This window comes from Tenrec ecaudatus, chromosome X (assembly GCF_050624435.1).
Source record: "Tenrec ecaudatus isolate mTenEca1 chromosome X, mTenEca1.hap1, whole genome shotgun sequence".
Lineage (NCBI taxonomy): Eukaryota > Metazoa > Chordata > Mammalia > Afrosoricida > Tenrecidae > Tenrec > Tenrec ecaudatus.
This window is the reverse complement of record NC_134548.1, coordinates 144542468-144614556: the sequence shown is the minus strand read 5'-3', so window position 1 is coordinate 144614556 and position 72089 is coordinate 144542468. Positions and strand designations below refer to the sequence as shown.

The 72089-nt window shown below is 45.4% G+C and overlaps 1 non-coding gene across 1 annotated transcript; it reads left to right on the top strand.

The window, feature by feature from the left end:
* The first annotated feature begins 43749 nt into the window (after window positions 1–43749).
* On the top strand, window positions 43750–43884 carry LOC142435357 (small nucleolar RNA SNORA5). Its single transcript, XR_012781427.1, has one exon. It is a non-coding gene; the product is annotated as a small nucleolar RNA SNORA5 (small nucleolar RNA).
* Window positions 43885–72089: the final 28205 nt, after the last annotated feature.

Sequence of the window (72089 nt, the reverse complement as noted above, 5' to 3'; positions counted from 1 at the left end):
CGTGATGGTCGCACCAGGGTGCAGCTTCTTTAGCAGCCCCCTGGTTGAGCTTGCATGGCTGACTTGCTGCAAGAAATCCCCAAAGAGAAGCCACGTAGACCTACCCCAATGAAGCCCTGGGTGCTGGAGCAGCTGCATGGAGGCCACTGCCAGGACTGAGATGCTCACACATTCACTGACTCGGCGGCTTTCCTCCTGCCATCGGCATCATTGCTCTTGTTTTGTGAGATGGGGGAGGACTTTGTGGATTGGTGATGGACATATGGTTTTATGGGACTTGTGGGCTTAGGCAGCACTAGGTTGGGATGATTTCTTGATACACACTTCACTTTTATATAAAACTTTCTCTTATACATGCTTTTCTGTGGATTTGTTTCTCTAAAGTACCCAGAGTAACACACACCCCAACAGGGTAGATTGAACAAACAGAAGTTACATTTCTCACAATTTATGAGGCTAACAAATCCACCTTCAAGACGCTGGCTCCAGGGGAAGACTCCCACTCTGCCAGTTCCTGTTTCTTTCCCTTGGGTCTGGGGTGAATTTACATGCTATGGATCTGAATCCCCTACATAGAAACATATGCAAAAGAAAGACAGAAAAGCAAAAGGGACCCAGAAATACTGACCAAAGGAAATGGAGAAAAACCTCAATTTGAAAGGAAGTATTTGTTGCCCTCATCGTTCTCAAAAGATTTGCTCCCCACGTTAGCTCTTGATATTAGCTCCACATTTTCCCTCTCTCTCCCCACTGCCCCCTCCTTCATGAACCCTTGGTAACTTATAAATTATTATTATTTTGCCATGCCTCACAATGTCTGACGTCTCACTTCACCCACTTTTCTTTTGTCTGTCCCTCAGGGAGGAGGTTATACATAGATCCTTGTAATCGGTTTCCCCTTTCTAAACTACCTTCCCTCCACCCTCCAGTATCACCACCCTCAGCACTGGTCCTGAAGGGATCTTCTGTCCTGTATTCCCAGTGTTTCCGGTTTCTATCCGTACCAGCGTACATCCTTTGATCTAGCTGGATTTGTAAGGTAGAATTAGGATAATGATAGTGGGTGGGGTTAGGAAGCATTTAATAATTAGAAGAAAGTTGTATGTTTCATTGTTGCTACCCTGCACACTGACTGGCTGGTCTCCTCCCCTTGACCCTTCTGTAAGGGGATACCCTGTTACCTATAGATGGGCTTTGGGTCTCCACTCTGCGCTCCCACTCATTTACAATGATATTATTTTTTTTGTTTCTTGATGCCTGGTACCTGATCCCTTCGACACCTCATGGTCATACACGCTGGTGTGCTTCTTCCACGTGGGATTTGTTGCTCTGAGTTAGATGGCCACTTGTATACCTTCAAGCCTTTGAGACCCCATATGCGATATCCTTTGATAGCTGGGCACCATCAGCTATGTTCACCATTTTTGCCATATTTGCTTATGGACACATTAGTCTTCAGCGAGCATATGGGGAAAGTGGGCACACAATAATATGATTTTTTGTACTTTGATGCCTGGTGCCTGATCCCTTCAACACATCGTTTACACACAGGCTGGTGTGCTTCTTCAATGTTGGCTTTGTTGCTTCTGAGCTAGATGGCCGCTTGTTTACCTTCAAGCTTTTACGGCCCCAGGTGCTATATCTTTTGATAGCCGGGCACCATCAGGTTTCTTCACTACAAATGTGCTTGACAAAATTGACATATGTCTTGTAGGTGGGAGTCCCCTCTACTTCCCCTGTCAGGTTCCCTGTCCCCCTTTGCATCCACCCCCTCCTCCCTGTGCTACCCACCTCACCCATTCCCCCTGGGCCAAACCCCACTCCTCCTTTCTGCCCTTCTTCTCCCTATAGATCCCCCAAAGAAAGCTTCCTCCCTTACATTCCCTGCCCTTTGCTGTCCTCCCATCCCTGTGGGACCATCCTCCATCATCTGTCATCTCCTACCCTCCCCTGACTGCCCTCGCCTATTTGTTCCTCATTATCCCTGCTCTCCCTCATGCTTCCTCTTCCCATGCCTCCTCTGTGCATCCTGCTCCATCCATGCCCCTTCTACCCTCCCCTCTTCGAACCCCTTTAGTGCCCAACTCCCCACCCATCCCCCGCCCCCCTGCTGCTGCTCTATGCCATCCACTCCACTCCTTCCTTCCCTGAAACCCTACTTGTTTTCCCTGCACCCTCTTGACTCACCGTGTGCACCCTTGCTCTGGCCTTCTCTTCCCAGGGCTGTCCTTTTCCCCGCTCTTGAACACTGTCCAGCCCATTCACTTCAGTTCTCCAGCCCCAGACTGGCGTCAGGAACTGGAAAATCCCCTCCACTCACAGCTGTCAGGGTTTGGAGGTGGGGGGAGTGCAGTATGGTGGAGCAATGCCCGGGATGGGCACAAGCGTCAGCGTTTGCACAGTCTTGACAACATAGTTTTGATGGCTGGGAGGCGGCGGGGTGGGGGAATACCACCCCTCTCACCTCCTCACCGCAGCTTCAAGGGCACCCACCATGGTGCTTCAACTATGAGACGCCATGGCCAGTGATGTGCTGACACACCCAAACCTATGCCCTGCCAAGTTCATGCCTTGTAAGGACCACGCCGACTGAGGCACAGCCCACAGGTGCCTACTCCAAGGCATGCCGAAACCAATGCAAAATGATGAGGTGTCCAAGCTGAAGGATGCTCTACAATGGCCATGCCCAAGCCAGCAAATCCCAGGTCAGGTCATGGCCACACCAGGCCACGCCCAACAAAGGCCCCGCAGGTGCACAAGGCCAGCCCGGTGAGCTCCCTGTCACGTCCATATCAACTCCCTCCCAAGGCCATGCCTGGGGACGCCTAAGAACTTCATTGACCTGCCATACCTACACACATGCCCGGCCATGCCTAGACCTGGTCATGCCCCTCACATTAGTCAACACAGTGCACGGGGGGGGGGGGGGCAACCAGGGAGTAGTTCTGCTCCCAGTGTGATTGTGTTTTAGTCAGGTGGTTTGTTGATGCAGGATTGGTTGTCTCTGCATTCAATCAAGCTGCCTTCATTTAGCAATGTCATCTGAGGACTCAAAGGAAAAGGTAAAAACAGGTGACACAGCCACTTAAGTCTCCCCAAAGCAGGACTTGCTGGCCTGCCCCAAGGATACCTTCCCACACCCCATAATAGACACACACACACACACACTTCCTCATGGATACACACACACGCTCACATTGATGGAAGAAATGGCAGATGTCAGGCTGACATAGATCACTCGTGTCCACTACCATTGCCTTCCCTAGAAACGTGTCGAAATCTACAATCAATGTTATTTTCAGATCTATTTATAAACACATACCTGTCAAAAATGAACATGACAGAAAATGGTCAAAGTGGAGGCCATCTGTAATGCATTCACACAGGAAGGTTTACAGACAAAATTTCAGCCCACAGAATGCACACTATGTATTCTTTGTAGACCTGAATTTTCATTGCATAAAAAGTAACCACTGGGGACTCGATACAGTAACCTTGATGTTGCTTTCGGGTCCAGGTTGCATACATCATTCTAGATGAGAAGCAGTTACAGAGAGCATGTTCAACACATGACCTGTAACTGTTTTCTGACCAGAACAACCACCAGTCAGGTGTGTGACAGAAACCATTTACCTGGTCCTCTCATCCCATGCATAGGCCGCTGTCCAATAACTGGACACCAAAATGTTGTGATGTAGTGTTGTCCTTATTTGTCATCCCAGGTTTTGAATTAATCTGAACACCACCTCCTGACTCTTTGTAGTTCTATCCCTGCCTCCCTCTCCCTCTCCCTGTCCCTTTGTCTTTGCCCTTCTCTACCTCTGGAGAAATAGAAAGGTGGGTACATATAAATAATGATAATTATGGCCTGTAGTTTGCACACCAGTGATTGGAAAGAGCATTCAGTATGATAATCACAGAACACAGAATGACAGGGTCCTGAATTTCAAGGTAATTCCAAGGTCTGGATGCTCCAAGTGGCAAAAATTTATCCAGTCTCTTACTCTATCATCAAACCAGGCATTGCCAGAAAAGTGGAAATATCTACTCTGATACATACACACAAGAAATTTCAAAACCATCAAGTCCACCAGGCAGTATGTCATCGTCCACCTAAGACAGTGGACCTCCACCTCCCTAATGATGCGACCCTTTAAGACAGTTCCTCATGTTTTGGTGACCCCAACTATAAAATTAGTTTCATTGCTACTTCATAACTGTCGTCCTGCTACCCTTATGAATTGGGCGACCCCTGTGAAAGGGTCGCTCGATCACCCAAGGGGTCACAACCCCTAGGTTGAAAACCACTGACCTAAGAACATCCAACAATGAACTTCTCAAAGGGAGGCGCTTTACCCCCAGATGTCCATGTAATACCCACAGCTGAATGAAGAACGAAAGAGCGAGGTGGCAGTCAGCCTGTGTTCCTCTAGTCAACAGCCATGCTGTTTGGAAGAATACCGATGGATTCTCTATTCTGGGAACTCTTTTCCCAGGAGACAGCTGTCAGCCCTTGTGAGGAATAGAGAGAGACCCATCCTAGGCAGGGGATTCTCTCCCATGGGGACGCATGATGGACATGAAGCAGCAATTGGTTATCTCTGATCTTCAGCCCCTGCCCCTCCCTACCATGACCAACAATCTATCCAGGTTCTCTTGAGTCTGATGTCGGGTCCCTTTAAGTTGGCCCTCCCTCGGCCCCCCATGAAGGGGTTTCTATCAAAAGATGGTTTTGTTGATCGTCATGGAACAGTTTATACCACGGCTGGAGGAAAGAATAGAGTTTCGAGCCTTTCCTTTTCCTGATAAATGGGAAGTCCCTTTTGCCACCTGCTTTTAAAAAGCACTCAGGACACTGGACTTTTTATGGATCTGTGGCACCATCTGAGGGGTGTGGGAGTAGGAGTCTATCTGAAGCCTTTTCTCTTCTATGATGCCCTTCAGTGATTCTTCTCCCTTCTCCAAAGACATTCCCTCCTGTAATGGTGGTTGGCTTTCCACAAAATGTGTCTACTATAAGAAATTGAAAACTCACCTATTTCTCTCTCCCTTTTCTAACAGGAATTGAAACTTGGACTTATTTCTCACCTTCCTGATTATCGCCTGTGAGCACAGATTCACATTTTCACAGTCACACTCCCAGGCCTAATCGTACAGAAGCTCTTCTTTCAACAAAAAAACAGGATTGGGCATACAAACCATGATAAACTCCTGGCGACCCACCCCTTCAGTGCCCTCCCAACTTACTCACAACGTGAAGCAAGAACCCTGCTCTGGAACAGAGTCCTCACACCCATGCTTCACTCTGTCGTTTGACACACTTCCTGATGCAAAACCTCAGCAAAACTTACTGGCTCCTCCCGCAGTCCACTTGGCCAACCTGCTGGCCACAACACCCCAGGACTCCTGCAGACCCTATCCCCCTCCCATGAGGAGGATTACAATATCCCATTAACTGATAGTGAAAGCTGGTAGGCCGGGGGAAATGGAGCTACAAAGTCAAGGGCAGCTCTGTCTTCCCCTAATGGTGAGACCTCCAGGGTCACTAACTTTCAGGGCAGAAATGGACCGTGTCTTCCAGAACATGTTTACCTACATCCATTTGGCATGTGGCACAGGGCCTCCTTTCCAAAAACATGCTGTTGTAAAAGAGTTCTCTCTAGCAACACAAATGCCATTGGAGGCCAATTACTTGTGACCCATGGGGAAGAGTTAAAAAAGCTGTGTCCAAAGATCACAGTGGCATATGAGCTCTCCATTACCAAAAATTCTGAAAGGGATGCATGCTGCCCTAGAACACATGAGAGGGAAATCTTGCACCAAGGTTGCCTAAATTTAATTCAGTTTAGATAAAAAGTCACATGCTCTTGAAGAAATGAATGGCATAGGCTTTTCTCATAAGCATAAAACGTCATGTCAATGCAAAAAGAGTCTTCAATGGGTGGATACAAATCTACCAACTCACCAGGTTACTCTAGGGGAGAAGGGGAAGACTGTCTCCCCTAGAATGGAAAACATGACTCTTAGCTCATACTTCAATATGCATCGACTGTGCATTTTCTAAAGACTCTGAGGGGATGTGGACATCAGTGAAGAGAAACTAAACACGTGCAGGGAAATAAATACCTTTTTGAGACAACAAGGTGATCTGTCTTCCAGTTTCTAGTAGCAGTAGTTTACATGGATCTGAGGTAATATTGACGTATATTATTGGTATTGCTGACACCAAAGGGATAATCGATAGACATTCCAGAAGACAGATTCCTGGTGGGGGGATAAACTTGAATAAAGAAGGGCTTATAACTTCCCAAATGGCATGCTCAAAGGCGGTAAAACCTGAACGTAGTACATCGGTCCTTTTCACCCATGGACATCTAAACCCTTGCAGCATCCAGAATTCCCAGATAATGATAAAAACTTAGAGAAAAGAGCCAGCCACAAACTTGATGAGCAGTCTTACATATGTTCTTCACGCAGAGAAGACAAGTCACATTACTTGGCGAAGTTCAAAAGGCAAGCATGACATAAAGAAGGGGTGGCTGCGGAAGGAATTAGTCCAAGTCTAGAAAAACCCAGGAAGTATATGGTGGTTCTGATGTCCCGGGAGCATAAAGGACCAGCCCCTCGGAAAATGATACACACTTTTGAGGTAGGGACAGTCTAGCTGGCTGGAGTATCTCCCAGATGTCACAGAAGGGGCCACCAATCTAGAGCTATCCCCCTTAATCGGTATAGAAGTGATATTCCCCAGCCCAGATGAAGTCACCTAGCATGTAGTGCTAGAGCCCTTGGAAGAGGTATTCTCTATGAGGGCTGGCCTCTCTGAGGGGAGTTGGCAAAGTCAGTGGAGTGTATCATGAGTCAGCAATCCCTGCGGGGAGCCCATGGTCCATTCTGTGCAAAGGGCCTTCAAGAGGGTGGCACAAAGAGACACAGGGACACAAAGGAAGGCACAGGCTTTTCCAGAAAGTCATTGTTTTCAGGGGGAACCTCGCTGACAACACCAAGTGACTTTGAAATGGGCTCGGCAGAGTTCCAGGCTCAGTCCCATGAGGAAGAGTGGGGGGACGTGGAGCCTGAGACGGAAATCCCTTACCTTGTATTCTCTGCTTGCCACGGCTGATCTCCATGCAGTGCACAGCAGCCTGTCCCAAATGCTATGTCTTCTTCCTGAATCATTAAGCCAGGAACGACAGAAACCTCAGCAATGCACACAGCCAAACACGCAGTACCACAGGTGGAACTCTTGGAGGGGACTGATTTTGTCACGGATGCTGTTGTAATCAAGGGGATTCCCTGCCGGCCTCATGGAGAGACTCATTGCTGGTAGATATTTCTCTTGCAACGTGGTTTCTGAATGCATGTGTCAGCTCTGAAGAAGAGCGCACTATCAACCCAAGTGCCGCCAAGTCATGCAGGTGCAATTGTACCTACTCACTTTACCTCATCCTGTTCCATTTCAGCCTTTTTCTTTGCTCATTGACACATTATGACCTTCACTAAAGTTACATGGGAGACAGACTGACCAACAGAAGTACTAGGAGATGCCGGTCCTTAAAAAAAAAACAGTCTAAAAAACCCCCACACAACAGGGGTCATCATGAGACACTGGAACAAGCAAAGAGTGGCAGGTGATTCAGTCATCTCAGCCTCCCTTCAGCAGGACATGATACCTGCTGCAATTGAACAGGTCACTGTGCTGTGTCCAACTGAAACACTCCTAAATATACACACGTCCGTGCGCACAGACACGTGCACACAAGAACAGACATTGAATTTCCATGCTCACATGGCATTGCTCTTTCTGTTTCCACTCCATCCTGTAGTCTATGGATAGCCTGGTTAACAGATCCAGCACAGATTGTGCATCTTGGTTGTCGTGGTAATCAGAGTCAGCAAAACAGGAAATGCAAATGCATCCTGAAACTCAAAGAATCAATAGATTCCATCCCATTATTCCATCCCAAGGGCATCAATGACTGATTCATTGAACACAGGCAAAAGGAAATAGTAGAAAAAACCTTCCACAATCTCCAGGAGGGAGGTAGGCATTGGGGGAAATGGGCGAGTTTTCCATACAATCAGTTATGGAGGGTCTTAAACATGGGCTGGGGTGACAGGTGTCTTCTCTCTTGGCAGACTCAGATCCTGTTGTCAGTGTGGGCCAACTCTCAGACCATAAAAACATAGGTGTCAACCAAGGATTCAAAGTCATGTTAAAAGGGCATGCAGGTGCAAGGAGGAAGCACCTTAATCTGTCAGACAGAAGCTGAGTCTGTCAATAGGTTCTGTGTGTACAGAACAGGGACAGACACACATCCACAGCCTGGCCTAACTACAGTCTCAGAGAGCAGCAACAGCCGGGTGTTGTTAGGGTCAGTATAGTCACCCCTGTGACTTTGATCAGGACAGGTGTGGGTTCTGTCCCCACTTTGCCACTCACCATCCCTGTGCCTGGGAGGAAGTTGCCAAAACTTTCTGCTGCTAACTCTTCAGTTTTGTCCATAAAGCAGCTATGTCTCTGCCCTGAAAGCTTTGATGAAGATTCCCAAAGGATAACTGGAGGCCACCAGCACTTAAATGGGCATTTCACGGTATCTGGGGATTGCGCCCACCGAGGTTCAGTCCCTAGAAGAAACACAGGAGGTGAGGGAGTTTGAAGTATTATTTTTCATTCTGAACCACCGTTCCTTGCTAGATAGCTGTTTTATCAGCCAAGGGTCATTTAGGGATTTCCAACATAAACAGAAACATGGGTGTTCATGTGTGTGTGATCCAAATCACTGCGCTTAGGTCCTCCTCTGATGCTCGCATGGCTTTGTGTGTCCATGGAGGGGTCCTCTCCCTGCTCTGGGTTCCCGTGACAGGACATCCATGTGGCTCCATGCTTCCCGATACCGGAGGGCATTAAAAGGTGCAGCTTGCAGGTGTTTCACCCTGACCAGGAATCCCTCATCACACTCAAAAGTGGTGTTTTGTTTTGAGGACACCTGGCATTGTTTCTAGGCATTTTAAATGGGCCAAGGGAGAAAATACAGTTGTTGAAGAAGGTATCCTGATCATTCTGTTCATGCGGAAAATATCGGACTGATATTTCCTGGCGTCCTGCAGGTAGTTCCCATCCTAATTCAAGATCCATTTCCTTCTTTCTGTTGTTCTAGTTGTTGACACGCACATGTTGATTTTGTATGACAGTAATCTATTCATTTTCTGGGATCATATTGCACGGCAGGAATGCCACAGTTATTGCTAGCAGTATGGCTACTGCATATCGCTCAAGACCTGGGGTTCTTGTTATCCCAAGGATGGCTCTCCCTATGGGAGACAGTCAGAAGGCTATGCTCTGAAGTCCTTAAGGAAAGGTCTAGTCTGCATGGCCACACCGCTAATGACATCTGACCATGACCACTTGTTGCATGGTGTTAAATTTGTACAGCTTGCTTTTAAACTTAATTTTCTTTTCTACTTCTACACAACTCTTACCAGTTTCACAACCAAAGCCATGAAGGAAAGGATTTTCACACACTTCCCCCTGGTGTCTCCCTACCCACTGGGAGCCCTGTCTGTCGGTGGGGCCCTGTTGCTTTCAGTATGAGCAGAAATGTTTGCTCTGAGCAAGGGAGATGAGGCAGTCAGCTCCCGTAAGAATTGCTGCTTCAGCAACCCTATGTACCGCTTCCATTTTGCCCTATGGGTTTGTGATGAATCACAAAGTGATGGCAATGGGTGGCGATAGGTGAGCTCAATGGGCACAATTTTTCCAGAGCAGTAACTCAGTACATCCATGAAAGAACATGTCCCTGAACAAGAGATCCCTAAAAGCTGTAGTAGAAAGGGCTTACTGCTTAAAGCCAGCTTCCACTGATTAGACTGTTTACTTGTAAGCCCAAAAGGCAAAGGTGAGGCAGAAAGAGTGCCTAGCTTTACTACATTCATATTAGGTTAGCAAACAAATATATGGGCAGGAGATCGAGCAGGACGCTTCCTGACGTCAGAACCTCCTTGCTCTGGGCCATCAGGCCATGGAATCAATTGGAGAGTATTTCACTTAATCTTAGGGAAAATTAAACAAAATTAAAAAAAATATATACCGTGGTCATTCTAGGATAGAGTAGTTGAATGACCTGTTTTAAATTTCTGTTGCTGAAAAACAGACCAATACAAACTTTAGGGATGTTAAGAACATACACACACACACACAGACACACACAAAACACAACTACTTCTTCCTTTACACAATACTCTGATGCTCAAATGTGGGAAAGGGCTTAGCTGGGCAGCTGCTATGCCCCGCCTGGTGTTGCCTGGACACACTAATGATGCCAGAGGCATCTTTTGGCTTTTAGGTGGCTGCCAAGATTTTAGCAGTGTAATTTATTCTAAAACACAAAATTATCTTGCTTATAGGACTTAGACATCAGGAAAATCTATTTCCTGTGAATGCTTTATGTGTGATTCATCTTTGTAACTTTCAAAAAAACAAAAAACAAAAAACCCGAGAGTAGATGTGGCAGGTTTCTTCCTTTCTGTCTGTGTTCTTTCACAAGGAAGTAGAGTGTCACCGTCCACCCTTGTGCTGGCTACCTTTGAGGACTGATAGATTCACTAAGGCCAAACCTTATATGTCAACTGTCTCCACAGCGAAAAGTGGACAAGCAGGCCTAGGGAGCAAAGTCACACTTACTGCCTATCGAAGGGCTGACAGCTACCTGCATACGATTTCATCTCTCCCTCGCTCGCTCTCGTTCTCTCCTGCTCCGTCTCTCTCCCTCCATCTCACACACACACTCCTGCACACACACTCTCTCCCTCCATCTCACACACACACTCCTGCACACACACACACACACACACACACACAGATGCATGAGCTCATCTCTTTCTCTCTCCTCTTCATTCTCCCTCTCCCTCTCTGTCTCTCTCCCATATACCCTTGCACACGCATGTGAACACACACACACACACACATACACACACACAGACACACACACAGAGACACGGGTACAGGCATATTTGAAGGTTTAGCCTTCTGAAGGAGCACTGCAGAGCACAGACATCGAACATCCCATGGGTCGCAACGTAGCGTCGCAGGAGCTCTGCGTCACACAGCACGGCCGTCGCTGGTCCTGTGCGTCACCGAGTGGGCGTGGCCGAACGTGTACACCTCACGTCTGGGGATCCCGGATGTTGAAGCACGTCGTCGCGTGCGTTCCCATCGTCCCTCAGGTGAGAGACTGAGACTGGGTGAGCGCCGGGCGGGTGTGTCCCTCAGGGGAGGAGGCTGGGTGGGACGGGGGTGTCTCCTGGGTGGCCCTCAGGGGTGTGTGGTGGAGGTTGCCCAGGAGCAGGGTCCCGCAGTGAGCATGAGGGGCCTCTTCCCGGCAGGGAGCCGAGTCTCTTTAGAGGAGGGCGGGTGGACTGGGACTTGAGGGTGGAGCCAGTGACAACACGGGGTCATAAGGTGAAAGGGCAGAGGGGAGGGCAGGGGGCGGGTGCACACGGGGGTCGGGGCGGCATCAAGGGCTTCTTCTGGTCTTACCTGGTGTAAGGTGATGCTTCCGTGGTCCATTGGTCACCAGGTAATAATTTCCGGTGCCTTTTCCTTCCTCTTATTCTTCACACCCCACCCCACCCCCCAGAAAGAGCAGTCGTTAAGCCATCCGTGTTTTCCATCCCAAACAGAGTGGAATCACGGCCTCCCCTGGCGGAGAGACGATGGAGAAACCAGCAAGTCGTCAGGTGAAGACGTGTGTTGGGGGAACCTGTGACCAACCTCACCAAGGTCCCAGTGGTTCTGCGGACGATGGGACGGAAGGTAAAGTGGCTCGAGCCTCTGGTCACATAGGACTCACTTTGCTGTTTCTCCTCGACTACAGTCTTGTGCGGGCAAAAAGCCAGGCACTGCCCTCCAGTGACTGGGACACATAGGTAGAAGAGGACAGAGTGACCCCTGTGAGTTCCTGACACTGTAACTCTTCACGGGTGTAGAAAGCCCCCTGTATCTCCTGCTGACTTTGTGGGGTAGCAACCCGTCTCTGAAACAGACCCTCAAAGGCACCGGGGCTCCTAAGCTGAGGATTGCACCCCAGGAAAGAGTTCCCCTGGGTGCAAGGGGAGGCAGTATGTTCTGAGAGGGCAGGACTGTGGCAACACCCTGGGAAGAATGTGGTAAGAAGCAGCAGAGGGAAAGATCTCATGTAAACAATCCTGCAACAGACATCTCTTTGAACACAGATAAATACATGATTGGCTCTCTTCTTGTCTGTGAAGGAAACTCTCCAGTGACAGATCATCCTGAGAGAAAACGCCCACTGACAGGAGCAGATGATGGAGATGTGGGGTAATGTGCCCCCGAGTAATACATCCCCTTGGGCGCCCTACTTTCCAGGAGGCTACTTTGGTCCTTGTGGCAATTCCTGTTCCTCTCCCACTTGACCTCAGATATTCCTTCCCTTCGTTAGAATGAGTCTTGTCATTGTTTCACAGGGAGGAAGCTCAGAATATGCTGGAACATTTTGGAGGTAAGTCTTAGATGTAGGCATTTGAACCTAATTGTTTCATGCACTCTTTCTTACAAAACAATGTCACATAGCTGCCCACTAGGAACGTGACCCCGGGGGTTGCGTAGGTGGAGGCTGGAAGAATAGCCCCTCCCGGCTACTGAAAACTAAGTACCCACCGTGTCAGAGTCACACGCTTAACAAGGCATTGCTGGAAGCATCAAACACTGGGGACAGGGAGTCCTGTAAGTGGTTAAGCTCCACAGAGCTTCCCGTAAAGGATCCTTGCAATAATATCATTGACGTAAGGAACAAATTTCTTCGGTGCTTTTTCTGTCTTTCAGCAAAATATCTTTCAAAGGATCTCTGAATAGATTATTTTCCAATGTATTTTTGCCCTTTGTGTTAATTTTTTTTTGATCCAGCTTCAGGAACTTTTTTATTGAATGAACTTTTGTATTTTATGGAAGGATACCTGACAATATTTCATGTACTTGTGTCTTGTGAGTTGGAGGATGTGTTATTAAATGGGAAAAATAATTCCTGTATGCCACTGTTTTAGTAGGAATCTATTCTGTCCTCTTCAACCATTAAACTTGAAGTTTGGAAAATTGATTTTTCTCCCCCATCCTTTCTTTATCACTTCACTTTTAAATGTGTCTCATTATTAAAATGAGAATTGTGCATTAGTTTCCAAAAGTGTTCACAGAGAAAGTAAAAGGGAATAAATGATGTTTTTGTGATACCTATTCAATAATTATAAATGTGCTTCTGGTCTTCCTGATCCCAAATTACCTAGATTGTTTTAGATATATGAGAATTAAATAATTATAAATGAACCATGAATGAATTTTATCTTCAATGTAGCTGACAATACAGAGCCTCTAATGGCAAAGAGGAGAAAATTGGAAAGCAATACAGACACTTTTGTTGAAAACACTAAGCAGGAAAAGGGACATATTATGAACACAAAGGAGAAACGGTAAGGTTGCTGCTGATTTTCTAGAGCTACCGCTCTTGTATCATGTCATGGTGTCTATGGCAGTAAACAGCATTGAACTGATAATGAGGTTCTATTGTCTGAGGTCTCCTTCAAGAAAATAAACTCAATGCCATCGAGTCCCTTCTGAATCCTAATAGATTTGAACTTGGGTCATGGTTACAACATGAGGAGTGACACGAAAGGTCAGCGTCTGAAAACGACCAGCCGTTCTGTGGGAGAAAGATCAGCCTTTCTACTCCTGAACGCAGTTGTGATCTAGAAACTCAGGGGTGGTTCTGCCCTGCGCTGTAGAACTGTTAGCAGGCGGCATCAACTCAATGGAAGCGAATCTGGTTTTGTGTACGTGTGTTAGTTTCTGAGACTATAAATCTGCATGGGACCAGACAGCCTCCTTTCCCCCACCGACTGGCTGGTGCATTCAAAGGGATGCACATTGAGTTAGCTGCCCAACTCAGAACCCACCGGGGGTGAAATGGGCTTGATTATTCTCTGAGCACGAAAGTCCCTTAGTGTTATCGCCTCTCTACACTCATATACCTGGATGTATTTCCCAGAATTCAGCAAGTGTTATCTCTTCTCCAACCCAGGTTGGAGAATATACCAAGGTTTATTTTCTTCATTCTAGAAATGCACTAATTGAGCGAAAGGTAAAAGTCATCGGCTATTAATATCATGATAATTAACTGTAAGCAAGAGTGGTCAAAATTGCATAATCTGAACCATGGATTTTTTTCCAGCTGATATGAGTTATACATCCTTTTGTACAGTTCATAATGCCAATGGGGTCCACAAGTGAAGTCAAATATTTCTCTTTATAAAACTTGCAATATGAATAAGCATAGTAAACTCATTGGATCTGTGTATCCTATCAGAGCTTTTTTGTTCCTGAGGAAGCAGAAATGAAAATGACACTGCTTGGAGAGAGATAAGACATTTGTTCTGAAGAAATTATCCCTGCTATAAAACATTCTTAGTTTTCAAGACAACAGCTTCTCTACCATCCCGATAGGGAACAAGACCTACCTTGGGCTCAGGGAATCACTCCGTTTCCATTGGTGTGTCATTGAAGCTGTGGGTATTTCACATCTTCCTGGGCAGTACACATGCGAGGCTTTGCTTTGAGTGTATTGTGTGATTCGTAGAGTTCTGACATCAGACAGGGCTCCTTAATTTGTATTACAGGCAGAAGCTTATTCAGGAATACTTGCAACGGTTTCTGATATTGGCTCAGCAGTTGAACATAGATATTAAGGAAACCGAGAAAGAAAAAGCAAAACTAGAGGTGGGTATCCTTAGCTGTATACATAATCGCCCAGTCTCATGTTGGAATGAATGGAGGGAGAGCCTTTAGACTTGCGGTACACACAGGGGATTCTGTGCCTCTGTGGTCCTTGTCAATGAGGGTCTTTGTCCTTTCAAGGACACTCACCTGTACCAAGTATGATGTCCTTTTCTAGGGACTGGGATAAGACACACAATGAAGAAAAGCAAAAAGGACTGATGTCCACCACGACTTCCTACCCCAGGTGTATCCATGCGCTCCACAGACTTTTCACTTCCCGGGTGTTGTTTTTTGGCTCATGTTTGTTTGGATGTTTAGGTCCAAATCTCTCTTCCAGGGCACATCAGGTGGACTTTCAGTTTGCAGCCAAGCACGTTAGTACAGATTCCCCCGTCTCTGTAGGTGGAAGATATCCTGCAAGAGTTGGGCTCCAGGTCCAGGTGACAGGAGTGTGCTATAGTCGGAAAGAGAAACAGTGATTTTGAGAAAGCATTCCAGGAGAGTGTGGCTACACACCTAGCTGGATGGGGGTGGGCACAGGTGACTCATGCAGTGCCTTTAGGACCCTGACTCCATCTATTGGTGCTCTCTCTCTCTCTCTCTCTCTCTCTCTCTCTCTCTCTCTCTCTCTCTCTCTCTCTCTCTCTCTCTCGGAAGCCAGGCAGCTTCTTACCAGCTCAGCCAGGGAAGCAGTGGAGCAACCCCAGAGAATGAAGGCAGCCTTGTCAACTGCTCTCTGGAAGCGTCTCTGTGCTCTCGCTTGGACGGTGCGCCCCTGTCTGAATGAGTCCTGGTGTTCAGGGCACAATTTGTGCTGAATGGGAAGATCTGGGTCCTCTGCCCGTCCCTGGCCCAGTCCCACCCCATACCAGATGATCCAAAGCTCCACTAGTTCGCTGTTCTTTCATCCCTGAATTGTTTGTCACTTTGCCACAAATCTCTGGACCCAGAAAGCCAAGCTGTCGTTCACATTAAGAAAAACGAAATAGGGGCTGCCTATGCAGCTCAGTTTGGGAAAGGATAAGTCGAGGGGCTTGTGAAATATCCAAGTGGACATATAGAGTGGTCTGCTGCATATGTGGGCTGCATTCAGCAGAGCAGGTTAAAAGTGTGGAACGATCGGCATCGTGATAGCATTTCTTTCATGACCCTGAACGGACTCACCAGCAGAGTGATCGTGAAAGGTCAAAGAGACGGGCAGGGACTGATCCCTGCTGCCCTTGCCATCAGGGCAATGCCACCTCACAGCAACCCAGTGTGGCTAACTGCCCATTCAGGTATCCTGGGCTGTAAATATTGATGGCCGCAGAATGCCTCCTCTTTCTCCCATAGCCCAGCCATTGGGACAGAGGGTACACGAATGACCATGCTGGTAGGTGTGGAGCTGGATAAATGGGGGTTGTCTTGGGGGTGCTTTTATTGATACAAATAAGGTAGAGGGTTACGTGTAAGGCTCCACCCTAATGTGAACCCACTGTCCTTGAGTCCGTTTGCTCTCAGAGAGACTCTGCACAGGACTCCATGGATGCTAATCCTGACAGGAGCCCATGGACTGCCCTCTGCCAAGGAAAGGCTGGTGACTTTGAACCGCTGAACTTTGTGGTTAGCAGTCCACCACTTGCTCACAGTGCCCCCAGGGCTAAAGCTGGTGAGGAGAGCTTGCCTTGAGCACTAAGAGTAGGGATGAAAGAGTTTTCTCAGTGTTGGCCTGTGCCTCAGGGGAGAGATACCATTGCTAATGTTAAAGGAATTGATTTAATGTCATTACTTTTTCATTTAAATGCAGTGAAGTTTGGTACGTGCTGCCTAACTTCTTGCTGCATTTGTGTCCTATACTTCTAGATCATCTTTCAACAGCAACACGGATTTCTAAAGCAAGGCAGGAGTCTTCTGAACTCTGCACAGCAAGTAATCGAAAAGCTTTACCAGCAGTCCCAAAAGGTCTGTTCTATTCAGCAGCAGAGTACTTTGTTTTCAAACAGATAGTTTGTGGTCGTAGGAGAGATTTCTTTGAGTTCATGCGAGAAAACATTCTCTGTGGGCATCTTAGATTCTTCCCATTTTTCCTTTTTAATTGTTCCTGGTGCCACTTAAGTGTTAAGTGAAAGGCCCTCAAATAAATTAACCCCAGGCTCAGGGGTCATTGACCCCTTCCTGCATGGCTCCGCCCCTCAGAATTGCCTCCATGGCAGTGAATTCTCTGCAGAGGAGTTGCTCTCTCAGATCTTGCTCGGCATGATTGTCCACGCAGTGTCTATGCTCTTCGCTGAGAAGACTTTTCACTCTCTCTCCACCTGCAAACACCCTCGTGTCTGTTGACCCTACCACAACCCATGTGGATTCCCTCTAACGAGCTACTGCACATTCAGGATCAATGCCTATTATAAACTGGCTCTGTGGTTGTTGCTAATGTGCTTCTTCTTCTGATGGGATGAAGGATGAGAGAGTAAGTTACACATTTTATAATGATCGCCTCCACAGAGCCTGACACAGTGCACTTTACGTAGCAGGGACAAGATCATCATGTGATGAAAGAGAAGCAAAATTTTGAAACAAAAATTTTATTTTTCACAACTTCAAGATGTTATGTCAGTAATGATTTTTCCCTGTCATGTCACTGGGTAATTGGACTGTTGTTCACAATAAGCAGGTTACTATGTGGTTTTGAGGACGCTTGTGAGAGTGTTTCAAGTGTAAGGTATAGGTTCAGATCGGACCTCAGCTTAACCTACACAGTTCAGTTAGCCATGGTTTCTTACAGAGGGAGACACTGTTGGGCCGCCTGTATTAGGTTCTCCCATCTCTTTTGTAAAGCCAGTGCATGGTATTCTGGTGTCTGTTAGAACGTTAGTTTCCATTTTGTTTTCTTACAAAATCAATGAAACCTGTATTAAACAAAACAGTGAAGTTGTTGTTTCTCACAAAAAAATCATATATATGTATTGTGTGTGTATATATATATATATATATATATATATATATATATATATATATATATATTCTATTTCTCTAAACGTTCCTCAAGGAATTTTGTCGCTCTGATTTGTACCACAGCAGAACACCTGTTTTTGCATCATCTGTTGGTGGTGGTGGCAGGGGCAGATTGAATTTCTTTACTCTCCTTTTTTAAAAAAAAATCATTCTATTGGTAACTTATGCAGGCTTTACAAAAATCCATAATTCAATTATATCAAGCAATTTCTGCCACCATAATGTTAAAAGTATTTTCTTTCTTCTTCAACAGTCTGATATCAGCTCTCCTTTATTCCCTCCCTACCCCTACACCCTACCCTCCAGGGGCCCATATAATTATGTTATTGTCATATCATACACTAACCAAGTATCACTTCACCTACAGTTCTATTATTCATCCACACCGAGTGGAGCTATACTGCCATAGTAGCTTTCGGTTCTGATCTTCAAATTTAAAAAAAAAATCAAACCTTGGAAATGTACAAATCTGGTGGGACCGGGGACGGAAAGGAGTGGTTTCTGACTGCATGAGGCCTTTTCATTTTAGACCCTAGGCGACAATGAGAAGAACCAAGTCGCTGGTTCTGATGCACACAGGGAATTGACAAAATGAGGGGTTTCATTACAAAGAAAACTCTGAATGCATATGTAAGTATTAGATAGGTAAGGTTAAAAACTAAGAATTAGTGCCAGTACTATTTTATTTGGTGAAATGTGTAAAACACGTGTTAAAGTATCAAATAAACATTTCCTTTCTCCATTATCAGAGGACCAACAAGAGTAGAGGCACTAATCCAAAACTGTCTTCTCACCATGATTATTTGAGGACTCTGAATCCTACACGTCAATTGAAGTAGCCTGATGAATTCCTTCAATGACATGACAGTGGTTTTTACCCCCTGGATTAAATGGGTGTGTCTTGTTAATCATTTCCTTGTTTGTTAAGAGTAAGAATTCGACTTGGTTAACCCCCCAAATATGCCTGCACAGCGGCTGCTTGTGTCTGTTTTCATAGTCACTCGTGTTTTGATTGGTTTATTTTAAAGCAATAGGAAATTAAAGCTCATTGTTCCATCAACTCGATTTTCAGATGAACGTTGTACATATTTTGAATTTTCTCTGTCATTTTCCCTGAGACGCGGTGAAATATTTTCCGTTGGATTCTATGCCCTGATGGCCCAAGTAAACGAAGTTTTATCTTCGGGAAGGCTTCAGCTGGGTCTGCTGCTCATATACTTTTAGCGAATGTTATGAATGTAGAACACTTTGGCACTCTTTTTTACCTTACCTCACACTTTGAGGATTGCATGTAAAGAGTCTAAGCAATGGAAGCTGGCTGTAAGCAGTATACCTTTTCTAGTTCAGGGGTTAGGAGTAGTTTGTTCAGATGGGTGTTTTTTATCACTGTTGCACTTAATGACTTCCCAAAATTGATGTGCTCGTTTGGCCTACCCACCGACACCCATTTCCAGTAATTCCTGACTCATAGCAAACACAGAGGCCAAAGTATAACTGGCAACTAGGGTTTCCAAATCAGTAAATCCTTTTAGAACCCAACTCCCATCATCTCCTGAGCTCACAGCAAATCATGAGTTCGAATCACAGACAAATTGGCAGCCAAGAACTCTGGGCACTCTGTCACTCACCCCCCCAAAAAAACAAACGCAGTGCCCTCAAGTCAATTCAGACTCACCGTGACCATCTAGGACAGAGTAGAACTGTCCCTGTGGATTCGTGAGATAGTCCATCTTTACAGGAGTAGGAAATGCCATCTAACTTTATTTTCAGAGGTGTAGACCCACCTCAGACCAGAAGCCAACATCTAGGTTGGTGAGGAAATCCTGACTAGACACTTTTCAGCAAATGTTAGAACCAGGAGCAGGATGGACCTGTATGAACTAGTTACTGTCATACAAACATGAGAGAGAAATAATTGTTAAAAATGCGAACCCCTCCCAAATTAACAGAGGTAAAGGAAAAAGTAACGTACAGAAGACAAAACGACATGTACAATGACACTTGGAAGATGTAATATGATATCCCATTAACAGAAAAATAGGATCCCTTGGCTAATAGGCAAACATGGTGTGTTCTTGTATGTGAAAGTTCAATATCATAGTCAGTTTTCCCTAAGTAAATTTATAAATTTGAAAGAAACATCAGAAAATAACCATGAGGTTCCCCCACCCACCCCCAAACACCTCCCCGAGTTAGATAAATGTATCATTCCTACTACTTAGTGGAAAGCATTTCCATTAAATTCAATTTAGGGGAAACACTAGAAAACAAGTCCATGAAAACAAAGAACAATAAAGTCAGTGCCTACCCCATGAGGGATATTAAGTTTGTAGCAAGATGCCAAACCATGATTTTTCTCATTCTGGTTGTTGTCCAGGCTCACCCACATTTTACAAGTTGCATTTGCCATGCCTCTCTGTGCACATAAGTGAGACGTTTTCTAGGACAGATACCTAGAAAACAGAATCTCCTTTTGTAGTACCTGTGCATGTAAAATGGATGGAGAGTAACTTAAAAGCTCAGATAGAAAACTGAGGGGCAGCGAGCTTGTGCTAATGGGGGAGCACCACTCAGAAAAGGAGGGGTACATGGCTGCACATCTCAGAGTGTCATTAAGGTCCCCGAAGTGTACAGGAAGAAACTTGAATTCGTGTCTGCTCTGCTGTGTGTATTCTCAGCAACAACCAAAACGAAACAAGTTATTTTTAAAAATCAAAATAAAATTCACAGATACTTGCAAATTAACCTGCTTGAAGACTGCCCATTTATCTTATTTTCAATAGCATATGGGAAAATATTTATTCACGGTTAATGATGTTGCTCATGTAACAATGTTGCACTTTCACCAAGAAAAAAAGCCCGTTTCTTAAGAGGAGTCAGAGGGGTAAGCTTTAGCCCTGCCTAAACAGGAGGACTGAGCTGAGAGATTGGCTCCCAGCCATTTCTGTCTGTGTAGTGCCACCAGGGAAGAAGGGAATGGGTTATTGTAGAGGGTACCCAAAGATGGCTGTGGCACACTCAGGAAAGCACTATGGGTCCAGCTGAGGCTGACCTGGGTACTTCCTATCAGTGGCCAGCATTCCAGCTCCAAGTCCCTACCACAAGGGTAATTTTTTTTCCCAAACAGGGTCTTTTGACCATTACTTCAGGGAATGGAATGTGGGTTCTGTAGACAATCCCCTCACCCCTGGGATCTTGTAAACCACATTAAAGAGTAAAACCACTCCTCTTAAGGACAAGAGGCAGATGGGGAAAAGGGACTTGTGTGCAGACAGGGCAGCACCCTATTCCCATCTGCCCTTGGTGGCTAGAGATCTTTGGACCTTAGAGACTAAGACTTTACCATTAATCGGACCACTAGCTTGGTTGTGTCATCATCTAGCTATTTTGTGAGTATTTGGGGTTCAGACAACTTTATTAGATGCTCCAAGTGGGAGGTCAGGTGACCTGGCTGATCGATCTACAGTGAAAGGCCTGAGTGGGACAGAAGGTATATGTATAAATGGGTCAAACATAAACCGTTGAATTATTTTTAAAAATACTCCAAGTGCATTAAAAAATACCCACTGCCATGGAGTCAATGTGTCTCATAGTAACTGAATGGTCAATCAGGACTACTTCTGAGGCTTTCCAAGACTGTCAATATTTATTGGAGCAGACACCTCATCCTTCTCCCTCAGAACAGCTAATGGGTTTCAACCGCTGGCTTTACCGAGCAGCAACCCAACCCTTAACCCACTGCATCTCCAGGTCTACTTCGCAATCATATCAGTATTAACAATTTAAAAAGTTAACCCAACTGAGAAATTATCTTAAGATTGATACTGACTCTAATTTTCCTAATTATTTGTGCATCATTCCAGATATCTATTGCCTACAGTATCCTTCTGTAAAATGTCTTTAAACTTGTTGCCTGGATTTCTATTGGCTTGTATGTCTCTGACCTCTTGGCCATTAGCAGCTCTGCATTATATATTCATCTTTCTGTGTTGTTGATGTTTTACACCTTTTCTCTCAGTCGGCCACTTATGCTTTATTCTTCTTTAGGGTGACTTTCCCCAAATAGTGTTTATGTGGTCAATTCTGTTACTCTTCGCTTTCAGGCTTCTGTCTTGCTTAGGAAGGCCTAAAGGAAAAACCTCAACATTATGGTGGTGGAGCATGGGGTGGGAGGTGTCCTTTCAAGTGTTCAATTTTGTAGTTTTCAGACCAAGATATTTGATTCATAGGAATTTCATCTTTTAATTATTTAATCATGTGTTAGAAAATTATCCCAAGAACATTTGGTGTTTACTTCATTTGTTCCTGCCTCATTTATTATATCCATAGCACTTGGGTACACCTGCTTTTCTTTCTTGCTCTCTCTCCGGTCCCAATGAGTTGTCTTCCAGTACCATGTCACTACTAGGGGCCCTGCGGGTACACTTGGTTGCTAACTTCAATGTCAACAGTATGAACCTCTTTGCGTTCTGAGAGGCAAAGCTGAGGCTGTGTGTTCTGGTAAAGATTTACAACCTTGGAAACTCTCTGTGGACCAGCCCTACACTGTTCTATAAATCCAGTGTGATGGGATTTGAATTTTGGGGTTTGGTATTAGAACGCTTTGCTCTCAGTTATTCTCTGAGGGCAAGTCCCTCACCTCATCGTACCACAAGAAACATATCCCAACGGTTCAGACATGTTTTAGTTCTGATACAAGTGTTTGAGTCCGCTGGTGAACTTCTGACAGTAAACGTGACTTCGGTTTTCTTAATTGGGATTGTGTTGGATTTCTGAGGTATTTGTCATTATGTTGCATTCCTACTCCCTGAATTTGAATCTCTGTGCATGTGTTTCCATCTTTCCTCTTTCTCCAACTCTTGTCTCAGACTTGACAAAGGTTTGAAATTGTGATTGCTTTCAAAATAAAACCGTTGATGGGATTCATTCATCATATTCCCAAGGCTCTCTCTTTCATTGAACTCTACTTAAGTTTTTATACACCCTCCTATTGTTCCGCATCAGGAGGGTTCTTCTTTATACTGGTTTTTAGGCCAGAAGGAGAGGTGTGCTAATGTCTGGCAACATGGTGGTAAAACATGTCAACACCCTCCTCCCCCAAATAAAAAAAAGGATACCGAAACTCACTGCTGCCGAGTCAATTCTGAATCCTGTGAAAATACGCTTGAATTTGTAAAATTTTGGTTTGTGTGTGTGTGTGTGTGTGTGTAGACACATATATTTATTTGTATAAGAACATACAAATAAATAAGCATATAACTTGAGCCACGAACCACTAAAGCTATTGGGAAGAAATTGAAGAATTATTCAATTGTGTTCAGTCTGAAATTGATCATATGCAAAATGAAGAAAACTAGAAGTTATCAAAAATGAAATGGGATGCATAATCCCATTTAATCACATAGTATATTAAAATGTTGATGTTTAGTAGGAATATTCATATTTGCCATTAGATCTTACTTGGTCTTGCTCTGGTGTAACTTTGTGTACACAGTGCTCCCTCTGGTGCCAGTGGAAGGGCCATCCTCACACCCCCTTCCCCACCCCGTGTAGGGCACCAGTCCCTATTAACTCACTACCATGGAGTCAATGCTGGCTCATATCCACCCTCTGTGGATTTCGGAGACTGTAACCGTTGATGGCAGTAGAAAGCCCAGTCTTTCTCCCACAGACCTGCTGGTAGTTTTGAACTGCTGGCCTTTGGGATCACAGTGCAATGCTTAACCACTACACCGCCAGGGCTACATACTACTCTGTCCACTTCCCCACATTTCTAATCCAGGAAGTGTCTGCTCTGTGTTTGTAGCCTCCAAACACCACCATCTCATTCTTTGAGGATGACTTCCAGTGGTGCGCAATTCCTGGTCTTTCTAGATATTTTAAGGAGCCCAGTTCAGGACGGGGGCCGTAAATCCCTCTAAGAAACGTGGGTCCTGGAGATAATTATGTGAAAAAACGTTTCGATTTTAGGAGATAGCCCACACCCACCACCTGTGCTCCCATCAGCCACCCCCACTCCGTGCAGAAACCCCAAGCACTGTGGCTCCTCGTCTGTGTGGGGATGAAATGGGTCCTCCTTGTCAAATCTTTCTCAGTTTTTAGGCACGCAGTCCGCATCACAGTAGACTTGATGGGTGGACCCCAAACCAACAGGAACCCGCCTCCTCCCCTGCGGATGCCCCCACCTCTCACTTTCCTTTCTTCTTCCCTTTCACCATCAAAGGACACACACATACGGCTCTCCTCACCAGAAGTTATTGTTCATTGGAACTGGTCGGGGCCCCTGTAGGTGTCCACTTCAGATCTCAGGAGATCAAGGGAGGATTATGAGGTCTCTGAAGCTACTGGCTCCGGCACGTTTGGCTTAACGTCCATCTTGGACGTGTGCTGACAATCTTGTCCTGCACCTGGATGGCTCAGGTCTACTTTCTTCCTGAAGCAGTGTTAATGCCCGAAGAGGGTCAAATTTAGATTTCTTGGGCAGGGGGTGGTTTCCCGAGGTTGTCTTCTGGGTCCCGTGGTTTTCTTCCATGCCTGGAAAGATAACCGGTGAGCCCAAGAGATTGGTTTCGCAGAAGGGGTGGAGAATGGGTGGGGAGGGGCACTTTATGAGAAGAGGTGTGGGCTGAGGGGCCATTGAGTCCTGCAAGGACCACCAAGAAGTCTTGTGGCGGGATTATCGATGGCGAAGGAGAGGAAGAGCATGGGCAGGGGGTGCTCACCTTTCCACCACGTCTGGACTTGGGACGCCAAGTGGCCTTTCTCTTTCTCCCTTTGGTGAATGTGATCTGTTGTTCCCTAGCTTTCCCTGGAGCTGGTGTTTTCTTGGTCGTCTTGGCCCTATGGCAGCGACTCAGCTTCTACTGCACGCTTCCTGATGGCCCTGTACGTCTACTCCCCCAGACAATGAAGAGACACACTCTTCAGTTTGGATTGGTCAACAAAACTCTGGCTAGTCATGACAGCACAAACCACACACCTCTGTGGGAGAGGGGAAAGGGATGCTGGGGAGGCCTGGCTGCATCTCAGATGTCAGGAAACACAACCGGGGACCTCCATGGTGGATTGGAATGGCGTTTCTCTGGTGGAGAAACCAAGTACTTCTTCAATATTTCTGTCATGAGATATCCAGGGAAAGAATTGATGGTTTTTAGGGACACATGTGTTCCTAAATATCGCCAGATTATTCTCCAAAAGTACTGTATCCATGTACTTTCCCAATAAAATCCTGGAAGATTATTTGTTTTCCCACACACTCACCAGAACTCAATGTGCAAGTTAGCTTCTGCCAGGACTCCCAGTGATCCTACCTTCCTGACATTCTCACAAACGCATGCTCATACACGTGCAGGCACACACACACAGACCTACTGATAAACCAGAGCAACTATTCAGGACAGAGCAAATCCCGCCCCCCACCCCCCACCCCGTGGGTTTTTGAGGCTTTACCTCTTTACAGGAGTAGAAAGCGTCATCTTTCTCCTGTGGAGCAGCTGTGGGTTCACATTGCTGACACTGTGGTAAGCAACCCAATTTGCAGCAAAATATGCAACCAGGGTATCTACTCATATTCACCCTCACCCCCTCCTCGTAAGTGTGGACTTTACCCTGGGACTTTCTTCTAAAGAAACAGAATCCAGCAAAAGTGAAGTGATGTAATTCTTGTGCTAAGGTTACAAAGTCCGTTGGCTTCCATCTTGCTGGAACTGTCTCTCTTTTGCCTTCTGGTTTGCTCCTTGTGAGAAACCCACTCAAGAGGCCTTTGTGTCAATGAATAGCTCCTGAGGAAATTTGCCCTCCGAACAATATCCTGAGATAACCCACATGCCCTAGTTCCACTCTGCCCAGTTGCTGCACGCCTTTAAAAACACTCCCCCCAGGAATTGCCCAGAGCTTCCTCAGCCACTCTTCAGTAGATCAGGTATGCACCCATAGTCCCCCAAACCTGACTGTTCCTTCTCAGCTCTCCTGGGCTGTGAGACTGTAACCAGGTACTGGAGTACAAAGCCTCCCCTTCCTGACATTTACTAGAGTAGAAAGCCTCCTCTTCCTCCTTCCAGTATGCGGCCTCAAGGCACTTCAAACCCACTTAGAGGATCAAGTCGGTAACTGACTGGAGGATTGTTGTCTGCCCATTTGCTCAAGGATTGTTTGATACTATTTAACAAACGTGTGACCAGAAAGAGTATTCTGAGTTCAGAGTTCCCACGCCTCTTCTCACGGGGGGAGGGGGGCAGTCTTCCTTCTGGACCATCTCAAAGTGGCTGCACTCCCCCTTGAGGGAAGCAATTCACCAGCTCTTGAGAAGAAGAAGGGCCTGCGGGCTCAGGGACAGCACTTACAGTGCACTCTATGAGGACACCCAGGTATGGGTTCGAGTTGCACAGGGACCAAAGAAGGTCACTGGGAAACGTGGCAGGGTGATCCACAGGGGTCACTGGTCTTGTCAAGAAAGCCCAGGAATTAACACCCCCACCCCCCTGACCAAGCATACATAGAATGGATTTCTAGGCCTCCATGATAAGGCAGCGGAATTCACAGGAGACTCGGCCTGCCCTCATGGAGCTGCTCATGCCACAGTGGTCACCGTCCACTAGCTGGGGGAATAGGGGAACACAAACCAGGTGTCTTCAACAACACAAAGGGATTCGTTCACAGTTCTGGAAGCCAGAAGACAGAAATCAGGGTGTTCACAGGCCTGCCCTTCCTCTCAGAGCTCGAGGGAAAATCTGTCATCGTCTCCCTCCCTTCAGATGACTCCGTGCATTCCTCAGTAGCACCTTCCCAATCTCTGCCTCAACCCGCACATGGCTTCCTCCCTTCTGTCTGTCTCCTCTGTGCACCTCAGATAAAGAGAGTTGTCACTAGATTGGGGGCCTGCCTAGATGACCTGAGATACCCCTGAGCCACAGATCCCTCACATGCGAACACCTGACAGGTCCCTTCCCCAAATACAGTCACATTGACAGGATCTGGGTGTGAAGTCGTGGGCACCTTTCCACCGTCTCCATACCCCTGGCCTGAGATTCCACACACCACGTAGCCTGCTGGCCGCCTTCCTGAGGGTGAGGCCTGGATGCCTGTCAGAGGCTGCCCTCTGGCATTGAGGAAGGCCCGGACTCTCTCTGAAAGCTTCCTCAGTCTCATTACATACAAAGAGATGTTCTTCACGATGAATAACTTGATGTGGATGAAGACTGGAGCGAGCCTGAAGGTCTTCCACCACTCAGTGCCTTCATGTGCGAACTCTGTGTGACTTCTCTGATGACAGCAAGGCCTGAGTTCACCTTGACTACTATTAACATGATCATGTTTTAGGTGAACTTTCAGCCAGCAAACCAGATCCGCATTTAGCAGTTCACGTGCTGGTGCTGACCCCACATGCCAGTACTCACCGCCTGTCCAGTCCACCTGCACTGTTCCCACACCTCCAATTTTCTTTACCTGCCGGTCTCCTCATCCATGCTTGTGGATAAATGGGGATCGTTTTCTCTTGTCTAGTTGATTATTTAAAGGAGCACATTCCTCAAGGGGGCTACGTATTTGACAGGTGTGAGAAAGGCATGGAGGAGGTGTCTGACCTCCTCAAATTTCACCAGGTGGGACAAGGAGAATCAAGCTCAATATCAGCCCAAGACTGATTCCTGTGAGAGAGAGGTCAGACCAGCCTCCACCCTGCAACCTGTTCACCCCATTCTGACAACAGCGGTCCCTCACCGCACACTCACTGCATCTCTGCTGGGCCCAAGCATTCCTTGCATGACCACACAGAACTCTCAGCCAGTACTCACAATGATGCCCTTCGTTAGCGAAATTCGCAGGTTACATTTCATGATCAGAGATGCTTGGTAGGTGGCCCTTTGCAAGGACAGCTCTTCTCAGCCAAGGCCACAGGCAGAGAGCTCTCTGGTCTTTGGCCTCTGCCCTGATGGCCAATGCTGCACAGCTCTTTTAGCAGTGCTGATCCATCTCCAAAGGGCACACCCATCAGCCCAATGTGCTCAGCTCTGGTTTCCTGGTGCAGCTGGCCAAGCTTCCCCACCTAAGTGGCTGGACACAATGCACCCCGAGAGACAGCTTTGTGCCTAAAGTCACTCAGCTTTGCTTGCTCCATGCATCAGCAATCTCCCTGCCATCTTTACGCTCTGACTCCTGGCCCTGCTGCTGCCACTCCATTGCCACATTTCTTTGGTCACAGCAGGCCCTCCTGGATTGAGTTTGGAAGCCTAGGCCCATAGGACACACTGGGTTATTTTCCTTGATCATCATGAAACAGCACCTTTCTTGCTTCTCAACTGACTCATCTTATACCAAGAGGGACGGCCCAGTTGGCAGTAGCTACGCTAGCGTTCCAAGTTTTTGCGATCATAGTACACCTGGTTAAAATCGACAATTATGTCAGAGGATCCACTCAGCATCACTGCCCTCACCTTCTCTACACCACATCCACCAGGAAAAGAGGAAACACATCCAGTCTGCATGCTCCCACCCACTTGTTTGTCTGGAGTCAGGAAGACTGTGCCTAAGACAGTCATACCAAGCAACACACTGCCGCACAATAGGCCCACCTATCATTTGGCTAAAAGGTGAACTTGAAGCGTTGAATTCACATCCAAAGCTTTTCTGCCTTGGATGCAGTAGAGAACTTTCAGTCCAATCTGAACTATCCAATGTATGGCTGAGGCCGTTCATACGGTTTGCCTCCATTCAGAATTCCTGACGTCCAATGTCCTCTGATGGCTCCCTGTAAAGGTTGTGCCACTCTGCACAGTTGTGGGGGCTGTGGGAGCACTAATGTCTGCCCACTCTCCGCTGGGAACCTGAGACGCTGCTGCTCCTTCAAGCTTACTCTCAGGCCAGTGTGCTTTCTGTGTGTGTCTCAGTTGGGGATGGGGCACCCGGAGGATGACTTCTGAGTGACCTGTCACTGAGACCCATTTGGGACCTCTGAACTCCAGGATTATCAGGTGGAAAATGTGTGCCCTGAAGTCACTCCATTTGTTATACTCACACTGACTGCAGGCATTAAGCACAACAACTGAGCCCATCGTCCTAACATATGCCTTAGGAGACCGGGGGTTTGCCAACATGGCTAGGTTCTCTCCTCCTCTGCATATTCAAGACCAATACACTACGTTTCAGTCGATTCTACCTTGTACTGCAAGACACAGCTTCCCGATAAAGTTTAAATCTTCACATGGTTTCCTCCTAAGGAGTAGCTGGCAGGTTCTAACCATCAACGTTTTGTTCACCCACTTCAGGAGGCTGGAAATGGCTCACTCAATCCAGGACAGACCACTTAGGTGGCTGCTCACTTGTATATCTGTCCTGGTACCTTAACCGCGTACCTGCAACACTCTGAACGTCCAATTAGAGTCCCCCCGGAACGCTGGCACAGGGGTTAATAGGGAAGTCTCAATTCGGGGCAGCATCATACCTGTGTAAGTTCTAGTGGAGCCTGAGTTGGCATTGGGGGCAGGTGTTGGGCGAATATCAGTCCCAGGGGCGTCGTGGTGGACACAAAATGCAAACACCCTCCTATTTTAAGGCTGCATGTTTTCAGGGCGTCACACAGCTTGACCTTTCTCCCGTGGAGCACTGGTGGGTCTGCACCGTGCCCTGTCCTTTAGCAATGCCAGGCGTTCATGTCTACCCCACAAGGGGAACCAGACTCTTTGTCCTAAGGACGGAATGGGGTGGAGTGGACATGGATGACATTGTCCATCGGGAATGTGTTTCCTTTTCCCCTCCATTTAGCAGATGGACTGAGGAAACCCTCTTCTCTTACGAACTTCCACCAACCCTCTCCTGGAACAACTTGACCTGGTGATGCACAGGATCCCTGCCCCTAGGTTTCTGTATGCATGATCTATCAGCAGGCCAAGGAGAGTCAATAGCTAAGATTCGCTCCCATCTCCGTCCGTGGATCTTTCCCGAGGCACTGAATGCTCTGGGGCAGTTTTCCAAGAGGGGCATAACGCTTGAGCTCTGTGGGCCCACAGCTTTGGTTTTCTTGTTGCTGGGGGAGGAAGGGGCTTCATTTTTTGTCACTGCAGAAAATAAAGCTGAGAGGCACCCCTCACACTGTTGTTTGAGGGGAGTTTCTGGGACTTAGATTTTCAATTAATTCAATAAAATCGAGGTCAATTTTTTAAAAAAAGGAAGTTTTTCTCCTTCTCAATTTTATTCTGTCATTCAGCATTCAGGACCGCAAACATTTAGAATTGATTTCCACCACATGCTTGCGCAAATGCATTGGTGCACGCATCTACGTAGGAAATACACAGTTTTCACAAGGTTAACATTAAAATTTTCTTCTACACTTTAGAAGTTTTTCCTGAATTTACCATTTACATGTTATCCCTTCCTGTTGCTAAAACTTCCTCAAGAACAATTTCAGTATATTCTCACAGGGGCTTTATGATGGATTTGCATGTGTAAAATATGCAACAAGTCACAGTGAATGAAAGTAGGCTAATGGAATGTATGTAGGATTCTTTAATATAAATACCAGCTTTGAGTGGGATAGTGGGGCAGATAGTTTCTTTCTGGACAGTGAAGTACCTATTTATGAATGTCCATCTACGGTGCAGAAGACCATCATATTAAGGATACCACGCAGATTCGTCCTGGTAAGAGGTTATTTCTAAACATCCTGACAGCTGATATGAAAATGATACTGAATGATGGTCAAATAGAAGACTGAAGCTAGTTGTCTAATGATGAGTAAAGTATGTTCTACAGGATTACCTCCAATATGGGTTAGGGTACGTTCAAATTCTGCAGCTGAAATTCAAAATGTTTTGGGGGAGGTTTGGAAAATGGGTAGGATGAGAAGGGAGCCCACAGGGACTCAAACGACACAAACAACGTTAGGAAGAGATGGTAAAACTGTGTATGATGAGAGAAAGTATTCTCTAGGTGTTGTATGTGTTGGTGTATTCAGCAGGTGGTGGGATGTTTTCCCGAATCACCTAATATTGGGAGCAGGAAGATGTGCTTTAGTAGGAAACATTCATCTGCACATTCCTCAAAAACCCATCCAACCTCACTGGCATGGAGTCGAGGCCAAATCACAAGTCACCCTGTTAGGACAGAGTAGACTGCCCGAGTGATTTTCTGAGACTGTCATTCGTTATGGGAGTGGAAAGCCTGGTCATTCTCCCACAGGGCGGCTGCTGGTGGTTTTCAAGGCTGAGCGGTGAGATGGCAGCCCAAGGAGTCATCACTCTGCCACCAGCACTCACTGCATAATCCTCTGAGGGCTGTCAGAGTGTAAGTAAGTGGGAATGGATTTCTTTCCCCCAGAGTTTCATGTTTCTTCTGCTGGGCTATAGGAACCTGTTTCCTAGAAAATATAAGATGGCACATTGCAAAAATTGTGACAATAATTTACGGAATAAAGTGAAAATTGGAAAATTGAGTGAGTGAGGCTTTATCAACATTTATCATTTTCATCAATCCATTTTGATATAAGAGATATTTACAAAGAGATTTGCAATTACTGTAGTACAGCCAAAAGATTTTTGTCGTCATGGAAATACATATTGTATAAAATCAATTACTATAACTGCAAACAATATTTCGATCCCAATATGTGATGTTTCTACCTGGTAAGTCGTAAGAGTAGCAAATTCCGCGTCTGATATGAATGGTCAGATAAAAAATATTCCACCTCCATTGAAGTGGCGATGACACGTGATGCAGCAGATGACAGCGGGCTCTGGGGTCCAGAGCTAGCCTTTGACGCCCTTCCTGGGCTGGAGCCGCCCCTTTGAGCAGGAAGTAGTCACGTGGGGAGTTTGCGCGTGCGCACTGGGTTGGGCGGTAGGGCGTACTGACAAGGTCCCGGATGAGGTCACTGGCTTCCGTGTTCTCTGAGGAGAGAGTTGAAGGCTGAGGAGCAGACATGTCGGCCGCAGGGGAAGGCGCCCGTGGGGTGAGCTCGGACGGAGCAGGGGCAGAAGGTCCGCCCGGCCCTGAGGGCCAGTCCCGTGACAGAAGAGCTGATTATCCCGGTGAGCAGGGGGTCCTGAGGGCCCCGGAGGCCACAGCGGCCCTGATTGCGCTCGTGGCAGTGTGGGCCAGGAAGGCGCCAGGGCGCGCCATCACCGAGCTCTCAGTGGCCGCGGGGGTTCCCTGGTCTGGGTGGCCTTAGCTCAGGGTGGATCTGCAGTGGGTGGCGGCGGTGGGGGCGGGGCCGTACGTTGGCTCTGGTGAGGCTGTGGGCGGGGTCGCAGGTGAAAACTCTGGTCCTCAGTGTCCAGCTGCCACTAACGATCTCTGCCTCCGAAGCTCCTCGGGTGGTGCGGGCCGAGGACGAATCCAGGTCGCGTGGGCCGCCTGGGGGCGTGGTGCCTGCACCCGGAGCCCCAGTAAACCGAATCGTGGTGTGGTATCCTTTTCAAGGACAGACGTTATCCGTGCCGACCGGGATGACGACGGTGGGGTGAGGGGGTCTCGCAGGACCGCCTCAAAGAGGCCGTGGTCAGTGGGAGACAGTGTGAGAACTAGGGTCCTGAGGTCTGATTGTGAGCGGGGAAGGTCTGGCTGGATTGCAGGAGATGGGTATTTGGGGGTGAGGTGGGGCTGATGCAGTAAACCTGCGAAAGGGGGAGGGAAAAGGTCAAGGGACATGGCATGGTGGAGGGGGGCTGTGGAGAGGGCATGTGTTACTTCAGTTTGTCCTGAGATGACAAGGAGGCTTGAGCACAAAACCAGTTTTCAGTGGTCCCTTAACCACGCACCTGCAGTACTCTGAACATCCCACGCGATTCTCCCCTGGCAGAAGAAAACTTTCAACATATCCTGAGCCTAACTTCCCAGAACCCTCGCATGGTGTTTAACAGGGAAGTGACGATTCGGGGCAACGTTATATCTATGTAAGTTCTAGTGGAGCGTGAGTGGGCATGGGTGGCAGGGCCTTGGGCAAATATCAGTCACAGAGGTGTTGTTCTGGACACAAAATGCAAACCCACTGCTATCTTAAGGCTGTACGTTTTTATGAGGTCAGACAGATTCCCCCCTCCCCGTGGAGCACTGGTGGATCTGCACAGTATCCTGTCCTTTAGAAATGCCAGGCGTTCATCTCTACCCGAATAGGGGAACCAGACTTTCACCTAAGGAAGGAATGGGGTACACTGGACATGGATGGCATGGCCCATGTGGAACGTGTTTCCCTTTCCCCTCTCTTTAGCAGATGGATTGAGGAAGACCCTCGTACACACTTCGACCAACCCTCTCATGGAACAAATTGACTTGGTGATGGACAGGATTCCTGCCCCTATGTTTCTGCATGTGCGGTCTATCAGCAGGACAAGGAGGGGCAGTGCCTAAGCTTCAGTCCCATCTCATCTCGTGAACCCTTCTTATGGCACTGAATGCTCTGGGGCAGTTTTCTAAGAGGGGCCTAACCCTTTAGCTCCGTGGGCCCACAGCTTTAGTTTTCTTGTTGCTGGGGGAGGAAGGGGATTCATTGTTTGTCACTGCAGAACATACAGCTGAGAGGCACCCCTCACACTGTTGTTGGAGGGGAGTTTCTGGGACTCAGATTTTCAATTAATTCAATAAAATGGAGGTCAATTAAAAAGGGAAGTTTATTTTCTTCTCACTTGTGTTCTGTCATTCAGCATTCAGGACTACAAACCATTAGAATTGATTTTTCACTGTATATTTACATCTATGCTTAAAGTGTACAGCTCTCACAAGCTCAACATTAAAATTTTCTTGTGCACATTAAAGTTTTTCCCCAGAATTTGTGTTTTACATGTTAGCCCTTCCTGTTGCTGAAACTTCCTCAAAATTAGTTTATTGAATACATTCATAAAAGGGGCATTATTATGTAAATGCAAAGGTATAGTATGTAACAAGTCACATTGAATTAAAGTAGGTTAATTGAATGCATTCAGCGAGACTTTAATAAGAATACCAGCTCTGAGTAGAATGATGGGGCAGATAGTTTCTGTCTGAACAGTGAAGTACCTCTTGGTGAAAGTCCATCTGCGGTGCACAAGACCATCATAATAATGATAGCACACAGATTCTTGCTTGTAAAATGTTATTTCCAAACATCCTGGTATCTTGTATGAAGATGATATGGAATGATGGCCAAATAGAGGACTGAAACTAATTGTCCAATGATGATAAAAGTATGTTCTACAGGTTTAGCTTCAATTTGTGTTAGGGTAAGTGAGCCTGCTGCTGTAATTCAAAATGTTTTGTGGAGGTTTGGGAAATTGCTAGGATGAGAAGGGAGTCCACAGGGACTCACAGGACACAAAGAACGTTAGGAAGAGATGGTAAAACTGTGTATGATGACAGAAAGTATTCTCTAGGTTTTGTATGTGTTGTTGTTTCAGCAGGTAGTGGGATGTTTTCCTGAGTCACCTAATATCGAGAGCAGGAAGATGTGCTTTAGTAGGAAACATTCATTTGCACATTCCTCAAAAACCAAACCAACCTCCCTGGCATGGAGTCGAGGCCGACTCACAAGTCACCGTGGTAGGACAGAGTAGACTTCCCGAGTAAGTTTCTGAGACTGTCATTCGTTATGGGAGTGGAAAGCCTGGTCGTTCTCCCACAGGGCGGCTGCTAGTGGTTTTCAAGGCTGAGCGTTGAGACAGCAGCCCAAGGAGCCGTCACTCTGCCACCAGCACTCACTGCACAATCCTCACAGGGCTAAAGGATTGTTAGTAAGGGGCAATGGATTTCTTTTTCAGAGTCTGAGGTTTCTTCTGCTGGGTTATTGGAACCTGTTTCCTTGAGAAAAGCAGATGGACTGTTGCTAAAACTGTGACAAGAATTTACAGAATAGAGTGAAAAGTGGAAAATTGAGTGAGTGAGGCTTTATCAAAAGAGAAACCACTCCTATGCGTTCTCATTAATCTGTTTTTATGTAAGAGATTTGCAATTACTGGGGTACCTCCAAAAGATTTTTGTAGTCATGGAAAGACATATTGTATGAAATCAGTTACTATAACTGCAAACAATATTTTGATCCCAATATGTCATGTTTCTACCTGGTAAGTCGTAAGAGTAGCATATTCCGCGTCTGACATGAATCATCAGATAAAAAATATTCCACCTCCATTGAAGTGGAGATGACAGGTGATGCAGCAGATGACAGCAGGCTCTAGGGGGCAGAGCTAGCCCTCGGGGCCCTTCCGAGGTTGGAGCTGCCACTTTGAGCAGGAAGTAGTCACGTGGGGATTTGGCGCTTGCGCACTGGATTGGACGTCGGGGCGTGCTGACAAGGTCGAGGATGAGGGAACTGGCTGTCATGGTCTCTGAGGAGAGAGTTGAAGGCTGAGGAGCAGACATGTCGGCGGCAGGGGAAGGCGCCGGTGGGGTGAACTCGGACCAAGCAGGGGCAGATTCCGCCCTGCCCTGACGGCCAGTATGGTGAAGGAAGAGCTGATGACCCCGGAGAACAGGGGGTCCTAAGGGCTCCGGAGGCCACAGCGGCCCTGATGATGCTCGAGGCCATGCAGGCCAGGGGGCGCCCTCATGGTGCTCTCAGTGGCCCCGAGGGTCCCCTAGACCAGGGTGGCCGTAGCTGTACCCATCAGGGTGGACTTGCTGTGGGTGTTAGGGGACAGGGGGCAGGGCCCACGTTGGCTCTGGTGAGGATGTAGGCCGGGTCACGGGTGAAAAAAAAGGTGGTCAGAGTGTCCAGAGGCCACTAACCATCTCTGCCTGCAGAGCTCCGCGGGTGGTGCCGGCCGAGGACGAACCCAGGCCGCGTGGGCCGCCTGGAGACGTGGTGCCTGGACCTGGAACCCCTGAGAACCGAATGCTGGCGTGGTATCCTTTTCCAGGACACACCTTACCCCTTCCCAGACCGGGATGACGACTGCGGGGTGAGGGGTGTCTCCTAGGACCGCCTCAAGGAGGCCGTGGTCAGTGGGAGACAGTGCGAGAACTGGGGTGCTGAGGACAGACAGTGAGCAGGGAAGGTCTGGCTGGATTGCAGGGGATGGGCAGTGTGTGGTATTTGGGGGTGGGGTGGGGTTGGAATGGGGCTGGTGCAGTAACCTTATGAAAGGGGGAGGGAAAAGTTCAAGGGACATGGCTTGGTGGAGGGGGGCTGTGGAGAGGGCATGCATTGCTTCAGGTTGTCCTGAGATGACAAGGAGCCTGGGGCAGAAAGTCAGTGTCTAGTGGTACCTGAACCACTTACCTGCAGCACTCTGAACGACTAATTAGAGTCCCCCCCCGGTAGCAGAGTACGTTCGACGTATCGTGACGCGAGATACCCGGAACGCTGGCACGAGGTTAATAGGGAAGTCTCGATTCGGGGCAGCGTCATAACTGTGTAAGTTCTAGGGGAGCCTGAGTGGGTGTGGGTGGCAGGTGCTGGGCGAATATCAGTCCCAGGGGCATTGTGGTGGACACAAAATGCAAACCCCCTCCTATCTTAAGGCTGTACGTTTTTAGGGCGTCACACAGCTTGACCTTTCTTCTGAGGAGCACTGGTGGGTCTGCACCGTGCCCTGTGCTTTAGCAAGGCCAGACATTCATGTCTACCCCACAAGGGGAACCAGACTCTTTGTCCTAAGGAAGGAATGGGGTGGAGTGGACATGGATGACATTGTCCATCGGGAATGTGTTTCCTTTTTCCCTCCCTTTAGCAGATGGACTGAGGAAACCCTCTTCTCTTACGAACTTCCACCAACCCTCTCCTGGAACAACATGACCTGGTGATGCACAGGATCCCTGCCCCTAGGTTTCTGCATGCGCGATCTATCAGCAGGACAAGGAGGGGCAGTACCTAAGATTCGCTCACATCTCAGCCGTGGATCCTTCCTGGGGCACTGAATGCTCAGGGGCAGTTTTCCAAGAGGGGCCTTACCCTTGAGCTCCGTGGGGCCACAGCGTTGGTTTTCCTGTTGCTGGGGGAGGAAGGGGCTTCATTGTTTGTCAGTGCAGAAAATAAAGCTGAGAGCAACCCCTCACACTGTTGTTGGAAGGGAGTTTCTGGGACTCAGTTTTTCAATTAATTCAATAAATTGGAGGTCAATTTAAAAAATGCAATTTTTTCCCTTTTCGATCGTGTTCTTCTGTCATTCAGCATTCAGGACTGCGAACGTTTAGAATTGATTTCCATCACATACCTGTGCCTTTGCATTAGTGCATGTATCTGCGTAGGAAAGATACAGTTTTCCCAAGGTTAACATTTAAATTTTCTTCTGCACATTAGATTTCTTCCTGAATTTATACATTACATGTTAGCCCTTCCTGTTTCTAAAATTTTATTTAAAAAACAGTTTAAGTATATGCTTACAGGGGCATTATCATGAATTTGCATTGGTACAATATCCAACAAGCCACGGTGAATGAAAGTATGCTGACTGAATGTATTCAGGATTCTTTAATATAAATACCAGCTCTGAGTTTGATGATGGGCCAGATAGTTGCATCCTGAATAGTGGAAAATTTATTTGCTGATTTGGGCTACCTCAGGGCTGTTAGGTGGTATCTCATGGTGGTTTTGATTTGCATTTCTCTTATGGCAAATGACCTGGAACAATTTCTCACATGCTTATTGGCCATATGTGTCTTCTCCCCAGTGAAAGTTCTTCTTAGTTCTTTTGCTCAACTCCTTAGGGGGGTAACTGTTTTCCTCTTTTTACAGGTCATGAAGGTGTCATAGATTTTATTTATGAGCCCTTTGTCCAATGTGTCATTACTAAAAATGTTCTCCCAGTCTGTGTGTTGTATTGTCATCCTCTTGGTGAAGTCTTTACAGATGGACAGGTGCTTTATTCTTAGTAAATCCCATTTGTCGATTTCCAGTTCACCTGAGTGTGTACCCTTCCTTATTGCAGTGAACCTATGAGTTCCATGGGCCAATATTCTGAGGTTAGTCCCAATCCCCTCCTTGAAGGTCCTGATGGTTTGTGGTTTAACTTCTAGGTCTGTGATCCACCTTGAGTTTATTTTTGTGCGTGGGGTGAGGTAAGCGTGTTGTTGTTTCAATTTTCTACATGTTGGCGGTTGTTCTTTCATAAATAGCTTGTACAAGCTTGAGGAAATTACCTTCCAATCCTTTCTTCATGAGTATCTTGATTAGGAATGGGTGTTGGATGTTTTCAAATGCTTTTTCTGTATCGATTGATATTATCATATGATTTTTATCCTTTTTCTTCTTGATGCGATGTATAATATTGATGGATTTTTGAATATTAAAACATCCTGGCATCCCTGGGATGAATCCCACCTGGTCGTGGTGGATGATATGTTTTATATACTTTTGTATTCTACTGGCCAATATTTTGTTAAGGATATTTGCATCTATATTCATTAGAGATATTGGTCTGTAATTCTCTGTACCTGTGGGGTATTTGCCCTGTTTGGGTATCAAAGTAATGCTGGTTTCATAAAATGAGTTTGGGAGTTTGCTGTCCTCTTTTATGTTATGGAATACCTTGTGGAGAATCAGTGTCAACTCTTCCCTGAATGCTTGGTAGAATTCTGCTCTGAAACCCTCTGGCCCTGGAGCCTTTTTTTCGTGGTAGGTTTTTGATGACCCTCTCTATTTCTTCTTTCGCCATGGATTTGTTGAAGTTCTTGATCTCTGTGTTTGATAATCTGGGAAGAGGCTGTTTTTCCAAATATTTATCCATGTCTTCCATGTTTATGAAATTCACTAGAATACATACTTTCCTAGGACTTTGTGATTATCCTTTTAATCTAATTGGGGTCTTTCGTTATTGCCCCTGATTCATCCCTCATCCTGGCTATGTATGTTTGTTCCTTTCTATCTTTGGTAAGCTTTGACAGAGGACTGTCAGTTTTGTTCGTTCTTTCGTAGAACCAGCTTTTAGCTGCATTTATCTTTTGCATTGTTCTCTTGTCTTCCCATTGGTTTAACTCCGCCCTGATTTTTATTATTTATTTTCTCTTGCTATTGGAGGGTTTGTTCTGCTGACTCTGTTCAATTTTTTGGAGGTTTTATGTTAATGTATCTGTCATATGCCTTTCTTCTTTTTTCATACATGCATTTAATGATATCAAGCTACCTCTGATAACTGCCTTATCAGAGTCCCATAAGTATTGATACGTGTATTCTCATTCATGTTAGTGTCTAGAAACTTCCTAATATCCTTTCTAATCTGGGCCTGTACCCATTCATGTCGCAGGAGATCGTTGATGCTTCTGCAATTGGTTGCCCTTCCTTTTCTCGACATCTTATTAATCACCTAAGTCCTGGAGGTAGCCCCAAAAGGAGACTTCTTCCTCGGGAGGGAGAGCTTTGAACTCCATCAGACCCCATCAGAAAGCATTCATAAGGGTGAGCAGGAAGGCCTAGAACTATTTATAGGCCTTTTATTCATGTCTCTACATATGACAGGCAGTATTATTTACAATCCCAAGGAGAAAACAACTAGACCGATGGATCCAGGGGGACATGGGTGAGGAAATGTGGGGGAAGGGGGAGCCAACCAAACCAGGTACAAGGGAACAACAGGAGATCTAAAACTGATGTTTTGGACGGTTTAGAATGCCTGGTGGGTTTTCATCAAGTGTAATATATCCAAGATAAATGACTGAGAGCCAAATGAAGGTCAATTATGCTAGTTGGACAGGCACAAAGTCAAAGGAAATGGAGAAAAGAACTAGGGGCCAAAAGACATTTATAGAGGCATAAATACAGGCATGCATATATGTAATTATATGATTATATAATGATACGTCTGTACATATATCTATATGTTAATTATTAAGTAGCAGATGGACATCCTCCCTCTACGTAAGTCCTGGCTCAATTCAAGAACACTTTGTTCTAATGACCTGGCATTCTTTGAAGCTCACCTATATCAGAAAGTGATCACTGAAGAAAAAATGGGTGCATTAGCAAATGTGGTGAAGAAAACTGATGATGCCTTGATACTAACAGCTATAGCACCTGGGGTCTTCAAGAATCAAATTTAAGTAAGTGTCCGTCTAGCAAGGAAGCAACAAAACCCATGCCGAAGGAGTGCACCAGCCTGTATGATCACGAGGGTTTGACAGGATAAGGGATCAGTTATCAGAAGGCCCAAAGAAATCATACTGATGTGAGCGAGTGGGGTCGAAGTGGAAACCCAAAGCCCATCTGTAGACAGTGGACATCCCCTCACAGAATGGTCACAAGGAAGGAACGAGTCAGTCAGGGTACAGTATCGCACTGACAAAACACACATTGCTCTAATTCTTTAATGCTTCCTCTCCGCCATGATCATGACCCTGTTCTACCTTAAAAATCTGACTAGAGCCGAGTATGTACGGTGGTACAGATAAAAGTTCTTGATACATGGAATCCAGGACAGAAAATCTTCACAAGAACACTAATTGGAGCAACAATACCATCAGAGTAGGGAGAAAGGGGGGGTGGGATAAAGGGGTAACTAATGGCAAGGACAGACTTCTAACACCCCTTCCACAGGGTGTTGAATAACAGAAATGCTGAAGAGAAGCTGTGGATGGTGTAAGATATGAAAATAATAATAATTTATCAAGGGTTCATGAGCGTGAGAGAGTTGAGGAGGGAGGGAAAAAAGTAGTGCTGATACCAAGGACTCATTTAGGAAGAAAATGTTTTGAACATGACAGCATATGTACAAATGTACTTGATACAATTGATGTATGGATTGTTATAAGAGCTTTAAGAGACCCCATTAAGTGATTAATATTAAAAAAATAAGAGTTACAGCCTCAGAAAACATAGGGACAGTTCAACTTTGAACTATATGGTAGCTATGAGTCAGAATCGACTCGATTCCAGTGAGTTTGGTTTGCAGTTTTTCGGTAGGGTTGAAAGAAGGCCTGGGGATGCCAGGAGTTAAGCACTGCACTCAATGCACACGGTGGGTGTTGCAAAAATTTCAGGCAATCCAGGGAGCAAGATGAGGCTGCTTGCTCCTTTTAAGATTTATCATCTCAGAAAGCCTGTCTGGCGTCCCTATAGGTTGGAAAGGGAGCACCTGTGGTGTAGGGGTCAGTATGGGGCTTCTAGTCACAGACTTCGTAGCTAAAGCCCCCACGCAGCGCCATGGGAGAAAGATGTGGCTTTCTACACCTCTAAATAAGCACAATCTGAAAAACCCACAGGGGCTGTTCAATCCTGCTCTATAGGGCTCACTATAGAGTGCGTTTAATTAAACTCATTTTATTGAGGGCTCATACAACTCTTATCACAATCCATACACACACGCACGGTGTCAAGCACATTTGTAAACTTATTGCCCTCACCATTCTCAAAACATTTGCTTTCCGTCAGAGCCTTTGAAATCAGCTCCTCATTTTACTCCCCCCTCTCAAGCCCCCACGAACCCTTGATAATTTATAAGTTATTATTAGTTTGTAATGTCTTTCACTGTTCAATGTCTCCCTTCACCCACTTCTCTGGGCGTTTGGTTTTTTGGGTTGTAACGACTCAGTTGTAGTGTGTAGGCATAGACAGTTTGAAGTAGCGACAGACAGTTATGGGAATGGGCAGCAAAGAGCAATTCCTTTGAACCCACCTATTCTTCACTACCAGGCCCCACCCCCATTCATTCTATGTGGCTGAGTGCTATCATTCTGAAGCTCTTGGCAACAAAACCCTCCAAGCACTCACAGAAATCCCACGGTGAACTCTTCTAAGGAAGGTGACTAGGAGGAGCCTCCCAGCCGGCTCTGACAACAGGCGGCGCTCTTCCCAGGACTGTCCAGTCGTCCTAGGACAGTCTCTCGGAACAGGAAGCGCTCTGGCCCAAACTGTGACGGAGTCCCAGCAGCGGATTTGTGACATGGCACGCCGCCACTTCGCCATTATCCTAGGTCCCTGGGCGAGCTGAAGGCGCCAGCTACAGTCTTCGTGAGGAGGTCAAAGGGGCGAAAAAGGAAGGAGGAGGAAAAGAGGCCAGAAGTCACTCGGCAGCGGGGCTGAAAGGAAGACTGATGGAGGAGCCAACTGGGACTGAGGGAAGAGCCAAGGGACTGGCTAATTGGCGGGCCCCTTCCGGTGGCGACACGTGGAGAGCATCGGTTGACTAGGCCGCAGGAGCCATGGCGGTAGAGCTTGGGGACCGTGAGAGTGGGTTCCGTCACAACGAGGTCATCAAGTTCATTAAAAATGAGATTCTCATGAACGGTGCGGGCCGGAGTTCTACGAGACCTTCTGCTCACTGCCCTTGGAGGAGGTGGAGGACCGGCTGCTCCTGATAATGGAGAACCCCCAGGTGCCCCTTCGCTTGAAGAGCGTCTGTGCCTGGAGCGCGCTGTCGCTGGCTGTGCTGGGGCTGTGAAACAGCAGGCCCAGCACTCGCACCACATCCAGTGGCTGCAAGATCAGCTGGATGACCGGGAGGCGAAGTCTGGGGCCCTGGCTGCAGAGGTGCTGCGATTGAGCGCGGAGAACAAGGAGGCAGAGTTTAGACACGGCTCTCTTGTGAGTGGTCTAAGCTACAACAGGCCCTGATTGAGCACAATGTTCTGTATAAAATGGCGGCCGCAGATAGAGAGATCCAACCAAGGGACCTTTCTGGGTCAGAGCCTGGTGCCTATGCTTCAAATCCAGGCGCCTGGTGCCGAAGCAATGCCCATGACTTCAGGCCAATGTTCAAATCTGATGGCCCTGGGCCCACAAGGCAGTTTTTATGTGGAGAGCCCGACAGCGGTGTCACCCTCCATGCTCTACATGCCAGGACCACCGAGTTCTTGGCCTCAGATGAGCCAGCAGTCAGTGCCATTGCCACAGCCAGGCCCAGCCAATGTGCTGTAGAGAGTGACACAATACTCATCCCCAGCTGTGGTGATAGAAACACAACAAGCAGCAACACAATTCCAGGCCCCTCCAGTGATGAGCTACCAGCCTTACATGTGGGCTCCAATGGGCTTCCAGGCGATGGCCCCACAGCGGGACTGGAGATACTATGGCCAGGGACATGCTTCTTTCATCCCCCAGGGGATAGTGCCCCTGGGGAACAGCAGTTGTGACAGCCAGGCAGAAGATTCAGCAAAGCTCAAGGAGATGGCCCTTACTAAGAAGAAGGGACAGGGAAGCATGATGACATGGCTCCTGTGGGGGACAATAGAAGCCACAGACAGGAAGAACGTCCCAGAAGACCCAAAGTGATGGCCCACCTGGGGAAGCACAGAAATCATGCTGAGAAAGAAGACACGGAGAAGCAGCCGCCGCTGCAGAAGCAAAAGGCAAAAGAAGCAACTTGGAAAAGCACGTCAGAATTTCAGCACCAGGGAAAGCATGTTGCGGGCAGCAATGATCAAAACTGGCATTATGAGTCACGCAAAGCAAATAATTCCCTATGGCACATGGCCTGTAAGAACATGGCTGGTGAACCCGAGAAAGTCGCTACAGCAGATGAACCGAGAAAGTCTCCACGGATGATGAACCTGAGAAAGGCTCCACCACTGGTGAGGCCGAGAAAATCTCCGCAGCTGGTGATAGTGGTGGCCTTGACCCAGAACGAGTTCTTCATTAATCTCAGAAAGGTAGGAATGGAACATATTTCAAAGAGAAATCAAATTCCTGACACTCATTTCTGATAAAAAAAGAAAGAACAAATTTACTGAACAGACAAATTGATCACTTAAACGATCATTTTGAAAAAATAAACAATCCATTATCTTATTACCCAAATTAGCCACTTTTTTACCATTTTGGGCACACACCCTCACAACTGCACACGAAGGCATACATTTGTATACTCTTTCTCATTGGTTTTCAATAAAGCAGGCGTACCTTAGGGGCATAGTGCTTATGGGATGGACGACTAACCGCAAATTAAGCAATGTGAAACCACCAGGCAGCTCCACGGGAGAGAGACTGGACTTTCTACCTTTGTAAACATTAACGTTTTGGAAACCCACAAGGGCAGTTCTGCCCGGTCCTATAAGGTCACCATGATTCAGAATTGACTCCATGATCGTGAGTTTGAGTTTTGACTTTGAGTACTTCCATGTTCTCCTTAAAAAGAGGATTTTTCCTTTGCAGCTCTTTCAAATTCAATGGCTGCCCCATGTATGGCTGGCACTGGCCCAACAGGCTGCCACAGAGACATTGTAACCCGTGGGCCCTGTTCCTCTCTGCTGAGCCTCAGGGATACATTTTGATACACACACTGAGCGAAGAAAAAAAGGAGGATTTTTCCTAATTCCATGTCAATTCTCACGTGGTTGATTCTGGATGTGATGGTGATTGCTTTATACCGTGGAAAAGTGTTGAAGTTGTGACGCTTTTGTCCATTCTGTTTTCGTATAACCTCCGTAGGGCTAATACTATTGACAGCGTTGATACCTGAGAGAAGCTCCCTCTCCGCCCCATCTCCTTCTTCTTCTACCTCTCTTAATAACCTCCTCCCCACACCCCCAAATGTCATGCCTTTGGCTGAGACCAGCCATATGTTTTCAGAGATATAAACTTGAGTCTCTGTTCGGAATCTTCTTTACTGGGAAAAAAAGTTCTAGGTCCACTATGCTCATGGTTTTTTGTAGTTGTTGTTTTACATTTTTAGGGTAGGCCAGCGTTTTCATCTGAGTTCCACGCATCTCAATTGTTGTTGCAGAAGTTATACCTACCATAGCCACACTAGAAGATCTTCCAAGCATCTAATGAAGAAACACCCTGAACATCAACCTACATCAGGAAGAGCCAACACCAACTGCCTAGACCTGAAAAGGGAGGAGAGGAACGAATAGATGCTTTGGCACACCTGCTGGTGTTGAGGGTCAATTGATTTTGTAAGCATTTAATTTCTCAGTTGGGATAAGAGTTGGGAGTGCAGTATTTTTTTTAGTTATATGCTTGAAAGACAGTTTACAACCGTGTTATACAACTTTCATTGATGATTTATCTACAGTTAGTCCGTTTTCTGTTCTGAGAAACATTAGCTTTGGGGTGTTTGCACTTCACACTTCTTCATTTTTCCATAGTTGTCACTGGCTTTGAGCTTTGCAATTTCTTTTTTAAAATTGTATGTGATTGGGGCACTTACAACTATTATGACAATCCATACATATATCCATTGTGTCAAATACATCATACATATGTTGTCATCATCTTTATCAAAACATTTTCTTTCTACTTGAGCCCCTGATATCAGCTCCTCATGTTCCCCCTCCCTCCTCTTCCCTCCCTTCCCCATGAAACCTTGATAATTTAGAAATTATTCTTTTTTTGTCATATCTCTAAAATAACCGCTATCTCATTTGATCCACTGTTCTGCAGTCTGTCCCCCTAGGAGAGGGCCATATCGGTCATTGCACTTGGTTCGAGGGATGCAGTGTTAAAATCTATGTATGTGGGTCATTTGGAAAAAAAATTCTATGTGTGTGAGCAAACTCAAGTGTTTTCATGTAATTTGATGAACAAAATGTTGTATGTTAGAAGTTAGAATTACTGAAAATTAAACTTTTAGGAGTTAGAATTAGATACTAAAGTCTTATGCACACAGTTTCTCATTATGTGGGAGTTTGAAACCAGAAGAGAGAGAGCCTAATTTAAGATCAAGAGCAGATAGGTGTAATTTCTTTGTCCAGCATGCAGTTTAGGTCTTCAATGCAGGTCTTCAGGAGCTGCTGCTGCTTATGGGAGGGGTGGTTTGAATAGGAGAACTGGACTGGGGCAAGCCCACCTGAGAATCTTCTGCTTCCTGTGTGCTCTCCATAGGCTCTCTGCTCCTCCAAGGCAGCTGTTGCAAGTCAAGGAGGGAACCACGAAGGAGTCCAATTGGTAGTTAGGTTGGCCTTCAGTCTAAAGGAAATGAGGCCTTCAATTTCCACATGAGATTTCATCCACCTTAAAAAGGTCAACATTCTTTCTTCCTTGGACCTGGTCCCAAACCCTAACTACTAATAAAATGTGTGCATTTACTCTGCTGTGCCATCGGTGTCATGTGTATATCAAGGAAGGTTTATGGAATGGTGACAACTTAAAATTCTAATCTCCTCTCCATGCACTGAGATGAAGCAAAGCTCAATCCTATTTACTCTTAGGGGGACTCTCTTCTTTGTTGTATTATACAAGAATTGGTGGCGGAGGATGGGGTGGGGTGGGAGCGTGTCTTCTAAAGGACCTTCCAGCTAGCATGGTTGCCACTGCTCCTTGCACTGTTCATATTTCCATAGGTCCTTCAACCAATCATGGTTGCCACTGCTACCCACATGTTCATATTTCCATAGGTCCCTTGTGGGTGGGCATCCCTGTGGCCCTAGAATCAATGGGACATGGGGAGAAGGAATATCTCTGCCTATGCTGGAAGCCCTAATGCCTGGGGTCTGAACCTCCTACACACGCCAGGAAACCATTCCTGTGGTGCTGCCTCCCCGAGGCCTGCAGAGGCAGAAATTTGCATCATCTCTTTCTGTCTTCCCTGGCGTTCTGGGCCCTCATAAGCTTGTCCATAATCCTATCAAGGTGCTTAGGATTCTAGAAAGTAGCAGTCCTGTAGCCTGTGGTCTAAAAAGATAAATGTTCCATGAGGTCTGGGAGCTGGGATGTTGGAAGATGGCGACCTGCATGGTAGAAGCACTGGGATGAGAGCAGGGAATTAAAGTGATGGTCACATGGGAGGGATGCAATGGGAGGAAGGGAGTCCTCGGGGGACCTGGAACCAAAAATTAAGTTTCTGGGCATAGGGGATGGCTTTGTGCTTTGTGGTGCTCTTTTACGTGTGAATACCCCCTGGAGTTTGGGGAAGACAGGACAACCAAGGAGACTTAGCAATTAATTTTGAAGAATCCACAGGTCATTAACGATCTTGTTTCATTTTGGGCTTAAATACTGTTTCTGTTGACCATTGCCAATTCTTTCGTGGTGGATGAAAACAGACTGAAGCCTGATCTGTCATTCAAAGTAACCTGCATATTTGGGCCTGAATCACTGAGGCTATCTGTTCCTATAATTCTGCTGGTTGGGGAGGGGCACATGCAAGTAAAGAGAGCAGATTTCTGTGGTGGCAGTCTGCATTTTGGCTCAATGGACCAGAGTTTGGGGCCCTGAGCAAGGTACTGAACCAAACAACATATTTTCCCTTTCCTTACCGTCGAGGTCCTGCTTCTGGTGCGGTGGCTGCAAGTACCAGAGATTAATAGTGATAATAAGATACTATTGCCTCTTTACTATGTGCCAGTCACACTAAGTCCAGTTTCTCCTTTGATAACTATATGGTCTAACGATAAACTCTATTAATAGTTCTTTAAGTTAAATATTACCCCAATTTTATTGGTGCATTAACTCAACATCCACATTTGGAACTTGGTAAGTCCTGTCTTTAAAATGAAAGCTTAGGGCCTCCAATTCTGTGTTTGCTCCCCCATTATACCACAGTGGTTAGCCTTTTCCCCTTATGAAGTGGATTGCTAGGTCCCCTGTTTGCATATTGGCTTACGTATTGGGCTGCTAACTGTTGCATATTGGTCACCCGTTTGAAACCCCCGGCAGCTCTATTGGAGAAAGGTGAGGCTAGCTTCTACTCCCAGAAAGAGTTATAGTCTCAGAAACCCACAGGAGCAATACTATGCTGTCCTGTAGGGTTGGTATGAGCGATAAGTGACCTGATGACAGTGCTTCTCAAGTACAAGGAGTGGATTTCTAACTATAAGGTAGGAGGTTCAAAACCACAAGCTGCTCCATGGGAGAAAGTTGAGACGGTTGGCTCCTGTAAAGATTTACTGCCTTGGGAAACCTATATAGGGTGGCTATGAGTTGGAATCCACTCGATGAAACAATTCCTTTTCATATTAACAAGGATCATCAATTCCTAAGTCCAATAAAATAACTATCATGGAGTGATTTCATTAGTGTAAGGAGATCTGGTGACATAGTAGTTACGGCACTTGGCTAACTGATGATTAGTCGTTGGAACTTGCTAGGTAGCTGCTCTGAGCGAGGAAGATGTGGTAGTTGGCTTCAGTAATAAAAATCTTAAGGGGCAAGTGTACTCTGTCCTATAGAGTTGCTGATTTGGAATCAACTGGATGGCAAGCAGGTACAATAGTGTCAGTCTTGTGGACAGGAAGTTGCCCGTTTAGACTCCCCTAATTAGGGGGACATGTAACCAGTAGGTAAGGCCATTTATTATCTCAGTCACCAGCAATGTAAAAAAAAAAAAAAAAGGTGGCAATTTAGTCAGTGGGAGGAGATCGTGTTTCATTCAGCACATTGACCCTATACAAAATTTATAATTGTGTTCAATATGATCCACACAGAACATAATTGACTGATGGTCTAAAGTCTGCATGAGTTAGCAGGTTTTAGTTTTAAGTGGACAAAGTACTATCATGTAACTGTCCAAGAAATAGGCATAGGTAGTTTTCATAGAGGCAGAAATAGAAAGAGCAACTTCAGAAGCCTCACACATATGCTGCACAGGGGGAGGGAATTGATGTTTTAGAAATCATAGTATTGAAACTATGACCAAGTGGCAAAGAAATGCACAAGTTTCTTATCACATGCGTTGTAAGACCCCACCGCAGCAGAGTGGTAGCAGATTCTTATTAGGTGGTACAGGCCCTGTGCGCTGCACGCTCGAGAAATTTCTTCACTGCAAGTGTAGTCGCTGTTACTAAACCTCCCCTAAATTGCAGGATACTGAACAGCTCTGGCCTCTGACCAGATGAGGACGAACAGAGTTTCTCAGGGACTTTATGCTTGACTTTCAACCTTCAGGCAAGTTGTTCGGGAGCACGGTGAAACCTGCAGAGTGCCGCTGCACTGGATAGTGATACCCTCAGGGGACCCGACATTGTCAGCAGTCCTCTCTCCAGCAGACCTAAGGTCCTCCGGGGCAGAGAGCAGCTGTGGAAACGCCCCCTGGCCTCCCGCAGGGACATTTGACGGGTGTGCAACACGATTCGAGATCTCAAGCTTGTTTCCTCACATGGCAAATTCAGCAAACTACACACGTTTAGGGAAGGCGTCCTTCCTAGTTGCTGCACACGTGGCTGTCTTCTACTTGTGATCATGACTGCCTTAAAGGACGTCCATTCTATTTGAAGAAAGGTGACCAATGTGTGCCAAAGTGTTGTTCTCTGCCTTTTCATAAGTTATTATCACCTAGTGTTTGATATTTACAGGTCAGTCTTTGAATGATTCTAGCAAAGAACATTTATTAAGCAAGAATGAGTTCCCCATTTGAAATGAAGGAAGCATACATGACTGGAAAGTGCTTGCCGACCAACTGACTATAATACCAATCATAAACAGCCCCTTGCCCCTTAAGTTTAGGATTTGGTGTTAGAATTTATGTTAATGGGTAAATACAGGTTTAGAGCACAAAACTGTGCGCTGAACCTTATCATTGTTTTTATTTTTAAACACCTTTATTATAGAATTCATATACAAATATTATTATATTGTATTCAGTCCAGTCACAAGCAAATGGAGCACTTTTCTGGGCTCTTTGTAATTCCTCAGGCCCCACCCCGGCCCCATATACTACCTTTGGGAGCATTCGCCCACCTTCGATATGCACGATAAGAACCCTGTCTGTAGACAGCTAAGATTTTTAATACCTGTAAATGTCAGCCAATGTTAAAAGATTTTAGAGGGGACCTAGTTTATTATGAACCATTTGGGGTTATGGAGGAACCCTGATAAACAGATGGTTTCAAATTGTGCCCCCATCCCTCCCCCAAAGCCAAGCAAACTCACTGCTCTCCAATTGCTTCAGATTCAAAGTCTGAAAAATTACCAGGAAAATTAGCTTGGTTTTGCTTCAAAGGATACACAATATTAGAGCTCCACTTGTGACATTTCCCAGCTCTCTGTTTTAAAACTCACCTATTTTTATTTTTTAGTCTTCATTATTCACTCCATTACAAAAACAATTGCACAAAGGCAGAAGCAGTGATTACCTTTATGATAAGCAGCACTGAAGTCTACCTCAGTGTTTATAAAATGATGACCAAAGGCTCTGTATGGGTTTGGGCTATAAGTGAGAATTTTGAGGCATTCAATCTCATTTACTTATTAATTTTACTGGATGTATGTTTACTTTGACCGATTCAGTAAGCCACACAGGTTCAAGGAAAGAAAAAATATTGAATATGTATTGAACATTGCATACATTAAAAACCGCACCTCCTGATAAAGTCTAGACAGTTTCAAAACTTTGGAACCTATATAACCGACTTGGTAAAGTTTATAGACATGATCAGTGATTTGAGCATCTCTTAGGAAATGCGTATTACCTGGAAGAAAAGGTACAGAATGCCCAGGGGGCACCTGCGAAGATGAAATGCACCTGAATATGTCCCATTGCCTCTTTGGTTTTGCTGGTTTGTAGTATTTCACTTATGTTAAGAAAGTCGTGCAGGGAAGAAGTTCTAGAACATTTCATTGCATTCCTTTGACAAAATGTGGTGTTTGGGATGCAGAGGTCAAAGGGGTCATCAGGTTTCAAAACATCAAAGATGGCGTTAAAACGGTTTCAGGGGAAAATGGACAAAAGAACATTTTCTTAGACTTAACTTTTTTGGAATAAGCTCCAGTGGTGGGATTTTATTCTTTAGCTTCCTTGAAAGAGCACTGAGTTTCAGATGGAAAACTGGAGCCTCCTTTACAAACAAGTGATACTTTGTGATACTGATATCTTATGCTGGGGTCCCCCACCAAGGACGAAGGGAGACAGAGAGGAGATTCAGTCAGTACCCACACAGGCAACTGGGTTGATGCGGGCAAAAGAGCTACATGATGATATATTCGTCTGTCAAGTGCTAAGGTGTGAGATGTGAAGAGCTATTTTTATAAGCCAAAATGGCCAGACCTCCTGATAGACAGTGTCAAATGATGACTGTGAAAGAAATCAATGTCAGAAATGATATACTTCTTGCAGCTAATCAGAAGTCACACTTTCAGCAGATATTGTCTCTATAAAGGAGAAGAAACCGAAACCAAACTCACTGAAATGGATTCAGTGCTGACTCATAGCGACCCCCTGTGGGTTCCCCAGTCTGTAACTCTTTACCAGAGTAGTCATCCTGCTGAGGAGGTGCTGGTGGTTTCAAACTGGCACAATGCATAACCAGGGCTCCTCATAAAAGGGAAAGGGAGAGGGCAAAGGAAGGCTGCTAACTAGATGGTAGAATGTAGCCCTGCAAAGAGGAATAAGATATCATCCCTGCTTTCAAGAAGTTCACAAGCCTATAGGAGAACCCACAAAACAACAATCTGTAAGATCCCAGGGCGTTACATATGACTATGTTAACTCATTGGTCCTCGTAGCGCAGGAGAAATAAAAACTGGTGGTGTGTGGCTTTTATTTGGTCTAGAACAAGGAGGACAAGGAAAATTGGACAATGAGAACTGATCTGTGTATTCAGGGCTATCCAGGATAGGCGATGCCCAGAACACTTCAACAATACATGAATCATTGTTCTGTGACTGTCGATGGATGTGCTGATCCAGACTCCAGACCTGTAAGCTTGAGAGAACAGATGTAGACTCTGCTGTAAGACTCTTACAAGATAGGCTGATCAAGGGCACGCAGGTTAAAGCAGTGTCTCTGATCTCCGAGGGAATATAGCCTTGAGCAGGGCACCGAGCCATTCTCAATGTTAGCTTCTCTGTTGGTAAAAAGGGGGATAGTAAAAGTATTTACTTCATGGGATTGTTGCTACAAATAGATAAGACAATACATGAAAAATGCTTAGCAGAATACCCAGAATGTAGCAAACAATCAACAAATACTGGCTATTACTATTGGCATGCATGATGTCAACTTGGGTAGGCCATGATTCTAAGTATGATGTAATCACTCTCTGTTCTGTGATCTGATGTGAAGGGGACTTTCCTTGAGGATATGGCTTGCTTTCAATACATGAAAACAGCTGTAGCAAAGTATCCTTTCTGACTCATCCTCAACTGACCTGCAGTTCTTGGGTCACGAACGTGATACCTGATCTGCAGATTTAGGGATTTGCCAGTTTCCACAGTCCTGTGAACCACAGCCTGCCATCTGATCTGCTATATATTCCAGCTTTTGCCATCATGTGAGTCAGAAGAAGTCGTCAGCCTGCTGCCAGACTCACAGTATAGGACTTTGCAGACTTCCCAACTGTGTGAGTCATTTTCTTGAAATAAATCTCTCTCTCTCTCTCTCTCTCTCTCTCTCTCTATATATATATATATATATATATATATATATATATATATATATATATATATATATATATGTGTGTGTGTGTGTGTGTGTGTATGAGAGAACTTCACAAATTCATGGAAAAGTAAAATGAGAATATTTCATGAACTTTTGAATCTCTCTCTTCATATATCAATGTCAAAATATATGAAATCATATATACATTTATTAATCAAAATTATGAATTGTGAAGTTATTATTTTTCAACATATACTTCATCAATATCTATATACTTCTGAAGATGGTGTTCTAAAATTTCTAACCCCTCCCCTGCACTTGCCTGTCAGTTTGTTGTGCTATGTTTTCTTGCATGTTGCTGGAAGCTATGCCACCAGTATTCAAATGCCAGCAGGGTCACCCACGGCAAACAGAGTTTAGCAGAGCTTCCAGACTAAGAAGCCGGGATCTGAGACGCGTTTGAGGAAAGCCCACCTGAGGAAATAGAAATCCTCCTGCAAGGAGGAATAGGCATTGGCAAATTGTCAGCAGAAAGAGGGAAAGCAGAGGAATCTACTCCCAAGGTGATCAGGATGGCCACAGACAAGGTGTCACGTTCTTCCACTGTGAAGACAGGAGGCAACCAGGACCAAGTGAAATTAAGCTGAAGCCAAGAGAAAGATGAGTTCTGATCGCAAGATATACCTCGCACTTGAAGCACTCTCATCAGTGCCCTCAAACCCACACTGTCACCTGCTAATTGTGACCAACCGTCCATTTACTCAGTTACATGACAGGAACAAAGTGATCCTTTACATAACCTCTTCAACTTGTGATAAATAAACCTATTGCTTCAAAATGTTGAGTTCCTTTCATCAAATGGCCATCCTGTCCCTGCTACGTAAAAGTCACTGTGTCAAGCGCTGTGGAGGCGATAATGGTAAAGTGTGTAATTTACTCTCTCATGCTTCATCCAATCAGATGAAGAAGCACATTAGCAACAAACACAGAGCCATTTTATAATAGGCATGGAACCTCAACTTGCAGTAGCTAGGTAGAGGCAAGTAACATTGGCTGTGATAGAGTCAACAAACACTAAGACTCGTAGAGGTGGAGAGAGACAGTTCAGAGTCTTCTATGGGAACAACATAGGCACAGCGTGGACAACCTTGGAGACTGAGATCTGACAAAGCATTTCCTCTGGAGAGAACTCACTGATGTGGAGGCAATTCTGAGAGGTCGATTCAGGAAGGAAGGTGGGCAGTGACCCCTAAGCTGGGGGTTATTTTATCTGAGGGTTTTGCATTGAACACTTAGGTGACACCAGGAACAATTAAACATGGAAAATCGGAACGGACCTAAGATGCATAAGGAAAATGTTTTCTCCCGTGAATTAAAAGAAATCCCTGCTACTACCACAGGCAACTCTGTTTTTCAAGAAGGCACTTACTCTGCTATGGAATACAACAATCTTCAGAACTGCTGAAAAAGATTTTCAATTGTTTTCTGTGTGGACTTCTAAAGACTCCTGGCTTGTTTCAGAAGTCTTTCGTGCTGTCCAATGATGATCTGGAAAAAAGTAACACAAAGGCGGCAATACATTAGGCAGCATCTACCAAACTTCCCTGTATTTAAATGACAAGAATGGCATGACATTAAAACCAATCCTTTTACCTTAGCAATGACATTTCTCCCCCCAGGCCCTGGCCCCCTCTGATAAAACCCCTTTTTAGGCCTGCTCTCCAGTGCTGCAACACAACAGATCCTCCACTGGCCTGAGCCTGGGGGCACTGTGAGATAAGGGCTGGGCTGCTAACCACAAAGGTCAGCGGTTCAAAGTCACCAGCCTTTTCTTGGGAGAGGGCAGTCCATGAGCTCCTGTCAAGATTAGCATCCATGGAGTCCTGTGCAGATCCTCTTTGAGTTGAAACAGCCTCCAGGGTAGTGGCTTGGGATCAGGGTGCCTCCTAACACTTAACACTTTACCTCAATTGTATCATCAAATAGAAGCACCCCAAAGAGAACAACCACTTACCCAACTCCACATCTACCAGCATCACCATTCTTATACTCTCTGTCCCAACTGTCAGGGTTGTGGGAGAAAGATGAGGCTCTCTGCAGCCATGAAGATTTACAGCCTAGGACCCTAAATGGGCAGTCAGCCCCATAGGGTTACTGTGAGGTGGCATTGCCTTGGTTGCAATGGGGGCAGGTCTCAATCCTACCCTTCTCTTTGAATTTTAATGATCACTCTGCTGGTGAGCTTCTTTAGGATAGTGAAGGAAGTGCTATGAAGATGCCAATCATACTCCAATTTTTATCATGCTTTGTTGGATACAGCTCACATATCCAGCAGACCACTCAATATGTCTCCTTGTATATTTCACAAGCACTCAACTTGGTTCCAAAACTGAGCTGAAACAACAGCCCCCTATTTTGTTTTTCTTAATGGGAGCCATAGCTCTGCTCTCTGGGTTCAGGAATGTGTGACACCATAGCTAATAATTAAGGAATGAAAGAGCAGAGAATTCAAGGAGCTGTGGACCATCTGGTACGTGATGGGGCTGAGACAACTTCCATCCCCCCAAGGATGGGCAGAGAACCCAGATCTTCCGATTCAGTGCAAATTAAACTCTGAACACCGGGACTCATTCAGACGGGGCACTGTCCAAGCTAGAGCACAGAGACTTTTCCAGAGAGCTGGTGAGAAGGCTGCTGCATTCATCCTCTTGGGGCTGCTCCACTGCTGGCTAAGCTGGCAAGAGGCTGTCTGGCTTCCCAAACAGAGAGAGTCCAGTAAAGGATGGAGACAGAGTCGAGAAGGCACTGCATGAGTCACCTGTGCCCACCCCCATTCAGCTGGGTTCGTAGCCACAGTCTCCTGCAATTCTTTCTCAAAATCACTGTCTCTTTCCTACTTCAGCTTATTTCTGTCACCTGCATCAGGAGCCCAACTCATGCAGGATATCCTCCACCTAGGGAGACCGGGGAATCCTTTCTAAGGTGGTTGGCTGCAAACTGAAAGTCCACCAAATGTGCCCGGGAACAAAGACTTGGACCTATACATCCAAACAAAGCCGAGCAAAAAAAAACAACACCCGGGGAGTGAAAACCCTATGGAGCACATGGTGATGCCTGTTGTAGCAAGTCATGGTGGAACTGAGTCCGTTTTTTACCTTTTTTTTTTTTTTTTGGCTTAGTCCAGTCCCTGGAAAAGAACATCACACTTAGTAAAGCTGAGTGTCTTCGAAAGGGACAAAGGCCATCACTGAGATGGACCACACAGACAGTGACTCCCCAGTATCTACGACAAGCCTATGGACTGTCTCTCCATTCATTCTGACTTGAGACTTAGAGATTACGTGTAATGCTAAGAAAGATTCCCACCTCTAGTTTTGCTACTTCTTCCTCGGTAGTGTTCATATCCAGGTGAAACTTGAAAGAGTATCAGAACCTGCTGTGACCATTCCTGAAGATGGTTCTGCCTATAACACATATTAGGGATCCATGTCTGATATCAGAACTCTATGAATCACACAACACATTCAGAGCAAACACTCGCAGGTGTACTGCCCAGGAAGATGGGTATACCAGTAGCCTCAATGACACACCGATGGAAACGGAGTGATTCCCTGACCCCAGTATAGGTTTTGTTCCCTATGGAGATAATAGAGAAGCTCTTCCTTGAAAAGTAAGAATGTTTAACAACAGGGGTAACTTTTGAGAACAAATCATCTTCTCTCTCTCCAAGCAGTGTAATTTTCGTTTCTGTTTCCTCACAAAAATAAAAGCTCCGATGTGATACTCAGATCCAACGGCCTCCTATGCATGCTGATTTTGTAAGTTTTACATACAGAAATACTTCACTTTCAGTCCACTTTGGCATCATGAACTATACAAAAGGATGCATAACTTGCACCAGCTGAAAATTATAAATGATTTTGATTATACAATTTTACCACCATGTTGCTCACAGTTAATTATCATGAGATTAATAGTCGATAACTTTTACATTTTATTCAATTAATTTACTTTTAGAATGAAAAAAATAAACCTTGGTATATTCTTCTGGGCCAGAGTAGAGATAAACGTTTTTTAATTCTAGGAAATACATCCAGTTATATGAGTGTAGAGAGGCGATAACATTAAAGGACTTACTTCTTGGCTCAGAGACTAATCAAGCCCATTTCATCACTGGTGTGTTCTGAGTTGGGCAGCTAATCCATCCCGCAGCAGTTTGAACGCACCAGCCACTCCATGGGAGAAAGGGGAGGCTTTCTGGTCCCATGAAGATTTGTAGCATCAGAAACTCGCACAGATACGTAAAAATAAAGTCGCTGCCAGCAAGTTGATGCTGACTCGGCATTCCTGCAGGGCAGGGAGGAACCGCCCTTGTGAGTTTCTGAGATGACAACTTTTTTCAGGAGTAGAACGTGGGATATCTCTTTCCCACTGAATGGGGGTGGGCACAGGTGACTCATGGTGGTTTTCAACTGCTGATCTTTTGGGTCGCTCCTGATTGCAAAACCATGACACCAGTTCAAATTGGCCATGTGTCAGAAGGGACTCGACAGCAGTGAGGTTTTTTGTTGAAAGGGGGACTTCAGAAAATAGAACATCATTAGTTCTAAGCGATTAAAGCCACAGACAGTAAGAAATGATGCAAGAGGGGTAGCTCTAGAAGACAGGTGGCAACCTTACCGTTGCTCTTGTTGTGTCTTCAAAATATGCCCCATTATCTGGTTAGCGTAAGTGTTGGGAATCCTTTCCCATTTTCTTCTGTTTGCAATTAGAGCCTCTTTAATGTCAGCTACATTGACGATAATGATCACGTATGCTTCATTTACAACTTCTTAATTTTCATATATCCAAATCAATCTTGATAATTTGACGTCAGCAACACAAGAAACACATTTCTAATATTTAAACTGGGCATCGAGGAAACGTCATTTCTTCCCTTTCACTTTCTCCATGAACACTTTTAGTAACTAGTTTCACAATTCTCAGTTTTCTAATGAGACACATTTTAAAAAGGAAATGATAAAAAGAAGAAACAATGGGGTAGAAGAAAATCAATTATCCAAACTTTATGTTAATGTGTCACACGGACAGAATAACTTCCTAATAAGAATGTGGCATAAAGGAGTTATTTTTCCCATTTCAAAAAGTACCCTCGCACTCACAAGACACATGCCCATGAAATAGTGTCAAAAATCATTATATAAAACACACAAATTCTTTCCATTCAAAAGTTCCTGAAGCTGGATAAAAAATTAATAGAAAGTGCAAAAATACATTAGAAAAGAATCTATTCAGCGATCCTTTGAACTATTGATTTTGCTGAAAGAGAGAAAGAGCACAGAAGAAATGTGTACCTTAAGTCAATAACATTATTGCACGGATCCTTTAAGGGAAGCTCTGTGGAGCAGCTTACTGGCAACCTTTACCACTTACAGGATTCACATTTTCCAGTGTTTGACGCTTCCAGCAATGCCTTGCTAAGCGTGGGACTCTGACGCGGTGGGTACTTAGTTTTCAGTAGCCGGAAGGGGCTACCCGTCCAGCATCCACCTATGCAATCCACGGGGTCACGTTCCTAGTGGGCAGGTCTGTGACATTGATTTTTAAGAGAGAGTGCATGAAACAACTAGGTTCAAATGCGTACATCTAAAACTTGCCTCCAAAATGTTCCAGCATATTCTGAGCTTCCTCCCTGTGAAACAATGACAGCACTCATCCTCATGTACAGACTGAATATCTGAGGCCAAATGAGATAGAAATAGGAATTGCTACAAGGACCAGAGCAGCCTCCTGGGTAGTACGGGACCCAAGGGAAGGCATTTCTTGGGACACATTACCCCACTTCTCTGTCATCTGCTCCTGCCAATGGGCGTTTTCTCTCCGGATGATCCGTCACTGGCGAGTTTTCTTCAGAGAAAAGAAGAGGGACAACCATGTATTTATGTGTTTCCAAAGAGCTGTCTGGTGCATGACCATGCACATGAGAGCTTTCCCTCTGCTGCATCGTTATGAAAGAGTGGCTTCCCCCAACTGCTATGCGCCGAGAGAGACTGCCCTTCAGCCTGCTTGTCTGCAGGCATTTCCTGGGCATTCACTGTGATAGAGAAGGCCGCATGCTTTCTTGGAAAAGATGGGTCTTGCCCTGTTCAAGAGGGCTCAATCTTTATCTGAATGGACTGGATGGCAGAACATTTGGTTTTTGTGAGTTGCATCCACTCTCAATTGCAGTGTGTAGTTAAAGAGTCACGATTTTAGGTAGTGACAAAGTGAGTGGGTAGCAAAAAGCAGTCCCCGTGCACCCACCGATCCCTCACCCCCCCAGCCCCATTCATTCTATGCGGATGGGTGCCGTCTTTCTGAAACTCTTGGCAACAGGGCCCTTCAAGTGCTCGCTGCAATCTCAGTGTGCACTCTTCGAAGGAAGGGGACTGGGTACAGCCTCCCAGCCAGCTCTCACAACAGGGCGCATTCTGGCCAGGTCATTCTCCTGGAGTGAGTGTGAGTGACGGGTGCGACCTGTCTTTTTACATGGTCTTAGCACCCTGCACACCGGCACCAGCACCAGGTGCAAAGGTAGGGCATGAACCCAAGAGGGAGGGTCTGGCCCTGGCTGCAGAGCAGGAAGGGCAGGCTGGGGCTGCCATGGGCTGGCCGGAGTTGGGGCAGGTTGACCCATGTGGGAAGTCCTGAGGCCAGTCACGTGGAAGGCAGGTCTGAGCTAAAGAAGAAGGCAGAGGCGAGAGGGTCAGGCCAGGTTGAGGAGTTGATGCATAGAGATAAAACAGATGCAAGGCTTTATAGGGAAGCTAAGGATGCTGGGTGGCAGATAGGGAGGGTGAGGTGATCGGGGGAACAAACAATGTATTTGGGAGAGGGGACGGAGCATTAGAACGAATTGTGATTACATAAATTTTTTATTAAATACATTTATTCGGGGCTCTTCCATCTCTTATCACAATCCATACATTCATCCAGTGTGTGAAGCGCCTTTGCACATATGCTGCCATCCTCATTTTCAAAGCATTCTCTTCCCACTTGAGCCCCTGATATCAGCTTCCCATTTCTTCCCACTCTGTCTCCCACCCGCCCTCCCTCATAAACCCTTGATAAGTTATAGATTATTATTTTCATATCTTACATTGTCTTCCATTGTCCCTCACCCACTTTTCCATTATTCGTCCCCCTGGGAGGGGCTTCTCATTTGATTCTTGTGATTCATTCTCCCTTTCTCCCCTCGCCCTCCCTTAATCCTCCTGGTATCGCTACTCTCCTTGTTGACTCTGAGGGATTTATCTATCCTGGATTCCCTGTGTTTCAGGCTCTTATCTGTAGCAGTGTGCCTGCTCTGGTGTAATCACATTTGTAAGGTAGAATTGAGGTCATGGAACTGAGGGGAAGAAAGCACCAAAGAACTGGAGGAAAATGGTGTGCGTTTCATTGGTGGTACACAGCACCCTGATGGGCTCATCTCATCAGTGTGACCCATCTGTGAGGAGATGTCATTTTGTCTACTGATTGGCATGGGTTTCTGCATTCCATGCCCTCACCCATTCACATTGGGTATGATTTTGTCCTGATCCTTACACGCCTGGTACCTGGTCCAATCGACACCTCATGAAAACAGAGGCTAGGGTGCTTCTTCCATGTGGGCTTTGTTGCCTCTCAGATAGACGACTGCTTGTTTATCTTCAAGCCTTTAAGACCCCGGACACTATATCTTTTGATACCCGGGCATCCTCAGCTTTCTTCAACACATTTGCTTATGTACCTATTTTGTCTTCAGCAATTGTGTAAGGAAGGTGAGCATCACAGAATGACAGATTGTTAGAACAAAGTCTTCTTGTGTTGAGGTAGTTCGAGTTGAGGCCCAATGTCCAGCTGCAACCCTAATTCTTAACATATAGATATGAGTATACAATTGTATTCCCGTCTCATTCTACAAACACATACACATATATTTACATATGCACATGTCTGTATTTAGACTTCTATAAATATGTTTTTGCCTCCTGGTTCTTTCTTTTATTTCCTTTTACTTTCCTCTTGTCCCACCATCATATTTGGCCTTAATTCTGGATTAGTAAGTCCTTGTTCCTACACTGCCCTTGATTAAGCCCCACTAAGCATCCTACATCCTTTTATTTTAGTTCACTGATTTAAACCATTGAATTTAGTTCACTTGTTTCCTTGTCTCTCAGTTGATTTCCCACCAACCCTTCCCCTCTCGCACCTCCCTGTCTCTCATATCCAGCCAGAACATTTGGTCCCGTTCTTTTCCTCTCTGAATTATTTATCCGGCCTGTATTACCAAGATAGATAGGCAGATACATTAATAAGTGCAAAAAAACAGGCAAAGACAAATAAAATAATAAAGGGTATCCAGACCAACAAAGCAAGAAAACAACAACAACAAAAAGCCACACTGACAAAAATGGAAAAGCCTATAAATAGTTCAAATTTTGTTTGTTGGCCTTTACTGTTGTTTTCCAATAGAGTCTGATGGGGTCCCACACTCTGGCTCCAAAGTCTATTTTTGTTATTCCCTGGCAACTTCATCACTTTGCTCCCCTTGTTGCTCTGTTTCATGCACTTAGTGTTTTGTCCCAGCATAATGGGGCAAGATTATGCACAATTCCCACACTGTGTCTCCAGCAGCACTATGGATTAGGGAAGGACTTCCTGTCTCATGGTGGGGCCGGCCCGATGGTCTTCTCTGTGTGTTGTCTGTGTGTCCTCGGGGCATGGTGGGCCAGGATGTCCTCTCCTCCCTCTTCATTTCTCCCCTGTGCTCTAATAAGTCATGCCATTCTCCCCAAGCTGTAGCCCCAGTGCTGTCCTCTGAAGTGTATTCTTCTGAGGGGGATGGGGATGGGAGGTGTGTCCACATAGTTGGGATTGGTGCTGGTCCCACAGACCTTTCTACTGGTTCCATGGTACATGCCAGTATGTTGAATTCACGCCTTGGTGCATCGGGTTGAAGCCTGGTCTATATCTCCCTCTCCTGTGGGGACATAAAGAATATCCTCCCCCAATGGTGGGTTAGTACCCAGCTCCCCCGCCTAACCATGTCTTTTTTTAATCTCTCTTTCTTTCCCCCTCTTATGTAGTTGACTGCTATATGTCTCCCTGCATTTGGGTTACATATAGCAACCCAGGGATGTTATACAAATCTTTTAAAAGCCACGAAAAAGAGTAATTTTTCTAAAATTGATTGAGGTCATGATCATTCAATACTTTTTTATATGATTGAATTATTGAATCACACAATATGTGAATTATGTGCCAATAAAACTATTTTTAAAAAATTAGGAATATTTCCAGACCTTTTCTTCACCAATGAAGTTTTCCATTCTCTTCATACTTTTTCATAAGAAACCCCATAGTCTTCCTCAGTCTTTGAGGAAATCTACCATGATTATGCCTTGAGAATCCCCTCTGTCATCATAACTTTCTGAGCTGCCTTATCTACCTTGAATTTGGTTGGTCCAACAAATTTCCTCAGAAACTGTGAAGTTTTAGTTGGACTTGTTTTTAAGGCACCGTACTGAAATTAAGACAAGTACGCTAATGAAAGAACTAGTCTAGAGCCATCCACTGTCACAAGGACAGGTTCAAGCACATTTTGATAGGAACAAATGGGTGCATATATGAACCAGAACCCCCAGTAGCAATGTGTTTGACTGAATGTAAAAAAGGGCGCCTTACATTGGGTAAATCTGCTGCACAAGACTTCTTTAGAGTACTGAAGAGCAAGGAATTTGTTTTGAGGACCAAGGCACATTTTATTTCCAATGGCCTTACACACTTGTGAAAGGTGGACACTGAATAAGGAAAACAGAAGGAATAATGTGCTTGAATTGTGGCGCTGATGAGGAATATTGAAAGTGCCACGGATTGCCAAAAGGACAAACAAATCTGTCTTACACAAAGTGCAGCCAGCATGCTGGTGAGAGGCAAGGAGGGCGAGAGTCTGTCCTATAAACTTCAGACATGTCATAGTGTGCGGTGTCTTCAGATGAACAGCATGGTTGGGGCACATAGAGGGGCAGTGACAGAGAGGAAGGCCCTGAATGGGAAAGACTGATGCAGCGCCTCCAACAACGGGTTCAAGGATTGGAGCCACTGCGAGGATGGCCCAGGACGGGACAGTGTTTGGATCTGTTGTGCATTGGGGCGCTATGAGTCAGAACTGATTACTCAAGGGCACCTGTGGACCACCACCCCAGAAATATGTGCTTCGCTTTGCTCCATGTTCAGAGCTTGTTTTACATTTTTCATTTACGTAATCTGTTATTTACTAGTTCCATACCAAACACTGAAAGCAAAGTAATTTCACTTTTATACTTTTCTCCCAGTAATACCCTGCTGGAATCAGAATCACCTCGATTGGAGTGAGGCCATCTATGCTTTAAATAAAAGCACATGCCCTCCTCTTTATCTTAGAGAGGGCGTAGCACTGAGGGTACAGCTCTGCACTGTTCTTTGTTCACACAGTGGCATGAGTTGAAGATCACTTCCTGGTCGTGCACAGAGAGCTCTGTCAACTGGAGGTCATGTAGCCAATCGTGTGTTGAGCAAAGGAGCTTGGCGACAAATTCGTTTTGCATCAGGCAGCCATCAGAGAGGTCTGCAAATTGAGACCACCAGCTGCTCCTCAGGAGACAGACAGAGATTTCTACTGTGCTCTCACAGGTAGGGTTTGAGGAAGCCACAAGGGGCGTTCTACCCAGTCCTATAGGGTTATAGTGAGTCGGCATCGGCCCGAAGGCAGGGAGTTGGTTGACTGGTTGGTTGTGTTGATTAGCATCTAAGTTGATGCCCGTCTTTTGCAAATACAGCCAGACAGTGTTTCCTTGGGTTTTGCATTGGGTCATGATGAGCCTGAACCATCAACTCCCATGACCCAGTCTGAGTCCACCACAAGAATTTCTTGGTTCAAAGCTTAATCTTGGTGAGTACTGTCCAATGGATTTCCATGGGGGTCTTTGCACTCTCAATTAGCAGTTATAATGTACCAAGAGATTTCCTCCACCCTGAACAATGGAACATGCCGACAGACAGGAGGCAGGTTTGATGGGAGGAAAACACTATCAGAGGAGGCGCTGGCTTTATTGTTCTCTGTTTGCATGATTGGTTTTCTTGTGTTTCCCCTAAATGGAATTTTACAGAAATGTTTTCCCTAAATAGAAGGAATTTGTCTAACTCTGGGAGAAGGGGTGGGGATGTCTCATGGTTATTTTATGATGACTCTTTTAAATTTGCTTATGGAAAATTATGATATTGACCTTTCACATTCAAGAACACACTATGTTTGCCTATTAGCCAAGTGACCCTATTTTGCTGTTGGTAACACAAAATGGGATATTGTAGTACATCTTCCAAGTGTCACTGTGCATGACATTTTGCCTGCTCTATGTTAGTTTTTTTTTTACTTTATGTACATCTGTGTTGATTTGTAAGGGTTCCTCATTTCTTTTTTAAAAATTATTTCTCTCTCATTTGTTTGTTTGACAGTTCTAGTTCATACAGGGCCACGTTAAAGGGTAAGGCATCCCGCTCCTGAGTCTAACATCAGTAGGAAAGTGTCTAGTCAGGGTTTCCTCACCAACCTAGATGTTGGTTTCTGGTGTGAGGTTGGTCTACATTTATTAATGTAAAGTTAGATGACGCTTTCTACTCATGTGAAGATGGACTACCTCAGGAATCCACGGGGACAGTTCTACTCTGTCCTAGAAGGTTGCTGTAAGTCTGAACTGAATTGAGGGCAGAGCATTTGTGTGTGTGTGTGTGAGTGGCAGAGTGCCTAGAGTGATTTCCTGCCAATCAAACAGTCTGTGATTCAAACCCATGACTTGCTATGAGCTAGGGAGTTGAGGTAGTTTGCTTCTGCGAGGATTTACTGTTTAGAAAACCCTAGTTGCCAGTTCTACTCTGGCCTCTGAGTTTGCTATGAGTCATGTATTGATGGAAATGGGTGGCAGTGGGTAGGCTAAATGAGCACATCCATTGTGGGAAGTCACGAAGTGCAACAGAGATAAAAGAACCCATCTGAACAAACTACTCCTAAAACTTGAATTAGAAAGGGTTTACTGCTTACAACCAGCTTCCACTAATTAGACTGTTTACGTGCAATCCCCAAAATGTGAGATATGGTACAAAGAGTGCAAGTTTACTACATATATATCACATTGGCTAACAAATATATGAGCAACAGATCCAGCTGAAGCCTTCCTAAAGGTACAACTTCGTTTATTTGGGTCATCAGGCCGTAGAATCAAATGGAAAAATATTTCACTGAATCTTAGGGAAAAAGATACAGAAATTTCCAAAAATGTACAATGTTCATTCAAGGATACAGTTGATGGAACAATCTGTTTTAAATTCCTATTGCTTTAAAATAAACCAATCAAAACACGAGTGACTTTGAAAACACACACACGCATACATCTGTGCAGGCATTTTGTGGAGTTAACCAAAGGGAAGTCTTACGCTTAACAAACAAGGAAAGGATTAACAAGACACACTCATTTAAAACAGGGTGTAAAAACCAATGTCATATGGTTTAAGACTGCATCCGGATACCTACATTGAAGCGTATGATTCAGAGTAGTCAAATAATCATGGTAAGAAGATAGTTTTGAATTAGTGCCTCTTTACTCGCAGGCTCTGTAACAATGAAAACAGAAATGAAACATTTGATACTTTGACATGTGTTTTACACATTTCTGCAAATAAAGTAATCCTGGCCCTAATTCTTAGTTTTGATTAATACATGTCTACTACTTACATATTCCATGCAGGTTTTTCTTTGAAAGGAAATCACTTATTTTTTAAATTCTCTCTGTGCATCAGTATAACTAGCGACATGGTTCTTCTCATTGTCCTCCATGATCTAAAACAAAAGGCTTGCTTCAGTAAGAAAGTCCTCCCTTTTCCACCAGATTTGTAAATTTCCAACATTTGATTTTTTTCAATTTGCAAATAAAAAATTAAAGCAATGATTTAGTAAAGTACCACTTGGTGGGGATGAATAACAGACCTGTATGTGAATGGATACATTGGATGGGGAAAGATCTGGAAATAAAATATATAAATAACATAATAATAAGTGTCCCTGGAGGTAGGGTGTGGGGGGAGTTAGAGCACCAATGGGAGCTGCTATCAGAGGGTTCAAGAGGAAAGAAAATATTTTAAACATGGTGGGGGCAGCAATTGCTTGCTATAATTGAGTTATGGATTGTTGTAAAGTCTGCAAGAGCTCCAAAAAAGGATTTTTTTAAACGGAGAGAAAAGAAACTCAGTTTGAGTCCCCCAAATGATGTGAAAATGGTGTTCTGTTATGGTATAAATCACAGAGAAATGAATTCCTTGAGGAAAGGTTAGAAAAATGGGATATATATACATATATATATATATAATTTTTTGTGAAAAAACTTCACAATTTTCTTTAATAAATGTTTCATTGATTTGTAAAAAATACCCCCCAAACTTCTAAGTTCTAACAGACACCAGAATAACACCCACTGGCATTACAAATGAGGTAACAGATAATAATACATGCAGCTCGACAGTATTACACTGTGCAAGAAACCACGGCTAACTGTACTGTTTAGGTCAAGTCGAAGCCATGAGAAAGATGAGATCTGATCTCAACCTATACCTTACACTGGAAACACTCTCACCAGCATCCTCAAAACCACATTGTCACCAGCTAATTGTGACCAACAGTCCATTTACTCCAGTTACATTATAGGAACAAAGTGATCATTGACATAACACCTTCCAGTTGTGAAAAGGAAGTTTTTCTTTCAGAATTTTGCTTCTCTGTCATCACATGGTGATCTTGTCCCTGCTACGTAGGGAGCGCCTGGTCAAGCGCTGAGGGGGCGATCGTTAAAAAATGATCAACTTACTCTCTCGTCCTTCATGCAATCCGAAGAAGCACATTAGCAACAACCGCAGGGCTATTTTATAAAGAGCCTCGAACTTCAACGTGCAGTAGCTCGGTGGAGGGAAGCCACATTGGTTGTGATAGAGTCAACAGACACGAAGGTGTTTGCAGGTGGGGAGAGAGTGAAAAGTCTTCTCAGGGAAGAACATAGGCACAGCTTGGACGATCATGCTCAGTGAGATCTGAGAAAGCAACTCCTCTGCAGAGAATTCACTGCCCTGGAGGCAATTCTGAGGGGCGGAGCCATGCAGGAAGGGGGACAATGACCCCTGAGCCTGGGTTTAATTTATTTGAGGGCCTTTCACTTAACACTTAAGTGACACCAGGAACAATTAAAAAGGAAAAATGGGGAAGAAATTAAGATGCAGAAAGAGAATGTTTTCTCCCATGAATTAAAGAAATCGTTCCTACTACCACAGACCATCTGTTTTGAAAGCGTGTACTCTGCTGTGGAATATGACAGACCTGTTGGAAATGCTGATGAGGATCTTTGAGTACAAGCTGTATGTAGTTCAGAAGATTTCTGGCTTGTTTTAGAAGACATTGGTTCTGTACAAAGAGGATCTAGAAATACATAACAAAAGCGGCGATATTTTAGGCTGCATTCTCCCAAATTCACAGTATTTAAATTAAAAAGAAACGACATTAATATCAATTCCTTTAACATTAGCAATGGTATCTCTCCCCCCAGGCACAAGCCCGCATTGAGAAAACTCTTTCAGGCCTACTCTTTGTGCTCAAGGCAAGGTCTCGTCGTCACTAGCATTAGCCCTGGGGGGGGGGGGCACTGTGAGGACGTGCTGGACTGCTAACCACAAAGTCCAGAGGTTCAAAGTCACCAGCCTTTCCGTGGGAGAGGTGAGTCCGTACGCTCCTGTCAAGATTAGAATCCCTTGAGTCCAGTGCAGAGTGTCTCTGAGAGGAAACATACTCGAGGGCAGTGGGTTCACATCAGGGTGGAGCTTTACACATAACCTTTTCCCTTATTTGTATCAATAAGACAACCCCCATTTATCCAGCTCCACACCTACCAGTATGGTCATTCTTGTACCCTCTGTCCCAATGACAGGGCTGTGGGAGAGAGTGGAGGCTTTCTGCGGCCATAAAGATTTACAGCACAGGACACCTGAATGGGCAGTCAGCCCCACAGGGTTGCTGTGAGGTGGCATTGCCCTGATGGCTATCGCAGCAGGGATCATTCCCTACTCCTGTACTTGACCTTTCCTGATCACTCTGTTGGTGAGTTCATTCAGGGTCATGAATGAAATGTTATCCGGATGATGATCGTTCCCCAGTTTTTATTCTGCTCCGTTGAATGCAGCTCACATATCCAGCAGACCTCTCAATATGTCCCCTTGGATATTGCACAAGCACCGCCACTTATCCTTTCCCAAACCGAGCTGATTATAGAGCCCCTATTTCCGTTTTCTTAATGTGAGCAATAGCTTTGCTCTCTGGGTTCAGAGATGTGTGGCAAAGAGACAAGCAATTCAGGGATGAAAAAGAAAACTAAAAGTCCACCTGATGTGGCCTGAAACAAAGATTTGGACCTATATATCCAAACAAAACAGAGCAAAAAAAAACACACACCCGGGAATGGGAAACTCTACAGAGTACTTGGCTCACCTGTCGTAGCATGTCACGGAGCAACTGAGTCCCTTTTTGTTTTATTGTTTTTCCTGAAATTTTTGGCTTATCCTAGTCCCCGGAAAAGGACATCATACTTGGTAAAGCTGAGTGTCTTCAAAAGGGACAAAGACCCCCATTGAGATGGTCCTCAGAGGCAGAGAGGCCCCAGCATCTACCGCAAGTCTCAAGGCTCTCTCTCCATTGTTGAAGGCTCTCTCTCAGCCTTGAAATGGCTGAAAAGTCTCATGATCAATGTGACAGTGTTTGCTGATTTCTTCTGTGACTTTACGTTTTGAGTGGACTGTCAAGGACAAGAAAGTATGCAAGGTCTGGGAAAGAATAAGTTGTTTAATTTTCTCAAGGATGTCTTGCTTGGCAGAAGTTAGAGTTGCTATGTGTATAAAATGTGCTTGCTTAACAATGAGATAATGAACCCCGGGTTGTTTTCTGCATGGATATAAGGAGTGTGTAGCATACACTCGGGTGCTTCAGTCTATCAGACTGTTGCCCTCCCAATACTTTCTGTCTCTCTGTTTTTCCTTAATCCTCACTCCCCCTTTCAGGACAGTTCGACTCCGACAAGGTGGCGCCCGATCAGCGACTCTGAACACGGGGGACAAAGTGAAGGACACTGTGGATTACAAAGCTGTACATGAAGAGATTGGTGTGTGGTGAGTAGCTCCTGGGAGAAAAATGGGACAAGGAAATAGAAAAAAAGATTTTTGTAAAGATGCTAGAGGAGCAAAAAAGCTAGAAGAGCAAAATTAAGCTACCAAAATTAGGAAAGTTTTTATATTTTGTGGTTAAGGTATGTCCTTGGTTTCCTGAGGATGGGACTGTAAATATTGCAACTTGGCAAAAAGAAGGGATACGGTTAAAATATCACTATACAGCTAATAGACCTAGTAAGGTTCCCATAGACAAGATTAGTCTGTGGAATTTAGTTAGGGATAGCCTGGACCCAAGGCACAAGGGACTCCAGGTTGAGAATAATTCATTTGCATGCTCAAACATAAGTGAAAGTATAGTTCCTTCTGCACATCCCCCTCTGCCTCTGAAGCAGCTGAAAAGTAACCTTGAGAGCTTTGAAAGCGAGGACAAAGAACTCCTTGATCCTGGAGATGTGAAGCAGTTAGAGGACGATTTGGCACATTATCATAATGAGGACTTAGGAATTTTTGCCGCCTTCGAAGCACTTCAACCTGAGGACCATAACCCGGTGCAAGACTCAGGAGTCCTGCCAGGATGAAACAAAGTTGGTAGGCTAGGAGGAAGCTTATGCATCTTTAGCAGCAAAAGTGAGGGAGATGCGAGTCAAGTTAATAGAAAAGCACTCTCTGATAGAGACCCAGGAATGGGTGCCAAAAGTTACTGGGGCCAAGGTATTCCAGAGGCCTCAGAGTTCACTCAGAGAAAAGAATCATTTTCTAGAAGACTTGCCAGTTGTAGCACCAGTTGTGACTAGGGCTCCAGGAAAGGATCTATGCTTAGTGCTGCTGTACATGCTGCAGCAGAACAAGGGGGGATGTAGGGGAGTTCAGTATGCTGTTCCCTGTGATCGAGCGACAGGATGCTCAGGGTAATCTGGTTAGAGATCATGCTCTAATTCCTTTCAAACAGCTCAAAGAACTCAAAGTTGCTTGTACCCAATATGGCCCAATCGCTCCTTTCACTCAATCTTTATTAGATACACTTTCCTTCACAGTGCTTGCCTCTGCAGAATGGAAATAATCGGCTTTTGAAAATGCAAATACTGCCTGCCAGGCAGCGCTGAGACCTTTTAGAAAAAAGGGCACCCTGTCCGATTATGTCAGACTATGCTCGGACATTTGGACCTTCCTTTACTCAGGGGCTTGCTATAGCAGTTGCTTTGCAAGGAAAAACAGTAAATGAGGGTTAATGATACTCCGGAACTTATGGAAGCCATGCAGCCTGGGTTCCCTTCTCCCTCTGCTATTCCAGCCAATACCTACCTATAAGATCATCTTAGACTGTTTTTACACTGTTCCGTTGGATCTAAATGGCTGTAAAAATTTGCCTTTAGTGTTTTTTTCATCAACTTCAAAGAGCCTATGAAGAGATATCATTGGCTTGTTTTGCCTCATGGCATGGCCCCGGCCCGGTTTTAATATGGGGAAGAGGGCATGTTTGTGTTTTTCCACAGGATGCTGATGGAGCACGGTGGCTGCTGGAACGGTTGGTGCGGTTTGCAAACCACGCAGATGGTAATTTGCCTCAGAGTGCTTCTGGGGACATCGCACAGTGAGCAGTACTGAGCTTATGTTCCTGATCCACCCCTCTTACATCCTGCTGTAAATCACGGTGTGGGTTAATGACTCACGCCCTACCTGTACAAGGTGAAGAAAATGTAATCTCATCCACTCCGCAGTCTTTTTCTCCTTGTGGTCTAGAGGCTTGAAAGAATAGCAAAACCATACTGTGGAGATCATGTCTCATGGACAAGCCCATCGGGTATAACACCCCAAAAGCGATAGATATACCATCGATTGGCGGCAATAGGACAAAACAGAAAAAAATAACCCGAAAACGGCCAAAGTAGAAAATAGAGGCTGCTTTGGGGGATGTGAAGCTTATGGGCCCTTCCTCCAGACAGCAAGGAAACGTTACTGCCTGTGTACCACCACCTTATGTACTTTTGGCAGGGAATATTACTATGATTATGATGATGCTCAGTTTATCGTGTCTTGTAATAATTGTAATTTGTCTAATTGTATTACCCGGACCCCTGAAGGTATTGTCTTCACCATTTTGTATCAACCTTCTTATTGTTATGCTGCCAGTGAATTACAAACTGCCTACTTGGTGAATGAATTATCCAAAAATGTGACTAATGTGTTGGGTACTCAAGAAGATATAGACAGGAAGTTAGAAGAAAAAGGAAATGCTCTTTATGAGATGGTCATCTATTTAGGAGATGGGGTACAGGGTCTTAAACCAGGTCTAGTCTACAGTGCCATACTGTATTTACGTGGATCTGTATTACACCTAAACAGTACAACAGCAGTCAGTCTAGCTGGATAAAAGTGAAGAGTCATCTTCAAGGTATTTGGCACAATGCTAATGAGTCATTAGATGTATTACAATTCCATAAAGAAATATTAGCCATAAAAGATGCTGTCTCTTGATTTTGATGCCAATAAAGTCGCGGAGGATTGGCTCCAGCATTTTCGAGAGTCTTTCCCTTCATTGGGAAATCTCGGAGGCCTACCTCACATGCTTATGTCCATGGTCACAGCAGGAGTGTGCGCATTGTTGATCATATGCACACTCCCTATGATACTGCGCAAGATTATGGTTGAATTATTGGCCTTAAGGCCAAAGTTTCATGAAGTGCACCTGCGCACTTAGCCCACTCGGCAAACAGGGGTGTAAGGAGGAGGCTGGTTAGTCAAAGACGGGTGAGATCGAGTCTGAGTCTCACAACTTAAGACAGGTCATAGTCGCCTGGAGGACTGTGACCGATGAAGGGTCAGGGCGATTTCAGGATTCGACGATCTAAGGCAGGCACAGTCATCTGCATTTGTTTTGAGAAAAACATCTTCAGTAAATAAACAATGGGGAGATGTTGAAGGCCATTAAGACTCAGCCTTGCAGAGGACCTTGGGCTTCTACTCAAGCACTCCCTCAACGCATGAATACTTTCTTCTATTAAATTGGCATTCTATGATGCTCACCCTCCTGACACAACTGCTGAAGGCAAAGCAGATGAACAAGTAAATGTGGTGAAGAAAGCTGATGGTGCCCGGCTAGCAAAAGAGATAGTGTCTGGGCTCTTAAAGGCTTGAAGATAAACAAGCGGCCATCTAGCTCAGAAGCAACAAAGCCCACATGGAAGAACGCACCCGCCTGTGTGATCACGTGTTTCCCGAAGGGATCAGTTATCAGGCATCAAAGAACAAAAAACCATAGCATTGGCTGCACACCTCCATGATCCGATTGCCGAGGACAAACGGGTGCATAAGCAAATGTGGCGAAGAAAGCTGATGGTGCCCGGCTAGCAAAAGAGATAGTGTCTGGGGTCTTAAAGGCTTGAAGGTGAACAAGCGGCCATCTTGCTCAGAAGCTACAAAGCCCACATGGAAGATGCACACCAGCCTGTGCGATCACGAGGTGCCAAAGGGATCAGGGATAAGGCATCATCATAAAAAAAAAATCTTACCATAGTGAATGAAGGGGGAAGTGCAGAGTGGAGACCCAAAGCCGATTTGTCGGCCACGGGAGACCCACTCACAGTGGGGTGTAGGGGAGGAGATGAGTCAGTCAGGGTGCGATGTAGCACTGATGAAGAATACAGCTTCCCACCAGATACTGGATGCTTCCTCCCCCCACCCAATACCATGATCCGAATTCTACATTGTAAGTCTGGATAGAGCAGAGGTTGTACACTGTTGCATATAGGAGCTGGAGGCACAGGGAATCCAGGGTGGATGATACCTTCAGAACCAGGGGCTGAGGGGCAATACTGGGAGAGTAGAGGGTGAGTGGTTTGGAAAGGGGGAACTGATTACAAGGATCTACATGTGACCTCCTCCCTGGGGGATGGACAACAGAGAAGGGGGTGAAGGGAGACGCCGGATAGGGAAAGATATGGCAAAATAATAATCTACAAATTTTCAAGGGCTCATGAGGG